The 72089-nt window shown below is 34.8% G+C and overlaps 2 protein-coding genes and 1 pseudogene across 3 annotated transcripts; 2 read left to right on the forward strand and 1 right to left on the reverse strand.

The window, feature by feature from the left end:
• The first annotated feature begins 15985 nt into the window (after positions 1–15985).
• LOC113311615 lies at positions 15986–17743 on the forward strand (annotated as a pseudogene).
• A 13212-nt stretch (positions 17744–30955) lies between these two features.
• LOC113310667 (1-aminocyclopropane-1-carboxylate oxidase homolog 1-like) lies at positions 30956–32776 on the forward strand. The gene is made up of 3 exons (XM_026559407.1): positions 30956–31653; positions 31769–32090; positions 32336–32776. The coding sequence occupies exons 1-3, from the start codon at positions 31085–31087 to the stop codon at positions 32591–32593; spliced, it is 1149 nt and encodes a 382-aa protein (XP_026415192.1). The 5' UTR covers positions 30956–31084; the 3' UTR covers positions 32594–32776.
• LOC113310668 lies at positions 32339–35108 on the reverse strand. 2 transcript variants are annotated; one of them, XM_026559409.1, is made up of 6 exons: positions 34642–35108; positions 34444–34555; positions 34264–34356; positions 33939–34136; positions 33417–33653; positions 32339–32744 (listed from the first exon to the last, which is right to left on the reverse strand). In XM_026559409.1, exons 1-5 carry the CDS (start codon positions 34971–34973, stop codon positions 33435–33437), a joined length of 954 nt encoding a protein of 317 aa, XP_026415194.1. In that variant the 5' UTR covers positions 34974–35108; the 3' UTR covers positions 32339–32744; positions 33417–33434. The 2 variants fall into 2 exon arrangements, with proteins under 2 accessions (XP_026415194.1, XP_026415193.1); XM_026559408.1 differs by lacking the exon at positions 32339–32744 and having other exon boundaries at positions 33159–33653; positions 34642–35107.
• Positions 35109–72089: the final 36981 nt, after the last annotated feature.

The following is a 72089-nucleotide window of genomic DNA, read 5'->3' on the forward strand; positions in this document are numbered from 1 at the left end:
ACATTAGTCAGGCCTTTGTGAATAGTTTTACCAAGAATTCAAACAAGTCATGAGCAGTTATACTAAATCACACATATTGGTTGTTCACAAGATATGCAATGAATAACAATACCAATAACGCTTGGAGATTTCCTTTTCGATTCATAAAAAAGTTTATGAACTTACTTCCTTAAAACACATCTAAAACGTTGTGTCCTATGATGAAATCCTCACCTCATACCCATACATAATCACAATAGCATATAAACGATTATGTCTTATCTACAAAGTTTAATTGTTAAGCAATAAACCTCGTATTATTGTGTTCCTTAATACTATGTCTATCTAGAGTGTTCATGCTTCGCAGTTTTGTTTTCAACATGCACGACTTGAAAGATACGTTAGGGTATGAAACAGTTCAAGTCAAATATCACTAACCTCAAGTGGAAGGATGATGTTGTCGTTGTAGCTTCTTACTTATTCACTTCTTCAAGTCTTCGCAAAACTTGTAATGTCTCATGTTCTAATACTTTCAAGCTAACCTATACGAAGTTGACTCTAGTACATAATCAAGCGAATCTTAAAATGAGTTTTGATTCACTAAAATATGACAACCAAACTTGACATACCACCGCTTGGTGGGTTCAACCGAGCTATGCTCTAACAATCTCCCCCTTTGTCAATTTTAGTGACAAAACTCTTACAATCATATGGATAAACAAATTACAAGAATTCATTACACAAATACTTGATTCCCGAATTCAACAACACAATAACCTGTATACATTCAATCCTTAAATGCCGCTGTTGACATTATAATAACAAAGCTAATACTCCCCCTAAAGGTGAGATTGGTGGGTTTAACCGAGCTGTTCTCTAACAATCTACCCCTTTGTCAATTTTAGTGACAAAAATCTTACAATCATATGGATAAACAAATTACAAGAATTCATTACACATACACTTGATTCCCGAATTCAACAACACAATAACCTATATACATTCAATCCTTAAATGTCGCTGCTGACATTATAATAACAAAGCTAATACTCCCCCTAAAGGTGAGATAGGTATATTTTATCAGTCCGCACGTCTTTGTTATACCAATTAATATGATATGTTACTCCCCCTTAGTCTATGCTTTCACTCTTTCGTTAGATAAACGTTTAAGGACAATTGTCCTTTTCCTTAGTGATACCAATCAATATAAAATCAATGCTAGTATCACTTTTTTAATCCATATATTTCTCCCCCCTTTTGTCACAAAATGACAAAGAAACGAAAAAATAAAGGACAAACCGAAAAGAATCTTACAAATCTCAAAATAGACTTGCAAACCTATAAAGTTAAGCACGAGGGTTCCACACACCATTTTTGATAACCAATATCAAAACCGAAACAATAAAGTAATTTTTTTTGATATGTTATCAAGGAAATAATTGCCCGAAGCAATTTTCCCAATTTAGTTTAGCAAACCAAAAATCAACTAAGCACCTTAGTCCCTTTGCTAAACCGATTGTACAAATACAATCGCTTCATTCGATAAGACCAAAATAAAGATAACTCTATTTTTCTCATCAGATTCTAATTATCCATATAACTTAGACCTTTTAATTTTAAACAAGACAAGTACTAGGTTAGTTAACTAGCATTTCTTGTTAAGGCATTCGATTAGGCTTGAATAACCGAAACCTCCACTTTGATAAGTCTAACTAAGATAAACTTAGCTTCTCTTATCCGGAATTGATTTGGACTAAACAATCCATCCCGTAGACTTTTTATTTCGTTAAGCCATAAATAATTCATACAAACCAAAATAAATCAACTTGCATAATTATTCACCTCAACCGGAAGCAATTGAAACAACATAGATATTATAGCACCAATTGCACCGAAATTTTGTAAGCCTAAACGATTGGTACCACACAATAAAACAAGATAACAATAGTTTTTCTTAACCAGAACCAATTGAATCACACACACATCCATACACACATAATGGAATAAAACATCAATTGTACCGAAATTTTGTTAAGCAAAAACAAAATATATATGAAATAAAATCAGGCTTTTTTTAAACAGGAAAACAATTAACTAACAAAATTATTACCTCAAATTTCGCATCCGCTTCTCCAATATGTTTGAATCTTCTTCCAGGGAGAATTCCTTAAAGAGCACAAGAATATGAAGATCGTATAATATTATCTTGAATATCTAAAGTATTTTTCAACATATTGTGACTTTTCACATATGGTTTCTACCAGAATCCCTCATGATCCTTTGATAAAGCCTACCAACATGGGATAGAACTTAATCCTGCTAAATCAAAAAGTCACCCAAACCATAAGGGTTCACAACATTATGAGATCGAATATCAAGGTAATAAAACCGAAATCAAACATCCCATAAACATCCATAACAATAATAAAGCATTCAAACACAGGCTATGTAAATCAAAAACCATCACAAGAAAAATTATAAATCAAATAATTTTATTCATAATAAGATAGTTTTATTCAGAATATACTTAATACAGTCATTGAAAGAAATCAAAAATTGAAGTCTATTTTCTTAGATTAAGTATTACAACAAATAACTTAATCTCTAGTGGTGCTTCCATTATTTACCGACGATTCCTCGGTGTTTTGATTCTTGAGTCTTATTTTCTCTTTCAGATGATTGAGTCTTTATTTCAGAAGATTCAATTCCACAATCGACTTCAAGAGGTTTGACTCGAGCAGTTTTTCAATCACCACTGCAGTTTCCAAAAGATCACGAGCGACTTCAAAATCTCCCATTAACATAAGCATAAGCTCAAAAGAAATATGATTCTTTTTATGTTCGTTTGAGAAGTAGCATTTGAACTCAACTGAAAAGGTTTCAAGTTTTCGAAGTTGAGATTCAATGTCAATAGTATTTTCACCCATCTTTTACCGTGGACAGAAGAATGATCGGTCCTATAGGTGGTTTATATAATAACCCAAAATTGGTTACCAAGATTGAAATACCTAATCACGGTATTTTTATTTGTGAAAATATAAACTTTCGGAAACATCATAGAGTTTTTCCGAACCAGTATAACCTGGGAGTTCTGAAAATATTTTTCCCAACATTTCTCATGGACTTTCCAAAGATCGAAAGTATTTTTCCAAAAATAGAAAAGATATTCCAAGTATATAAAAATACTTTAGATACTCAAGATAATATTATACGATCTTCATATTCTTGTGGTCTTTAAGGAATTTCCCTTTTTATTTGAATTGAGCACATCAAGGGAAATTCCAAAGACCAACATCAATTGTTGGAGTGAGCCAGTGATAGCTCAGAATTTATGGAAAATGATCCATCATGATATTTTTGAATATCTATCCTTTTGGGATTCTTCTAAGAGTAAACTTATTTCATTGTGTCACAGCAGGAGTGATTTGATTTAACAGAATGATCAGATCGATGATCAAAATCATAAGCGTGACTTGAAGTTTTTTGAGTTGCGAAATAATCAGAACTCTTATATCGACCCAAGAATTCCTTGGAATATGACATCATCATTTGATGAGATTGTTTCCTGGATTCTATTTTAGACACTTGATCAACAACAAAGCATCATGATCTGAAATCATTTGTTTTTGTATTCATAAGTTGATCTTTTTCTCTGTTTAAGAGATAATCATCATTGGATGATGTTGACCGGATACTAGTCAAAGGATTATCCCTTAAGACACATCTATCTTTATTCTTATAGGCGGTTGGACTATTAGAATCACAATGTAGTATATTAGCTAAGAGATTCTGGAGATTAGAATCACATATCCTCGTTTTAACTAACATACTCATTTTGGCTTGAACAACATCAAGTCCTTTGGATTCAACATCTTCATGAATCAATGATTCTCTGGCGAGCTTCTCGGCAGATGGATAATATACATTATCCTTTAGATTATATTTTTCAGCAAGCTTTATGGTTAGATTATATAATCTCATTATTGTCTTCTGAATCTGAGTTGTTTGTCACAAGTATTTGTTTTCGTATTAACTCATCATGGTTAATATTTCCTGAGATGTGTTCCACCAGAGAACTAACAATGCTGAGCTGTTTATCAGGTTTTGAAAACAAACATCCTTTTTGAAGTATATCTTCTTCTTGCTCTATGTTAACTAAATCATACATAGATTCAATTTCTTATAGGTTGGATCGCACTAAAGACAGATTTTTAGATCTTTTCGTGTTTGCCTGCTCTGATACCAATTGAAAAGGCGAGGGTACCCAAATATACCTCAAGCTAAAACTTTTCCCACCTATAAGTCCTTTCTCCGAAAGTTATTGTCTATGGACTGAGTCGAAACAATGCAACTAATCGGTTCACACTTCGTGTGATCGTCTATGGATACGAGATCGATACAATACAACAATGAAGTATGTTTACTTGATAAAAAGGTTCGGACTTAACCAAACACAATAGGATTGCTTATCAAGTAAATAGGAATTAACGTTTGTGTAATTTTTACTTTAATTATAATAAAACAATTATAATGCGGAAATATAAAGTAAATGACACAACAAGATTTTGTTAACGAGGAAACCGCAAATGCAGAAAAACCCCGGGACATTGTCCAAAATTGAATACTCTCAGGATTAAGCCGCTACACAAAATTACACCAACTTCGTATAGTTGAGACCAAGCAACTAAACCTATAGTTCACCCAGTTCCGTTTGTATTCCCACGCCTCCGACCTATGAATAAGTCACGTACTTGGAACAATTCCTTTGGTTCGTATTCCAAACAGTAAAGGAGTAACAAATATGTTTGGTATCAACTCTCTTCAACCAAGTGATGTGAGTTCGACAAAGGCTGTTCTGTTTATCTCAAATAAACTCCTTCATAAAGTTCTTAGATTTATCTTATTCTTAACTACCAAAGTAATTGTTAAGATTTTGCAATCTATACTTTTAATCACAAAGAATTGTATTGATGTCGATCTACACAACTAATCAATCCAATCTACCACAAGGATAAACCAACTATAGTTGGATCCTCTTATACCGAAATAAGTATTGTGCACACCAAAGATTATGAACCCCAAATCAGAAATCTTCAATTTCTTCTTTGTCTTCAAATCTTCTTAGATCTTCAATAAACACATGCACACAACAAATTGAATCTCTTATGATCAATCACGCACATAACGGAGTCTGTTAACAATGGATTATCAAAAGATCGTCCTTATCACTAAAAACAGTCTAAAGATCCCTGTTGAAACTTCGATCTAGTTTGAGTGAATCTTATATCAGAAGAGAAGATTCTCAAGCATAAACAAACTAGGTGCAATCAAAGTTCAACCACCGTTAGTCAATCAAATCAATCAAAAACACAAGATAAACCGCAATTATCTAGTTTCCCACCAGCGGTACTAATAGAGATTCTCAATCCCAAAGAAGACTTTAAACTGAGCGGCCATAAGAGATTTCGCCTAATTAGGTTACTCTCCTCTCCGAATAGGCGACTTCACCAGTAACAACACAACCGAGGAGGTTTGCTGTCACGAAGGATTAGTTTGCTAGAAATGCAAACTTCAAGTATTTATATACAATGAAGTTTGGACACCAAGGAATTTCCAAAACCGAAAATATTCTCAAGATATTCATTAAAGCACAAATCCGGTTTCCATAATTCCTGGAAATGCTCTGTCTAAAATAATGACTGAAAATCTCTTTGGAAAATCTTTAACTAGTAAATGCACATTACTAATTCTTATTTTCCTAAAATAAAATTAAGACCTTAATTAAAAAATTCTTAACTTATTTATGTTTCGATCCTGGGATTTTCTTCCGTTTGCTATTAAGGAATAACTTTGAACAATTAAAGATAAACATTACTGCATGTGTTCAAAGTGTGTCGACATCCTTACTTTGTAAGTCGTCTTTCATACTTACAACCTTGAAACCGATTTGCCACACTTCCAAACAGGTTTAGAATCGGTTCATCTGACTTTCAAGAACTATGTGATTGATCAAGAACACTCAATCACAAATCATGGGTTTAACGGTTCTACCAAAACAAGTTTCGGTTCTACCTCCATGTGAGTACTGTGCATAATCACACTAGCTTTCCAAAATTCGGTTGACTAGGTACTAGGATCAGTTCCCCACATATATATAGTATCTAACTTATATGTGTTGCACATGTCCATAGGATCAGTTCCCCTTTGCCTAAAAACGTGTTGCACATGTCCATAGGATCGGTTCCCCTTTCTGCTACAAACTTGCTGCACCTCATACAAGGATCGATTCCCCTTTGTGATGTGTTGCACCTCTTACTAGGATCAGTTCCCCTTTACCCAGATTCGGTCATACACAAATCACAAAATCGATCATACCATCTCAGGTGATTACTTAAGATCAGTTTCACTAATAAAAGTCATACAAATACATAAGTCAGGCCTTTGTGAATAGTTTTACCAAGAACACAAACAAGTCATGAGCGGTTATACTAAATTACACATATTGGTTGTTCACAAGATATGCAATGAATAACAATACCAATAACTCCTGGCGACTTCCTGTCCGATTCATAAACAAGTTTATGAACTTACTTCCTTAAAACACATGTAAAACGTTGTTTCCTAGGATGAAATCCTCACCTCATACCCATACATAATCACAAGAGCATTTAAACGATTATGTCGATGTCTTATCTACAAAGTTTAATGGTTAAGCAATAAACCTCGTATTGTATTCCTTAATACTATGTCTATCTAGAGTGTTCATGCTTCGCAGTTTTGATTTTAATATGCACAACTTGAAAGATACGTTAGGGAATGAAACAGTTCAAGTCAAATATTACTAACCTCAAGTGGAAGGATGATGTTATCGTTGTAGCTTCTTACTTCTTCACTTCTTCAAGTCTTCGCAATATTTGTAATGTCTCATATCCTAATACTTTCAAGCTAACCTATACGAAGTTGACTCTAGTACATAATCAAGCGACTCTTAAAATGAGTTTTGATTCACTAAAATATGACAACCAAACTTGACATACCAATGCTTGGTGGGTTCAACCGAGCTATGCTCTAACACAAACTAATCTTCTTTTTTGGAAGAAAAATATTTTTGGTCTTCCCTCTAAACAAATAGAAAATAACTTACGCCAAATAGATATCTTAAATAAGTCTAGTCATGTTTACAAAAAAGAAGATAAGATCAGGGAGAAAATGTACCATTTAGATAAACTCTATGATGTCCAAGAAGCAATAGCAAAACAACAATCTAGGGATAATTTAGTGCATTTAGGTGAAAATAATACTAAATTTTTTCATACTAAAATTTTAAAAAAAAGGAAATGGAATAATATAGAATGTCTAAGGAAGAGTAATAATGAATTAACATTCAAAAGACATGAAATTCAGAAAACTCTTTCAGATTATTTTCTGAATCTTTTCTCTGCTCCTTCTCCTCCCCCCTCTCTTGATCCCCTTTTATTCCAAAATATCTCTCCCTGTCTCTCTTTAGAAGAGAATATGGTTCTTAGTTATATCCCTTCTGCTGAGGAAATTTGGTTAGTTGTCAAAAAACTAAAACCAAATAAATCTCCGGGACCGGATGGTTTCCCAGCTAGTTTTTTCAAACTCAACTGGAAAACAGTAGGAGAACAAGTAACCTCTACCATCCAATATTTCTTTGAATCAGGAGAGCTTAATCCTGACCTCAATAAGACTTTCTTTTTCCTTATCCCTAAGAGTCGACATCCTAAAGACCCTAGTGGATTTAGACCCATAGGCCTTTGCAATACCATCTATAAAATAATAGCTAAAATCCTAGCTAAACAGGATGAAACCTCTTCTAAACACCTTAATATCCCTTTTTCAAGCAGCCTTTCTTTCTAAAAGGCAAATCTCTGACAATATTATTATTGCTCAAGAGATAATTCATTCCTTTAAGAAGAAAAAGGTGAAACATGCTGGAATGGGAATCAAAATTGATATGTCTAAGGCCTTTGACAGAGTAGATTTGGATTTTCTGACAACTGCAATGAAGGCATTTGGTTTTGACAACAAATTTTGTAACCTTATCCTTCAATGCATATTTACTTCATCCATTGCAGTCTTACTCAATGGATGCCCTGGTAGCTATTTCAAACCTTCTAGGGGTCTTAGGCAAGGGGACACACTTTCCCCTTACCTATTCATAATATGCATGGAAGTCTTCTCCAGATTACTTCTTTCTGGTGAAACAAAGAAGTTAATCAATGGAATTAAAATAACTCCCAAGAATAGCCTTATATCCCATCTTTTCTTTGTTGATGACTGTCTAATCTTTATTAGAGATGATCTTAAAGAATGTCATAATATTCTTGCTTTGATTGACTCTTTTAGTAAATCCTCAGGACAGTTAATAAATTTTGATAAATCAGGTGTTTTCTTCAGCAAAAAAGTTCAACCCAAACATCAAAGAATGATTAGTAAGTTGTTGAAAATAAAGAAAATAGATCTTAAAGATTCTTACTTAGGAACTCATCTTTTTATTAACAAAGTAAAGATAAAACTTTTTGAAGGAATTAGAGATAAAATGGAACAAAAGGTTCAAGGCTGGATAGGTAAATTACTAGCTTAGGCTAGAAAAATGGTTCTTAACAAAGCAATTCTGGCTAGTATGGCTAGCTATCAAATGAGCTGCTTCATTTTACTTAAGAAAATAAAAAACAAAAAAAAATAGTTGCCCTGCAAAGAGAGTTCTGGTGGGGTAAGGAAACTAACCATAAAGGTTATTACCCAAAATCTTATTCTTGTCTTTGTAAGCCTATAAGTAAGGGAGGTTTAGGATTTAGAAATGCTCATAAGTTCAATTTAGCAATGATCACAAAACTAGCTTGGAGACTTCTAACTGAACCAGAAGCCCTTTGGGTGACACAACTTAATCCTAGATATTTCAGGAAATCTTCAGTCTTCAAAGATAAAACTCCATCTACTAGCTTTTGGATTTGGAAGTGCATCAGTAAAGGTATACAACTAGTTGAGCAAAACAGTATTTGGGAAATAGGAAATGGCAACAATACCAATATATGGGAAGATAGATGGATTCCCAATTTAGAAGATAACCTTGGTAACTTTAGAAATGATAATAATTCTCACTTAACACTTGTGAAGGATCTTATGGATCCAATCATCACTAAGAAGTGGAACTCTATCCTGATCTGTGAATTGTTCCCTGAACAGATTGCTAGAAAAATCAATAACATTAGATTAGCTATAAACAAACCAGATAAACTTAGATGGCTTCTCACTAACTCAGGTAATTTTACTGTCGATTCAATGTATAACAAGATCAATGAAAGAACAGTGAATCATTACAATTTAGGCCAACCTGACTCTTTTTGGAAAAATTAGGGTCTTAATGTGTCACAAAGAATTAAAAAATTTGCTTGGAAGTGTTTACAAAATGTTATCTCTACAAACATGAAATTGTCTAAATTCATGGAGGATATTCATCCTAATTGTCATTTGGTTGTCAAGAGCATGAATCAATAGAACGCCTGATGCTTACTTGCAATTTTGCCAAAGCTGTTTGGGCTGCTGAGCCATACTCAGTTGAACTAAATTTTGACAACAATACAACCTTCTTAGATATTTGTAGGGAATGGCTAGGAAAAAAAGACCCAATTATACCCATAGATATCATATTGACTAAAGCTTGGTTCATTTGGAAGGAAAGATGCAATAGAGCATTTGAAACAAAACAACAAACTAGTTCCCAATTATCCCTAGAAATACAAAGATTTCTAGACTTCTGGAATAAGGATAACCCTTCTTTTAGGAAGCTTTCATTAGATAAAATTGTAATTCCAAAATGGTTGCGTCCTAAGAGAACACAAAAGAAACTTAATATTGATGTTGCTTGGATTTCTAAAGATATGCCTGAAGGTTTCTCATTAATACTAAAGAATCATGCAAGCAAATTTGAACAAGGCAGAGCAGGTCCAATCACAACTTCTTCCCCAAAAGAAGCGTAATCTATAGGTCTGCTGCAGGGAGCTAAATGGGTGATGGAAAGAAGGCTAACAAACTTCAGTGTTGAAGGAGATTGTAAAAATATGTTTGATTATTTGAATGGGTTACTTTCTCAAATATCCTGGCAGAATCAAGCTATAATGGATGAAATTTTTATTGTTGTCAAAACTTTTTCGGTTTTTTCTATATTCCTAGAACTGCTAACAATGTGGCAGATACTCTTGCCAAAGAGGCCAAAACATTCTCTCACTCTGTCGATTGGATCAGTGATCCACCTTTTTGTATTTTGCAAAGTTTAGAAATAGATACGTCTAATGCAAGGGATAGATGTCCTAATCCGACATTAGAAAACTCTACTATTGATGATGTAAGGGTTACTAACTCCCTAAATTAGTCTTTTAATTGCATTTGAACTTACAAAAAAATATCAAGGAACTGTGTTTCGCATGTGTAGTTTTCATGTTTGTGCAGATTTAGAATGACCAAAACAAATTGGGCCATCAAAATACAAGCCCATAATAGCTTAGAAAAATATCCATCTTGTGCAAGAGCACAGGTTGACGGGCTTCAGAGCCGGGCCTGACCAGAATACCACTAAAGAGAGGGAACATTCCAAAGTTGAGCTGAGAAACTGACTGGAGTAAAATGCCCGTAAAATACGTCATAGCATGAATGCTCCGCCAGCACCATCAGCTAAACCGAGTGCAAGTCCCCCATGGCGACATGACCTAATAAAGTCTTTCATATAAGTCCTCTCAAATTTTTATTTTTTGATATCACTCTCTACATTCCCCACACAGTGGGTATTTCTTTCCTAGCTAAATTGGGGCCTATGCCACTTAATTGGAGTTTATAACTACATGACAAAATAGGGTCATTAAGAAGTAATTCATAGAAACCCCTTAACCAACTATTTTCTTAATGACTAATTTATTCCTGATTAATTAGTGTTAATTCGGGTGATTAGTAGTAAAATATAGTGTTAGATGTGAAATTAATTTGTGTTAATTAATCATCTGAACTTGAATAAATTTGAAAATTTGAATTTTTTTGAAGAACACCAACTCAGAATCGGTATATGTTGTCAAAAACATATACCGATTGTAACCTCAAAAACATACATAGATTTTTTGAAACTAGCTTCTACCCAGAATTGGTTTATATGAACATGAAATTGTGGGTAAATTTTCTCTTTTTTATCTGTGAATTATATGTTAAACATCAAATAAAATTAAAATTCATTCTATACCCGTAATGAAATGAAATCGAGTATGATTTCATACTCATTTTATGATCGAGTATTAACTGAAAAAAATGGGTTAACCAGAATCGGTTTACACGATACATATGTAAAAACCAATTCCTGACATTGCACAATAGGAATCGGTTTATAAGAATGCTCATGTAATCCGATTCTAACAAAAAAAAGATACAGAAAAATTGAGAACAACAATCGGTTTACTCGACACACATATAAAATCCGATCTAACATTATACATCAACAATCGGTTTTTATAAGTGCTAATGTAATCCGATTCTGGTTCAAATTTCTCGAACCAGAAAACATATCAAGGACAATTGGTCTTTGTGGACATGAACATGAACCGTTTCTATTTGCAATCGGATCACATATACATTAACGTTAACCGATTCTGATAAACCAGGAAAAATTCGATTTCAAAATTTTCAATTTTTGAGCAATTTTATGTTACTAAAGCCTAGTTTATAGGATTGGGTTGAGAAGAAAAGAAGAAGAATCAGTTGAAGTGGAGATGGAAATGAATTTGATTTTAGTTTTTAATTTTATTATTTTGATTTTGATTTTGGTTTTAGTTTTTAAATTTTATGACTTTAGTTTTATGATTTTGGTTTTAGTTTTTAATTTTATGATTAGGATTTGATGGGGACAAATTAGTAGTATTAATATTTGATAGAGGGTAAAATGGTAGTTTCATCAAACTTAGATACCCCTTATCATTTTTTATGGGGTGGATGAAAAAATTCATAGGCCCCAATTAAGTGGCATAGGCCCCAATTTAACCCGAATTTCTTTTGTGCCATTTTTACCTGGAATCATAGAATCGTAGCTCCATATTGATTCCAGAGGGGGAAATCCCTCGGAGAGACACTTCTGCCACATAGCTGTATTCTATAAAGCTAAGTTATTGGTAAACAACATTAACAAGTTGATTAGAGAGCGAGTAGCATGATACACGAAAGTCGAAAAAAAGCAAACTGATCGTAAACATAGTTAATTAATTAACAACTCTCAACTCTGGTAATAGTTAAATTCATACAGTAAGATAAAACTAAAAGGAAGATCATGCTCGATTAATGTAAGCGGATTAGTAGAAGCAATACTAGCAACACTGACATTAATCAACATACACATCACACTAACTTTGGGTGCACGCGCAGTGGAGGACCATGAAATGCCATAAGTCTTTTCTTGGCACTAGTATATTGTAAATGATGAGAACTTGAAGTTCTTTCAATATTATCATCATCACCAGCAACAGAATTTGAACAATGAACTATTGCAAATGCAAATACCATAACTCCCAAACAAAAAACTCCATACATTTGTCTACTCAACTTCCCTATAAACCCTTGCAATATCTCCATATCACTCTACTAATCTAAAATCACTAGTTCTAGTTTTGATTTAAAGATCAATGGTGATCACACTACTACCAAAAATGTTGGTTTAAATAGAGCTTAGAATACCATGGTCGACTATGGAACCAAAGAAATGAAAGGATATGGTTTTCTAATACCTGGGGATTTTGAATCTGCGGATTCTTTTTTGGTAGTCGCAATTTTTTGTTTCTTTCATTTAAAAAACGTTCTTTTAAGTTTTAAAAAGAAAAGTCAATAAAACGGTTTTGCCATCTGTTTATTTAGAGTGTCTTCCTCCATGTGGTCTTCAAATTCCTACACCTGTCTGTAAATTTTCGACTTGTATGCTGCTCTTCTTACAGCGTGTTTGTTTCAAGGAATTGCATTCCCTTGAATCTAATTCCGAGGAAATGCGTCCAATTTCTTGAACCGAACGGTGCAAATGAACTCTATATAATTGGAAATCTTAATTTCTAAGAATCCAATTTTCTCCAAAACGATAGTTTTTCATTGCGTTGGTCCAATGATGTAATGGAATTGGATTCCGGGCTAAAAACAAAGGTAATTGAATTATCTTAACCGAATATGAAATTTTTGGATTGGAATCAAATTCCAGGAATTAGATTACCCCACAATTTAATTTCTAACATTCTAATTCTCCCAACCGAACGAGTTGTTAGTGCAAAACAGCAGTGTGAAGTCATTCTGAAACTCGTGTCACCATCCATAAAGAATGAATGGGGGGAATAGTGACGTGATTAATTATTAATAAAAGGGTTAAGGTAGTTGATCATGCATTAAGGACTTGGAGCAAAAAAATTGGATCACTTCCAGCCCGATCGAACTATATATCTGTTACGTAGTACGTATTCGTATTCATCCATCAAACTTATAATTAAGACTGGAAATTTATTAACAAGTGAAGAGATGATGGAGAAGAAGAACACCATGAATTTGTTACTTGTGTTGTTTATGATGTTTTCGGTATTTCTAGCTTCTGTTAGTGCATGCCGTCGTGCAGGTGAAGTTTGTGGAGTATTCACCCAACACTGTTGTGACAATTTATTGTGCAATGGGTATCCAAAGGGGCATTGTTATTGGCGTTACTAATTTGTGTTTGTGTATATTTATATTGGTTTGTAGTATCATAGAATAAGATCATGGTCATTGGTCAAGTGAAATTAGTCCATATAAGTACTTGATCATTGATTTGATTTTTATGTAATTTGTAATAAGATCATGGACAGCAATAAGTATTGTCCTAGATGTACATAGAAGAACTATAAAAATGACGCAATTACTCGAATCACTTAACTCAGAAATGGATTTTGAGTAACAATTTATTTATGGTGACCAACAAGTTGGGATTGGCCGGTAGGAGTATGTTCATTAACTAGAGTTATACATGAGAGTTAAAACAAAGCAAACTGATCATAAACATAGTTAATTAATTAACAACTCTCAACTCTGGTAATAGTTAAACTCACACAGTAAGATAAAACTAAAAGGAAGCTCATGCTTGACTAATGTAAGCGGATTAGTAGAAGCAATCCCAGCAACATTAATCAACATACATCACACTAACTTTGGATGCGCGCGCAGAGGAGGACCATGTAAAGCCATAAGTCTTTTCCTGGCGGTAGTGTAATGTAAATGATGAGAGTTACAATGACTTGTAATTTTCTCAACATCATCATCATCACCAGCAACAGAACTTGAACAATGAAGTATTGCAAATGCAAAAACCATGACTCCCAAACAAAAAACTCCATACATTTGTCCACTCAACTTCCCTATTAACCCTTGCAATATCTCCATTTCACTCTACTAAAATCACTGGTTTTAGTTTTGATTCAATGGTGAGAGTGAGCCTACTAAAAATATGGGTTTTAAATAGATCTTAGAATACCATGGTCGACTATGAAACCAAAGAAATGAAAGGAAATGGTTTCTTAATACCTGGGAACTTTGAATCTGCGGATTCTTTTGGAATTTTCAATATTTTTGTTTTGTTTCATTTTGAAAACGTTTTATTCAGTTTTAAAATGAAAAGTCAATAAAACGGTTTTGCCATCTGTTTTTATCATTCTGACAGCATTAAGAGTATCTTTTGCCACTTGGTCTTCAAAATTTTACACCGTCGGTAAGTTTTCGCCATATATGCGACTCTTGTTGGTATAAAACAGCTAGGTGATGTCGTTCTGAAGCTTTTAAGCTGAATCATCACCATCCATAATGAATGAATGGTGCTATTAGTGACGTGATTAGTGTTTGTAAGATGATTTAATTAACAACTTAATAAAGCGGTTAAGGTAGTTGATCATGCATTTAGGACTTGGATAGCAAAAAAATGAATCACTTCCTGCCCGAGCGAAGTATTTATATGTTACGTACTCATATTTCATATTCATCCATCAAACTTATAATTAAGACAAGAAATTTATTAACAAGCGATAATGGAGAGGAAGAACGCCATGAATTTGCTACTTGTGTTGTTTATGATATTTTCGGTGTTTCTAGCTTCTGTCAGTGCATGCCGCCGTTCAGGTGAAGTTTGTGGATTATTCACCAAACACTGTTGCGACGATTTATTGTGCGATGGACTTTTTAAGGGGCACTGTCATTGGGGTTACTAATTTGTATTTATGTATGTCTTGTGTATTTTATACTGGTTTGTAGTATCATAGAATAAGATCATTGTGGTCAAGTGAAATTAGTCGCTTAAGTACTTGCGATCATTAATTTATTCAATTCCTATGTATTTTGCGTTGTAATAAGATCACAGTCAGCAATAAGTACTGTTCTAGATGTAAATGAAAAAACTATTTAAAATGATGCATATTACTCGAATTTTAAAAAAAGTATATTTGAGTTAAAAAATTATTTCTCTTGCAAGATTAAGATGTTAAGGTCTGATTGCATAGGTGAGTTTGTCAACAATAGACTTGGTTCTTTTCTTCTGCGGCATGGCGGTTGGCGGACAGTTCACAGTACTTATGAGAGTGAGATGGAAATGGAGTTCAAATCTACCGTTACATTTAATTTTCTCTTAGTTATTTTAAATGCACAATTATTAGAGCTATGACGTCTATATATACAGCTAATCAAGACGCCAGACAAATTTTTAAGATTATAAAATGGAGAAGAAACCATTTAAACAGCTAATGCTCTAGTAATTCATCGATCAAGTTAAAATCATGAGGAAACCGCGGGCTTACCTACTCAATAATTATATCCGCATGTTAAAAAAATATAATCAAGAAGACTTTGATGGAGGTATACTATATTCATCATTAGAACTCGGCCAAGAAGTAAAGGTTATTATAAATCATACTAAAGGTACGGCAATGTCAAATCGTAAGAGTAGCTCAGGATCTAACCAAAAATGGCAGTTGCAAAAGCAGGTGTACTGAATAAGCATAAAGAGTTGGCATTTTGGGAAAGAAAATGGCTCTTCAGGGACAAAATGAGTTTAGCCTTGAAGGTGGTAGAACACGTAGGGGAGTTATTTGCCCCTTTTTACTTCACTTGGGATGCATTTTGGGTTGCGGTCGTGTTATATTGGATGACTTTCCATCTTGGCCTTAGTCTTGGTTACCATAGATACCTTAGCCATAAGAGTTTTAAGGTCCCTCTATTTCTCGAGTACTTTCTTGCATATTGTGGGGTTCAAGGTGCACAGGTACGCTATCACCTAATGCAGTAAAACTAAGAAGATGTTCGGAAATGAAAATCATGCTCTCTTGGTTCCACAATTTTTTATTTTTTTTTCTTTCTATCGATAAAGATTTTGCGGCTTATGAGTTTTGTACTAAGATCATTGGTGCCACCTGTTTAAGTTGATATATATAGATTTATTATGCTTTTTAATCGGTTATCGTCTTTAATTTGATTGTTTTGTTTTTTAATAGGGAGATCCGATATTTTGGGCTAGCGTCCATAGACATCATCACCAATTCACTGATAATCATCGAGATCCACATAGCCCGATTGAAGGTTTTTGGTTCAGCCACATAAGTTGGACACTTGACCATACATATGTCAAGGAAAAGGTCCTTTAAATGCCTCTTTATTTCTCTTATTTTTGACAATTTTACATGATGTTTGGATATATATCTTCTGAAATATATTTTTTCTTGACAATTTAATATGATGTTTGGATATATACCTTTGAAATATTTTTTTTGTTATTTATGTAAGTCGAAAAGCCAGAAACTAATTGGAGATACAATTTGTGATGTTTTTTTTTATTTTATTAGTAAAGATTTCGGTGTTAACAGTATCAAATTGTGGTCACTGGTATCATCACCTAATGACGTTATCACTATGCTATAGCCACATCAGCCTTTCAGATTATTTGTAGAAGAAAAGAAGAAAAAGAATTGTGAAGCAATTTTTTTGTACTTTTAATTTTTAAAATGGACTTCTATTTCCGATATTCAAACATGCTATTAGCAGATAACATATCGTGAACTAACTGCCAGTCTAACAGTATGAATGAAATCTATGCGCAGTGGGGAGAGCCTAACAACGTAATGGATTTACAAAAACATGCCTTTCATAGGTTCATTCAAAGAACATACTTCTATCATTTAATTGGACTAGGGTTGTTTTTATACATGGTTGGGGGGACTTCCTTACATTCTGTGGGGCATGGTATGTTCTGCTTTCTTCCCTTTTTAAGCTCAATCGTATGTGCAAATATTCTAAATTATTTGACAGTATAATTGAGGTAAGAAATTGCTTTTCTCGGGGTATATAGTGTACGAGAATGGCTTGGGGACATCACAGTACATTCATAGTAAATTCAGTATGTCATAAATGGGGAACAAAGACGTGGAACACCAAAGACGACTCTCGGAACAATTTCGTTATTGGAATGTTGGTCGGAGAAGGGTGGCACAATAATCACCATGCCTTCGAATTTTCGGCTCGTGTTGGGTTGGAGTGGTGGCAGTTTGATCCGCAATGGTATGTTGTAAAGTTGCTTGAATATATTGGATTAGCAACAGATGTTAAAGAACCCACAGAGATTCAGAAGCTCAAAATGTCTTTCAAATATAACAAGGATGGATCCGAATCATCTGATCAAGTTGCTAATGAAACTAGTTGTGAAACTTTCGATCACATCAAAAAGGAGTAGTTAATAGTTATTAGATTGGGAGTGTTTAAGTGCTTTTTTCTTGCTCTTTTCTTTCTCTTGTACTTCTTGTGCGCTGTAAATTCTTTTCAAATTTGGAGTCTATGTTTGAGTTATCCTTTCAATGGTGATAAGTATTACTCTCTCATTTTAGCCAATTTTCACAAAGTGATAATAACACTTTTGCATAATATTTTATCGTATTACTATTATTTTTGTTTTTTAATCAAGGGCCTTAAGAAAGGCTGTCGGTATGCCTCAACAATAGGCAGAAGCCAAAGGTCTAAGCCAGAAGCCCAGCTCATGGATGTATATTTTACCTTAGCTCATTAAGCCAAGATATGAGTAACATGATTACAAGTTCTTTTTTTTTTTTTTTTTTTTGTGCTGAGAAATACCAATGCATTAACTTAAAAGAAAGTTGCAAACTTCAGCCAAAGGCTCTTTCCTCAACAAACTATCCAAAAAAGGAGGAAAAGAAACCCAAATATCTTTCAAACTGAACTTTCTAGCCCGACGTTCAAGCCGGTCTTCTAGTTTGTTCTTAAGACGCTTAATATATACAATTTTGAAACTATTACATCTAGAAAGGGAAAACCGACACTCCTTTAAAAGATCATTGCAACGCCAATCTACTGCTCCTTTGTCTTCATTAACAAAATCCACCAATTTAAGGCAATCCACTTACAAACATGACTTTTGAAAGATTCATCTCCAATGCCCAGGAGATAGCCAAAATTAGGGCAGTTGTCTCAGCACCAACAACACCTAGAATCCAACCAAAGTCCGCTCTAAACTGTTTTACTCTTCCTGCAGTATCACATAGAATAATACCAACACCCATATTAAAATTCTTGAAAGAACCATCAAAAACATAATATGATCAACAGCCTGAATTGAAGTTTTAACATCCAATCTAATAGATTTTTTAGTCAAAGGAGGAACAACATAAGTATTTATGAGTCTTCTAGCATGCATAATAACTCTGTCAAGATTTATCGAAACATTTCTAAACACTATGTCACATCTTATTTCCCATACACACCACATTACTATAGCACCAATGCTTGGCTAGTTAACAACATAAGGAGAGATACCCAAGATTTTATCAAACCACCTCAGAAAAATATCTTCAATAAAATCGCAATTAGTAACAACTAAATGTTGCAGAGATAGAGCAAACCAAATATGAGAAGCTATAGGACACAGGAAAAACAAATGCATCACAGATTCAACATCATTCCTACATAATGTGCAGCAGTCATCAATAGCAGGATTATAAAGCATAAGGGTAGAATTAACTGGTAACATCTGAGCAAAAACTTTTCACATGAAGAATTTGATCTTTGGAAGACAGTCCAAAGACCAAACTTTTTTTACAAAAAGATGCTTCCTCTACTGAACTAGAATCATTTGTATAAACCTTGTAAGTTGTCTTAACAATGAAATCACCATTTTTTGTATGATCTCACATAATACTATCTTTTTCATTAATATTTAATCTTAGAGACCTTATCTTTATAACATCATCAGGAGAAAACAAAGAATTTAGAAGACCAATATTCCAGTTGTTATTCTGAACATCTATAAGTTCACTAACAAAAGTGTAATCATTAAAATTAGGACTAATCGAAACCGGAGGAGAATTACTACAAGGTAACCAAATTGAAGACCAGATTTTTGTAGAAGATCCATCATTAATCTTACTCACAATATTATCTTTTAAGAAAACCAAACCTTTTACTATACCTTTCCAGATCCAAGAATAATTATCAGCTGATTTATCTATTTCCAACAAGTTTTGATTACGAAAATACTTATCTTTTAGAAATCTAGAAACTTATTGGTATGGGTTTCTACATATTCTCCAACCCAACTTTGGAATAAACACCCTGTTAGTAGAATGAGAGTTTCTAATACCTAGACCACCACATAGTTTTGATCTACCAATATCATTCCAAGAGCGAAAATAAGCAGCTCGTCTTGGGTTTTTCTTCGACCACCAAAAGACTCTCTGGATCGAATCAATTTTAGAAATAATTTTTTTAGGGAAAGGAAAACATGTCATATGATAAACAGCTAAGCTAGAGAGAACATGTTTAGTAACAACTGTTCTACCAGCACCATTTAGATTTGTTCTCTTACAACTACTCAATCTAGCGTAGAATTTATCAATAAGGAACTGAAAAGACTTTGATTTATCCCTTTTAACAAATAAAAGAGTGCCAAGGTACTTTTCGGAACTACTCAGAAATTTTATACCCAGAGTTTTTGAAAGTAACTAATTAACATGTTTATGATGCATTTTACTGATAATAAAAAAACCAGATTTCTCAAAGTTGATGGCTTGACCCGAAGCCTGCGCAAAAGTGTTAATAATATTCATAAGATTTCTTGCATAAGATAAAGAAACTTTTGAAAAAAGCATGCCGTCATCTGCGAAAAATAGGTGAGAAATCAGAGGACTATTTTTCCTCAGTTTGAAACCCTGAATGACTTTGTCATTTTCACCTTTCAACAAGAGTTGAGATAAAGTTTCCATACAAATGATAAAGATATAAGGAGACAGGCGATCTCCCTGCCTAATACCCATAGTAGGATAAAAGACCTCACCAGGCGAACCATTAACTAATACTGAATACGAAACTGTACTTATACATTGAAATATCATTTGGCACCATGCATCCGAAAAACCAATTTTTTTAAAAAACAGAAAGTATGAATGACCATTCTAGTCTATCGAAAGCTTTCGAAAGATCTAACTTGATGGACATAAAACCATATTTATTATTTTTCCTCTTCCTAGTTTTAAAAGAATGCAATATTTCATGACTAATTATGATATTATCCTGAATCTGCCTATTTGCAATGAATGCAGATTGAAAGGGAGAAATCAGGGAGTCAAGAAGAGGTTTTAATATATTTGTTAAAAATTTTGAAATAATTTTATAAACGGTATTAGTTAAACTAATATGTCTAAAATCATTAGGAGAGGAAGGATTGTTCGCCTTAGGAATAAGAGCGATGAAAGAATGGTTTAACTGCTTTAGAAGAAACTTATTGCAAAAGAAAGATTGAACATGATTTATAACCTCAACATAAGTATTTATGAGTCTTCTAGCATGCATAATAACTCTGTCAAGATTTATCAAAACATTTCTAAACACTATGTCACATCTTATTTCCCATATACACCACATTACTATAACACCAATGCTTGGCCAGTTAACAACACAAGGAGAGATACCCAAGATTTTATCAAACCACCTCAGAAAAATATCTTCAATAAAATCGCAATTAGTAACAACTAAATGTTGCAGAGATAGAGCAAACCAAATATGAGAAGCTATAGGGCACAGGAAAAAAAATGCATCACAGATTCAACATCATTCCTACATAATGGGCAGCAGTCATCAATGGCAGGATTATAAAGCATAAGGGTAGAGTTAACTGGTAACATCTGAGCAAATACTTTTCACATGAAGAATTTGATCTTTAGAAGACAGTCCAAAGACCAAACTTTTTTTAAAAAAAGATGCTTCCTCTACTGAACTAGAATCATTTGTATAAACCTTGTAAGTTGTCTTAACAGTGAAATCACCATTTTTTGTATGAGCCCACATAATACTATCTTTTTCATTAATATTTAATCTTAGAGACCTTATCTTTATAACATCATCAGGAGCAAACAAAGAATTTAGAAGACCAATATTCCAGTTGTTATTCTGAACATCTATAAGTTCACTAACAAAAGTGTTATCATTAAAATTAGGACTAATCGAAACCGAAGGAGAATTACTACAAGGTAACCAAATTGAAGACCAGATTTTTGTAGAAGATCCATCATTAATCTTACTCACAATATTATCTTTTAAGAAAACCAAACCTTTTACTATACCTTTCCAGATCCAAGAAGAATTATCAGCTGATTTATCTATTTCCAACAAGTTTTGATTACGAAAATACTTATCTTTTAGAAATCTAGAAACTTATTGGTATGGGTTTCTACAGATTCTACAACCCAACTTTGCAATAAACACCCTGTTAGTAGAATGAGAGTTTCTAATACCTAGACCACCACATAGTTTTGATCTACCAATATCATTCCAAGAGCGAAAATAAGCAGCTCGTCTTGGGTTTTTCTTCGACCACCAAAAGACTCTCTGGATCGAATCAATTTTAGAAATAATTTTTTTAGGGAAAGGAAAACATGTCATATGAGAAACAGCTAAGCTAGAGAGAACATGTTTAGTAATAATTGTTCTACCAGCACCATTTAGATTTGTTCTCTACAATTACTCAATCTAGCGTAGAATTTATCAATAAGGAACTGAAAAGACTTTGATTTATCCCTTTTAACAAAAAAAGGACTGCCAAGGTACTTTTCGGAACTACTCAGAAATTTTATACCCAGAGTTTTTGAAAGTAACTAATTAACATGTTTATGATGCATTTTACTGCTAGTAGAAAAACCAGATTTTCTCAAAGTTGATGGATTGACCCGAGGCCTTCGCAAAAGTGTTAATAATCTTCATAAGATTTCTTGCATAAGATAAAGAAGCTTTTGAAAAAAGCATGCCGTCATCTGCGAAAAATAGGTGAGAAATCGGAGGACTATTTTTCCTCAGTTTGAAACCCTGAATGACTTTGTCATTTTCACCTTTCAACAAGAGTTGAGATAAAGTTTCCATACAAATGATAAAGATATAAGGAGATAGGCGATCTCCCTGCCTAATACCCATAGTAGGATAAAATACCTCACCAGGCGAACCATTAACTAATACTGAATACGAAACTGTACTTATACATTGAAATATCATTTGGCACCATGCATCCGAAAAACCAATTTTTTTAAAAACATAAAGTATGAATGACCATTCTAGTCTATCGAAAGCTTTCGAAAGATCTAACTTGATGGCCATAAAACCATTTTTATTATTTTTCCTCTTCCTAGTTTTAAAAGAATGCAAGATTTCATGACTAATTATGATATTATCCTGAATCTGCCAATTTGCAATGAATGCAAATTGAAAAGGAGAAATCAGGGAGTCAAGAAGAGGTTTTAATATATTTGTTAAAAATTTTGAAATAATTTTATAAACGATATTAGTTAAACTAATATGTCTAAAATCATTAGGAGATGAAGGATTGTTCTCCTTAGGAATAAGAGCGATGAAAGAATGGTTTAACTGCTTTAGAAGAAACTTATTGCAAAAGAAAGATTGAACATGATTTATAACCTCAACATAAGTATTTATGAGTCTTCTAGCATGCATAATAACTTTGTCAAGATTTATCGAAACATTTCTAAACACTATGTCACATCTTATTTCCCATATACACCACATTACTATAGCACCAATGCTTGGCCAGTTAACAACACAAGGAGAGATACCCAAGATTTTATCAAACCACCTCAGAAAAATATCTTCAATCCAATCGCAATTAGTAACAACTAAATGTTGCAGAGATAGAGCAAACCAAATATGAGAAGCTATAGGGCACAGGAAAAAAAAAATGCATCACAGATTCAACATCATTCCTACATAATGGGCAGCGGTCATCAATAGCAGGATTATAAAGCATAAGGGTAGAATTAACTGGTAACATCTGAGCAAAAACTTTTCACATGAAGAATTTGATATTTGGAAGACAGTCCAAAGACCAAACTTTTTTTACAAAAAGATGCTTCCTCTACTGAACTAGAATCATTTGTATAAACCTTGTAAGTTGTCTTAACAGTGAAATCACCATTTTTTGTATGATCCCACATAATACTATCTTTTTCATTAATATTTAATCTTGGAGACCTTATCTTTATAACATCATCAGGAGCAAACAAAGAATTTAGAAGACCAATATTCCAGTTGTTATTCTGAACATCTATAAGTTCACTAACAAAAGTGTAATCATTAAAATTAGGACTAATCGAAACCGGAGGAGAATTACTACAAGGTAACCAAATTGAAGACCAGATTTTTGTAGAAGATCCATCATTAATCTTACTCACAATATTATCTTTTAAGAAAACCAAACCTTTTACTATACCTTTACAGATCCAAGAAGAATTATCAGCTGATTTATCTATTTCCAACAAGTTTTGTTTACGAAAATACTTATCTTTTAGAAATCTAGAAACTTATTGGTATGGGTTTCTACAGATTCTCCAACCCAACTTTGCAATAAACACCCTGTTAGTAGAATGAGAGTTTCTAATACCTAGACCACCACATAGTTTTGATCTACCAATATCATTCCAAGAGCGAAAATAAGCAGCTCATCTTGGGTTTTTCTTCGACCACCAAAAGACTCTCTGGATCGAATCAATTTTAGAAATAATTTTTTTAGGGAAAGGAAAACATGTCATATGATAAACAGCTAAGCTAGAGAGAACATGTTTAGTAACAACTGTTTTACCAGCACCATTTAGATTTGTTCTCTTACAATTACTCAATCTAGCGTAGAATTTATCAATAAGGAACTGAAAAGACTTTGATTTATCCCTTTTAAAAAATAAAGGAGTGCCAAGGTACTTTTCGGAACTACTCAGAAATTTTATACCCAGAGTTTTTGAAAGAAACTAATTAACATGTTTATGATGCATTTTACTGCTAGTAAAAAAACCAGATTTCTCAAAGTTGATGGCTTGACCCGAGGCCTTCGCAAAAGTGTTAATAATCTTCATAAGATTTCTTGCATAAGATAAACAAGCTTTTAAAAAAAGCATGTCGTCATCTGCGAAAAATAGGTGAGAAATCGGAGGACTATTTTTCCTCAGTTTGAAACCCTGAATGACTTTGTCATTTTTCACCTTTCAACAAGAGTTGAGATAAAGTTTCCATACAAATGATAAAGATATAAGGAGATAGGCGATCTCCCTGCCTAATACCCATAGTAGGATAAAAGACCTCACCAGGCGAACCATTAACTAATACTGAATACGAAACTATACTTATACATTGAAATATCATTTGGCACCATGCATCCGAAAAACCAATTTTTTTAAAAACAGAAAGTATGAATGACCATTCTAGTTTATTGGAAGCTTTCCAAAGATCTAACTTGATGGCCATAAAACCATTTTTATTATTTTTCCTCTTCCTAGTTTTAAAAGAATGCAAGATTTCATGACTAATTATGATATTATCCTGAATCTGCCTATTTGCAATGAATGCAGATTGAAAGGGAGAAATCAGGGAGTCAAGAAGAGGTTTTAATATATTTGTTAAAAATTTTGAAATAATTTATAAACGATATCAGTTAAACTAATATGTCTAAAATCATTAGGAGAGGAAGGATTGTTCTCCTTAGGAATAAGAGCGATGAAAGAATGGTTTAACTGCTTTAGAAGAAACTTATTGCAAAAGAAAGATTGAACATGATTTATAACCTCAACATAAGTATTTATGAGTCTTCTAGCATGCATAATAACTCTGTCAAGATTTATCGAAACATTTCTAAACACTATGTCACATCTTATTTCCCATATACACCACATTACTATAGCACCAATGCTTGGCCAGTTAACAACACAAGGAGAGATACCCAAGATTTTATCAAACCACCTCAGAAAAATATATTCAATCCAATCGCAATTAGTAACAACTAAATGTTGCAGAGATAGAGCAAACAAAATATGAGAAGCTATAGGGCACAGGAAAAAAAAAATGCATCACAGATTCAACATCATTCCTACATAATGGGCAGCAGTCATCAATAGCAGGATTATAAAGCATAAGGGTAGAATTAACTGGTAACATCTGAGCAAAAACTTTTCACATGAAGAATTTGATCTTTGGAAGACAGTCCAAAGACCAAACTTTTTTTACAAAAAGATGCTTCCTCTACTGAACTAGAATCATTTGTATAAACCTTGTAAGTTGTCTTAACAGTGAAATCACCATTTTTTGTATGATCCCACATAATACTATCTTTTTCATTAATATTTAATCTTGGAGACCTTATCTTTATAACATCATCAGGAGCAAACAAAGAATTTAGAAGACCAATATTCCAGTTGTTATTCTGAACATCTATAAGTTCACTAACAAAAGTTAATCATTAAAATTAGGACTAATCGAAACCGGAGGAGAATTACTACAAGGTAACCAAATTGAAGACCAGATTTTTGTAGAAGATCCATCATTAATCTTACTCACAATATTATCTTTTAAGAAAACCAAACCTTTTACTATACCTTTACAGATCCAAGAAGAATTATCAGCTGATTTATCTATTTCCAACAAGTTTTGTTTACGAAAATACTTATCTTTTAGAAATCTAGAAACTTATTGGTATGGGTTTCTACAGATTCTCCAACCCAACTTTGCAATAAACACCCTGTTAGTAGAATGAGAGTTTCTAATACCTAGACCACCACATAGTTTTGATCTACCAATATCATTCCAAGAGCGAAAATAAGCAGCTCATCTTGGGTTTTCTTCGACCACCAAAAGACTCTCTGGATCGAATCAATTTTAGAAATAATTTTTTAGGGAAAGGAAAACATGTCATATGATAAACAGCTAAGCTAGAGAGAACATGTTTAGTAACAACTGTTTTACCAGCACCATTTAGATTTGTTCTCTTACAATTACTCAATCTAGCGTAGAATTTATCAATAAGGAACTGAAAAGACTTTGATTTATCCCTTTTAAAAAAAAAGGAGTGCCAAGGTACTTTTCGGAACTACTCAGAAATTTTATACCCAGAGTTTTTGAAAGAACTAATTAACATGTTTATGATGCATTTTACTGCTAGTAAAAAACCAGATTTCTCAAAGTTGATGGCTTGACCCGAGGCCTTCGCAAAAGTGTTAATAATCTTCATAAGATTTCTTGCATAAGATAAACAAGCTTTTAAAAAAAGCATGTCGTCATCTGCGAAAATAGGTGAGAAATCGGAGGACTATTTTTCCTCAGTTTGAAACCCTGAATGACTTTGTCATTTTTCACCTTTCAACAAGAGTTGAGATAAAGTTTCCATACAAATGATAAAGATATAAGGAGATAGGCGATCTCCCTGCCTAATACCCATAGTAGGATAAAAGACCTCACCAGGCGAACCATTAACTAATACTGAATACGAAACTATACTTATACATTGAAATATCATTTGGCACCATGCATCCGAAAAAAACCAATTTTTTTAAAAACAGAAAGTCTGAATGACCATTCTAGTTTATTGGAAGCTTTCCAAAGATCAACTTGATGGCCATAAAACCATTTTTTATTTTTCCTCTTCCTAGTTTAAAAGAATGCAAGATTTCATGACTAATTATGATATATCATGAATCTCCATTTGCAATGAAGCAGATTTGAAAGGGAGAAATCAGGGAGTCAAGAAGAGGTTTTAATATATTTGTTAAAAATTTTGAAATAATTTATAAACGATATTAGTTAAACTAATATGTCTAAAATCATTAGGAGAGGAAGGATTGTTCTCCTTAGGAATAAGAGCGATGAAAGAATGGTTTAACTGCTTTAGAAGAAACTTATTGCAAAAGAAATTGAACATGATTTATAACCTCAACATAAGTATTTATGAGTCTTCTAGCATGCATAATAACTCTGTCAAGATTTATCGAAACATTTCTAAACACTATGTCACATCTTATTTTTCCCATATACACCACATTACTATAGCACCAATGCTTGGCCAGTTAACAACACAAGGAGAGATACCCAATTTTATCAAACCACCTCAGAAAAATATATTCAATCCAATCGCAATTAGTAACAACTAAGTTGCAGAGATAGAGCAAACAAAATATGAGAAGCTATAGGGCACAGGAAAAAAAAAATGCATCACAGATTCAACATCATTCCTACATAATGGGCAGCAGTCATCAATAGCAGGATTATAAAGCATAAGGGTAGAATTAACTGGTAACATCTGAGCAAAACTTTTCACATGAAGAATTTGATCTTTGGAAGACAGTCCAAAGACCAAACTTTTTTTACAAAAAGATGCTTCCTCTACTGAACTAGAATCATTTGTATAAACCTTGTAAGTTGTCTTAACAGTGAAATCACCATTTTTTGTATGATCCCCATAATACTATCTCTTTTTCATTAATATTCAATCTTGGAGACCTTATCTTTATAACATCATCAGGAGCAAACAAAGAATTAGAAGACCAATATTCCAGTTGTTATCTGAACATCTATAAGTTCACTAACAAAGTGTAATCATTAAAATTAGGACTAATCGAAACCGGAGGAGAATTACTACAAGGTAACCAAATTGAAGACCAGATTTTTGTAGAAGATCCATCATTAATCTTACTCACAATATTATCTTTTAAGAAAACCAAACCTTTTACTATACCTTTACAGATTCAAGAAGAATTATCAGTTGATTTATCTATTTCCAGCAAGTTTTGTTTACGAAAATACTTATCTTTTAGAAATCTAGAAACTTATTGGTATGGGTTTCTACAGATTCTCCAACCCAACTTTGCAATAAACACCCTGTTAGTAGAATGAGAGTTTCTAATACCTAGACCACCACATAGTTTTGATCTACCAATATCATTCCAAGAGCGAAAATAAGCAGCTCGTCTTGGGTTTTTCTTCGACCACCAAAAGACTCTCTGGATCGAATCAATTTTAGAAATAATTTTTTTAGGGAAAGGAAAACATGTCATATGATAAACAGCTAAGCTAGAGAGAACATGTTTAGTAACAACTGTTCTACCAGCACCATTTAGATTTGTTCTCTTACAATTACTCAATCTAGCGTAGAATTTATCAATAAAGAACTGAAAAGACTTTGATTTATCCCTTTTAAAAAATAAAGGAGTGCCAAGGTACTTTTCGGAACTACTCAGAAATTTTATACCCAGAGTTTTTGAAAGAAACTAATTAACATGTTTATGATGCATTTTACTGCTAGTAAAAAAACCAGATTTCTCAAAGTTGATGGCTTGACCCGAGGCCTTCGCAAAAGTGTTAATAATCTTCATAAGATTTCTTGCATAAGATAAACAAGCTTTTAAAAAAAGCATGTCGTCATCTGCGAAAAAGGTGAGAAATCGGAGGACTATTTTTCCTCAGTTTGAAACCCTGAATGACTTTGTCATTTTTCACCTTTCAACAAGAGTTGAGATAAAGTTTCCATACAAATGATAAAGATATAAGGAGATAGGCGATCTCCCTGCCTAATACCCATAGTAGGATAAAAGACCTCACCAGGCGAACCATTAACTAATACTGAATACGAAACTATACTTATACATTGAAATATCATTTGGCACCATGCATCCGAAAAACCAATTTTTTAAAAACAGAAAGTATGAATGACCATTCTAGTTTATTGGAAGCTTTCCAAAGATCTAACTTGATGGCCATAAAACCATTTTTATTTTTTCCTTTCCTCTTGTTTAAAGAATGCAAGATTTCATGACTAATTATGATATTATCCTGAATCTGCCTATTTGCAATGAATGCAGATTGAAAGGGAGAAATCAGGGAGTCAAGAAGAGGTTTTAATATATTTGTTAAAAATTTTGAAATAATTTTATAAACGGTATTAGTTAAACTAATATGTCTAAAATCATTAGGAGAGGAAGGATTGTTCGCCTTGGGAATAAGAGCGATGAAAGAATGGTTTAACTGCTTTAGAAGAAACTTATTGCAAAAGAAAGATTGAACATGATTTATAACCTCAACTGAAACTTCCTCCCAATTATCTCTGAACCCCCCCCCCCCCCCCCCCCCCCCCCCCCCCCCCCAAGGAGCCATATTGTTAACAGTAGAGAGAATTTCTTCAATAGTAGGAATTTCTACTAAATTTGCATTCATATCTTCTGTAATAATTGGCCGAACCTCTTTGAGGACTCTTTCTATATCACCGTTACTTGATTAGGAAGAAGTATAAATACATTTAAAATGAATCGTTAGAAGAGAAACAACTTGCTCTCTGCTCTCCAACCAATTACCTTGACCATCTCTTAATGTATGTATTGTATTATACATATTCCTAAGTTTATCTGAGTTATGAAAGAATGAAAGAAAATTGTATTCTTATCGTATTAAGTAAAGTAGTCAATTCTCGATTTTTGTTTATAAAAAGAGTTTTCAATCTCATACCAGTAATCCAGCTGTTTAGAGTAATTCAAAATATAAGAACCTAACCGAGAAGTATAATGCATAGACCGAAGCTTCTCAATTTCGAAATTTAACTTAGCTATATTATTTTTAATATGACCAAAAAAATTTAAGTTCCATTTGCTGAGATCATGCTTAAGATTACAAGTTCTAGGTAGAAAAGAAAAACTACACGCCATAAATTGGAATTGAAAAAACAGATATCTACAAAAAGAGCAGCCATCCATTGGTTGCCTTCGAAGAGTCCTGTCGAGAATTTGTCAACCAAATCCTTGGCATCACTTTCCATAACGACAAGAGTTAGTTGTAGACTTGTAGGTCCACTGCTTACTTTAAAACTGCCGACATTGTCGAGTCTCAGCTTCCTCAGAAAAGGATTACTTCCAATAAGGCTTCAATAAAACATACCATGTACCAATAGTCAAAGAAAAGGAGGCATCCATTTTACATTACTAAGAAAAAGTTTTATGGTGGAATCCAAGCCATTCCAAGTGTGGAAAAACCATGGAATGTCAATTCTAGTGGCTTCCAAGTTGGGGGTCTTCCACATAAAATCCAAACAGTGTTACATGATTTTGTGGGATGGTCCGTGGAATCCATGGTTGCGCTAATCAGATTAGCGTAAAACGCTATTCAGAATAGCGCACTAGAAGACGGAAAACGCCGATCAGAATAGCGCTCAATGCTAATCAGAATAACGCAAAACGCTATTCAGAATAGCGATTTTTTTTATCCGTAGATTTGAAACGGGCCATTGAAAATCTAATGGCTGAGAAAAAAAGCGTTAATCTTAATAGCGTTTTGTGCTATTCTGAATAGTGTTTTTTAGCGCTATTCTGATTAGCGCTCAACGCTATTAGATAAACGTTTTTGTTGTTCCACCACTACACTTGCGTTTCCATCTGCAATTCCAAATGCTGAGGTGGCGTGGAAGACGGAAGATGGAACACTTCCACCGTAAGACTTGCTCTAATGTCATCCATTCTTTTGATAAGTATTGTATACGTCGCATATCAAGACTTATCCAAATTATTAAATTAACTAGATTGCTTTAACGCTTTTCATATTTTTTCTCACAAGTGAGTGTGATCCACATTTTCAAAGTTTAAGGTAGTGGAGTTGGTGTACTGTGTACACTGAACTTAAACGTGCAAACGCTACCTCAATTAAAATTGCTCGCTAGGAACCCATTCTTATTCTGATCGGTATCCTTCCCAAATCCTTTTACAACATCATGGAGGAAGCTTACAATAATGTTGAAAAATCCCTCAAGGAAGATGAGTCATGTTACGATCGTTTGAAAGAATTGAAGGCCTTCGATGATACAAAAGCCGGTGTGAAAGGACTAGCTGACTCCGGACTGTTAAAACTTCCTAGAATCTTTGTTCTACCACCGGAGAAGCTCGTAGAAGAGGAGAAATTGATAGTTATTGATGACAGTACTTGTAATCCCGGTGATCACGAAACCATACCTGTGATAGATCTCAAAGGGATGGAAAATCAACGTATGCAGATTGTAGACGAAGTTCGACGTGCATCTGAGACTATGGGTTTCTTTCAACTGTTGAATCATGGTATCCCAAAAAATGTCATGGAAGAGGCTATGAAAGGTCTAGCTGGATTTCATGAGCAAGATTCAGAGTTGAAGAAAAAATTCTACACAAGAGAGCTTAGCAGAAGAGTGAAATTTTATAGCAACGTTGATTTTTATGAATCAGACTCGGCTAGATGGCAGGACACTTTGAACTGCGCCATGTTATCTCCCGACCCAATCGACCCTCGAGAATTGCCCGATGTATGCAGGTAAGAGCAAGCTCTATATAGATAACCAGGGACAAGGTTCGAAGAACGGTTTATTTTTTGAGTTTGTTTATTGTATCATTGATCCATGTTTTGGTATGAATTCTATTTATTTCAGAGATATACTAGTTGAGTTTACAGAGTATATTACGAAACTGGGAGATACTCTTGCTGAGTTACTGTCAGAGGCTCTTGGGCTGAAACGAGACCACCTCAAAGGCATGGATTGCACAAAATTCTTATCAATCCTAACTCAGTATTATCCGGCATGCCCAGAACCAAAACTAACTCTGGGTGCAAGTAAGCACACAGATCCAACTTTTTTCACTGTTCTTCTCAAGGGCCAAGTTGATAGCCTCCAGATTTTTTACAAGAATCAGTGGATTGCCGTCAAGCCTCTCCCCGGAGCTTTATTAGTTAACGTGGGTGATCTTCTGCAGGTATGTATCTTTACATATCATTTGTCATGCATAATTTAGTGCATCATGCGTAATTTAGTGCAGAGAAAGTGTTAAATTAAATGTGCATATATGAGCAGAGGTGTTAATCCCCCATGGGCGCGTGTGATATGTACTGATCACCAATTAGATATCCATTCCAGATTAAAAAATCTCTGTTTTGCTTGAAATTAGGTGCACAACATGAAAAATATCATTCTTATGCTTGTTTGCGTGTGTCTATGCAGCTTATCAGCAATGATAAATTCAAAAGTGTACCACATAGAGTAGTGTCAAGCGAGGCTGGACCTAGAATATCTGTGGCTTCATTTTTCGCAACCAGCTTTATCAAATCTACAAAGCTTTATGGTCCAATTAAGGAACTAATTTCTGATGAAAATGGAAAACTGTACAAAGATATCACACTTACGGACTATATGCAGCATTATTATGTTAATTCGCGTGATCATAAAGCTGCCCATGCTCTGGCTGCCTTCAAGATGTGATTGTCAGGGTATGCAACTTGGTGCTACACCATAGAACTATTGTAAATTTGCTTTCTGCTATTTTGTGTGCTGTATCTCGAAAAATACCTTTTCTTCTCAGTATACTGCTATCTTCTAAGGTACACAGACTTGTAAGTGTCGTTCATTGAAACTGCAAATAACATGTTTGAGCTCTTTCAATCATACATATTCGAAAATGTCTTGCTTAACTTGCCTCTGAAAGTATGTCTTGGTTAGGATCTGAAATTTTCATCAAAGTTTATCTAGTGGTGGCGGCATTGAAGGGGAACAAGAAATTAGGATATACAAGTGCTAAAATCTTATGGACTCTAAAATTTGGAGTCAAAACCCAAGCCACCCTTGCGTTTGGAGCCAATTTTAAATCCCCAGTCCAACTGTTTGGATCCTAAGCAGGCATTGACTTTACACTCCACAAAAAGCGAATTGGGCAGGTAGTGCTACCTGCTTGACCATTTAATGGCGATCAGAGTGTTAGCTGACCGCTACTTTAGTATATATGACATCTAGCTGCTCACTGTTTTGGAAAAATACTAATTAGCAGTCCTTCAGTCACTTGAAAAACTTTCATGTAAATCAAATCGGGCAGCACCACAAATTCAGACACCCTGAGACGGATCATGACTTCAGAGATGTATATGATACTGCTAGAATTACATTGCAGAAGTGTAACTTAAATGACACCAAGAGGATTTGCAACATATTGAATACGCTCACACAGACAAGCGCCTAATACTCCCAATTCTTGGGACAAGGTGCAGATTTCGTCAATGGTTATGATTTATGAGCACACAACAACACATACCTATACTGATGCAAGTAATCAAGCCCAGGGCCACTGAGCTTCTCTCCAACGTACATACCGATGTTTCTGGTCATTATTGTCAGCCGCAGTATTGGAGTAACTGGCATCATCTTCCTGTAAAAATATAGGACAACCTTGGAGTTTCTGATCCCGCATTAAAGCTTCTGCTCTGTACGTAGGATATTGATACCTGGGGTGTTGCACGAATTGAACATTTTTCCACCACAACTTGAGAGCCTACAAAAGCAATAAGAAGTGATCACAAACTTTCAGATTTTCTCTGAGGTAATATAGTCTGGAGATTCGCCACACATATGTTAAGGGTCTGAACTAGTTTCTTTTCATTAAATCTAACGGCATCCTCCATACACAAATCCAGGATATGATGATTACTTAAATCTAACAGTTAAGTGCTTTCAGGTTCGTTCCCAACAGTTGAGCTTACCAAATATGTTACACGGAAACACTGGTACATGGATGTGCTTTTCTAGCTAATACTGAGATGTAGATTCAAAAAATTACCTGCCAGTATATCCACAGTGCAACTTTGTGAGGCATCAACCAAAAGAACGATGCTGGGTCTGATGCCCCAGAAGAGACTCTTTTAGCATTCAAAGTAGCTATGAAGTAGTCTCCCAGGGTTGGGTGCTTAACAGAAATTGATATTAAAAGAGAATTGCCAGGTGCAGTTGCTTCTATGGTCCAATCCCCAAGCATATCCTGCGATTTTTCGACCAAATTGGAACAATTAACCAGTCTTGAACATATACTAAAGAATTGGTCTGAATTTTATATATCCCTTGTATGCGCCCCTTCAAAGAGAAAAAAGAGTTTGAGTTAACTATACCATAAATGGACTGACGTGCAACGGCTTTGCAATAAGATCTGAGGCAGGATTGAAAACAAATGATACTCTTTCGCCCCATGGTGTATTTGTTACCTACAAGCAGAAGAGATTCAATGTCAATGAAACAAATACACAGCCGAAAACTCGAACAAATCCAAAAGAACTGCAAATACGCCTCACCTCGGCAATACACTTTCTTAAGGAAAGAACAGAATCAACCAACTCATAGCAATAGTATACACTCAATGGGTTTTGCTCATATCCCACACTAGGAGGAATTGTCAACAAAAACCTGTCAAAAATCGCAAAATGAAATCAAAATCACCAAATTATTCAATTTCCAAAACAATTCGATCAAATTAAATGACTAATACTTACACGGGTCCAGTAGTGGAAGTAATATTGCGAGCCTCTTGAGCAGAAAAATGATTTGAAAAGAAAGAAGAAGGTAAAGATTTGGGTGCTCGATCAAGATCAAGTAGAGCATAACGAGAATTATATTTGAAAGAATTATGAACCGGACGTTTTCTTTCATGCCATACATCACCTTCATATAGAACTATTACTGGTTCATTGTTATCCTCTTCTTTTTCTTTCAATTTTGACGAAGATAATTTAGTTGAAAGGTATTGTAAAGGGAGAAGAAGTGAAAGGGTGATTGAGATTAGTGAAGTAGTGATTATTGAACATAGTAGAAACAATCCTTCCATTTTTTTTCTTTCAGTAGTATTTAGACTGTTGAACTTGTTGTTTTAAGGGTGTTGAATCTGCTGCTGCTGCTGCTGATGATGATGATGAATTGATGATGGTGATAAGATAAAAGAACATTTTATTGAAATGGACGCCATGAAGTGTGGATGTGGACCACTTAACTACCAGTGAAACTCTTCTCGTCTGTTTGGGACTTTGGGTTCCTCCTTGAGTGGGCTCTATCCACACCCGTTTCAGGAATCATTTTGAGATGACTCATTTACTCAGTTGCTCAATGAGTCAAACTGAGTTTGGTCAACTGACTGAGTTAGTAAAAAGTTAAGAGTCTGTGTTATTACGAGTGAAAGAATGGATATGCATAGGGAAATTTTTTGGCCAAATTGCAGTCAATGCATGGTCAAAGTCAAATCCTTGTTTTATTTATACATTACCTACCCTACCCTTAATAATTTTATCGTTCTCTATCCCTATTTCCCAAAGATCCTTGTTTATCGGGTACTCGTTGCGATTACTTTTTTTCTTTCTTTTTTATATGCAGAAAACAACTTTCATAACTTAAGATTGTTTACGTATCTTAAGCTGACAGGCTAACTGATCATCCCTGATTGTGTTACTAAACTTGTCTGGGATGTTACTATTACATGAGCAGCATTGTCAGCTGATCTTTTAACATGGTTCACCGTAAACAAGAAACAGAGGATAACATATGCCTTATTTCATCTACTATTCCTTGGTTCATCCACTGAACTGAAGGATTGGCATGCTTGATAGAGTTAATTACATTGAGACAGTCACTTTCTAACACCACTTTCTTTAAGCTGCAGTATCTAGCCCATAATATGGCTTCCTTCATGGCCAGAAACTCAGCTTGCTTCGAATCTATTCCTCCATCAAAGTATCTGCCTCTGATGCCCTAGCAGTGTCCTGTTGAATCACGAATTTTTAATCCAATTCCAAAAGATTTAGAATGATAATCAAAAGAAGCATCCATGTTAATCTTAAATTCATATGCTTGTGGTGGAGACCAAATTTCCTGCTTTTTTTGTTTTTTAAATTCAGTTTATAAAAGAACATTGTTTCAACATATTGTTAATCGAGTGAACCGTGAAAAGTAAGTTCTGATTTTTATTTTCAAAGACTTTTGAGCATCGGTTCTTCCTGAGGAACCAAGCAGTGATCATAAGCTTCAAAGTCCAATGAGTTCTATCTTGATGATTCAAACCAAATAGAAATCCATTCAGTCACTTCCGTTTGTTGTTGAAGAACTTCCACATTTATGTTCATTGCCAACCAAACTGATCTGGAGTGATCACATTCAATCAGTAGGTGTTGTAAGGTTTCTTCTGCTTGAAAACATCTAGGGCATGTTGTTTCTATATTAGAATTGTAACTATTGAGCTTAACTCTTAGTTGGTACGATTCTTCTGAGGCACTTCCAAATGGAGACGATTCCACAGTCGTCTCCAGTTAACAGTTGAAGTTTCCCTGTTACTTTGGTTCATGTTTGTTAAAGATTTGTATGTTGTTTTAACTGAAAATTCACCATTCCTACTTGGTTCCCATACGAGTTTATCAGTTCCCTGCATGACTAATTTCGCTATTTCTTCTGGAAAGAGCTCACAAACTAATTGTGTGTTCAATCTTCTTGGATGTTATAACATTAGATCATAAACATATACTATTCTAGCCGGTTCATGAAAAGTATCTTTAGCATTTCAGACAGTTGACTCTGAGTAGGTCTGAGATTCTCAGGTTGAGGAATGGCGAAGGAGCGATCAAGTGATAGATTTAATAGATAAGCAATCACTCCACGATTTACCTCAAAATATATTCCTCCAACCATTGTTTTGAAACAACATCTTTCTTTGTTGGTTGCATGCAAGTTAGCATAAAATTGGTCTGTGAACTGTTGTTGATGGTGGAGTTCCAAAACGATGAGTGGAACGAAAATGGTTCTTGACCCAACGTGCAAGATCTTCTTCTGATTTCAATGGTGTAAACCAAACAAAAAATGGTTAAGAAACAAGAGAAGGGTGAAGAAGAGTTTGTGAACCAGACGTTTTCTCCTTTGTTCATGAATTGTCGAGAAGAAGATGAAGGTAAAAATAATAAGAATTCTTTCTCTCTTTTTATGTGAAACCGACTGAACAGTTCTTGAACCGGCAAAAGTAATTCAGGTACTGGAATCAATTAGTTCTGGAACATAGTCCATACACGTAGTACATGAACTATACGTGTGCAGATAAAGGCATGTTTGTTTTTACATATTTTGACTGGACAATATACGGATGAGAGTTTGAAGCGAAGCTCAACAAAACTCTCATGAGCAATTCTATTAAGAACTTATAAGAACAAATAGTAAGAAAGAGTTTCTTCCCAAGAACTCTTGCATTTGACAAAGTTGAGAAGAACCCAAGAGTCTGTTTATACAAGTTTACCAAGAACTTTAAGAAAGTCCAAGTAATTTTGAGTTTCTTATTTCTAGATTTACAACTCGACAAACGCAGTTTCTGCAGATCTATTTTAGTACTGCGAAGGGAAACTCTTTTGGTAAAAAGATATGTCCTAGTTTCTTCATAACAGAAGACAATATTATTTTTTTGATAGGAATTATCAGGATTTGAGCCATGAATCGATTCACGCTTTGAGATGATATGATCAGATGACTGAGATTCAAACTCCTCTTGTAATACGTTTAGTTTGTTACAACTAATTTGATTACATGGAGGAGTGGAATTGCTCTCACTGATTAACAAATCAAGCCTCAACATAAATATTATTCATCATAACTTGATTTAGCCTGTCAAGAGATTCTTGTTCATTCTGGAGATATAAATCAACATCAGAAGCTAAACTTTCAAATTTCTTTTCAAACCCTGAAAAACTTCAAGTGATTTTAAACCTGGTGGAGGTTTAAATAGGAATTTTTCTACAGATTTTATTATATCAGTCATGGAAGAGAATTCCTTAATCCCTGGATCTGGTGGAACATTTATTGAGATAACACTTTTGTCCATATCAGATCGCTACAAACATAGACTTATAAGGTCTTTAATGTGTTTGCCTGCTCTCATACCAATTGAAAATGCGGGGGTATAACAACCACACCCAACAATTCGTTTGGAAATCTGAGAGGACTTACTCCAATATACTTTCTAGAGAATCAACTAGACAGTCAGACTTAATCTAGAGAAAAGTATATACAAGAGTTTATATCTCTAACTCTTAATTCAATCTGCAATCAGTAAATAGAAATTTGCGAGCCCGATTGAATATAAGAGAAGTAACTTGAACGGTACCAAAGACCAATGTTCAAGGAGCAATCACTTTCAATCAACAACCAAAGGTTGGATTTCCTAATTGATCGATACAATGCACAACCTGTGATATTTCAATTATATAATAAAATATAATGCGGAAAAGAAATAACACATACACCAGAATTTCGTTAACGAGGAAAACCGCAAATGCAGAAAAACCCCGGGACCTAACCCGACTTTGAACACCATATTGTATTAAGCCGCTACAGACACTAGCCTACTACCAATGAACTTTGGAATGGACTGTAGTTGAACCCTAATCAATCTCACACTGATTCAAGGTAAAGTTGCGTTCCTTACGTCTCTGATCCCAGCAGGATACTATGCACTTGACTCCTTTAGCCGATCTCACCCACAACCAAGAGTTGTTACGAATCAAAGTCGAAGACTTGATAAACAAATCTGTCTCACACAAAAAAGTCCAATAGAATAGATAAATCTGTCTTCCACAGAAATACTTATGAGTTTTTTTTCCGTCTTTTGATAAATCAAGGTGAACAGAAACCAATTGATAAACCGGTCTTATATTCCCAAAGAACAACCTAGTATTATCAATCACCTCACAATAATCTTAATCGACTAGGGAAACAAGATATTGTGGAATCACAAACGATGAGACGAAGGTGTTTGTTATTACTTTTCTATCTTTTCTATCGGAGATATAAATATCGAGCCAATTCTTTCAATTGTACTCAACACGATAGAAACAACAAGATCAGATCACGCAACTACAGAGAAAATAGTTGGGTCTGGCTTCACAATCCCAATGAAGTCTTTAAGTCGTTAACCTACGGGGTCTCGAGAGAAACCTAAGGTTAAAGGAGAATCGACTCTAGCTTATGCAACTAGTAACACACAAAAATGTGGGGATTAGGTTTCCCAGTTGATAGAGTTCTCCTTTATATAGTTTTCAAATCAGGGTTTGCAATCTAAGTTACCTTGGTAAAAAAGCATTCAATATTCACCGTTAGATGAAAAACCTGATTCAGCCAAGCCTATATCTTTCAACCGTTAGATCGAACTTAGCTTGTTACACACAAATGAAATGTACCCTCATTTAGGTTTATGTAACCGTACCTAAACATGTAGACCATGTTGGATCAATAATAGTTAACCGAGGATAGCCGTATGATCACTCTCATATCAACCTTATTCATCTTAACCATAACTAGTTCAAATGACTCAAATGAAACTAGTTAAAGAGTTGTTCAATTGCTATATTCTCATAGAATTACACAAGAACACAATTGAAGCAAAATCTGTTTGATTCACTCGAATCAATTCATGAACATTATATCCACGGTTCGCAAAGATTGAATTCCTTATTATATAAATGTTTAAGTTCATGTACACAACCGATTTTAGAACTTTAACCTTCAAGTATGCAAAAGGGTACGCATACTTGAAATGCCCGGACCAAGATTGGGTTTCGCCAGTACGCAAACGGGTACGCGTACTTCCAATCCCAACAGAAATATTCGAACATGAACCTTACGCCAGTACGCGAACGAGTACGCATACTTAGGTTCCCGGATTTCTCAAGCCAACAGGTACGCATACGGGTATGCATACTACGGTTCTCGGACGTGGATTACATATGTACAAGAGCACACAACATGTCATATCCAATAATGGTTAAGTGTTCTAAACTCTTATTTCAATTATTGAAACTTTCTTAGAGAATGGCAATAGCCGTTTACACACACTATTAGCATCAAAGCAATTTTTAAGTTATTGAAATAATCATAACGAAATATTCCAAGTCTACACCAAATGATTGCATCACACAAACCATGTATGATGTTACTCGGCAATTTTCACATGATCATCTTTTGACTTGCGTCAAGAATATAAGATGAACTTTGTCGAAGCGAAAGCTTTGCCAACACATATTTCGAGAAATATGTAAGCGAGTTAAACTCAGCTCGAAATCTCAAATGTGTATAATAGAAAACTATATCATAACACGACTTATGTCTCAATATAGGAGATAGAGTATAAGTAGACTTTCCAAATGATAGATGAGTTTCAGTTTCCACATACCTTTTGTTAAGGAAGTTCCACAAGTTCCCCTTAGTAGTTCTTTGTCTTCAAATGATGAACGCCGTGAAGATTAAGGCTCAACTACACAATCTATGTCCTAGTCCGAGACATCTATAAGTAGACTAGAAATCAAGACTTATAGTTTTGATCACTAACATTGACAAACATGCTTGAGATAGCAACGCATGCGATTTCGACCGAGCAGTGCTCTAACAAACTTAATTTCACATATTTCGTCATTCTAGATTGAAGCATTCATAAATATTTAGAATTCATGTCTTAATAATGTATCACCGATGAAAACAGATATTATCTTTTGTATAGGTGTACCGGAACCAGCCGATATGATCCCGATATAAGGTATTAAATACCTTGATATAGAGTTTAGATCACTATTGTTAGAGCACTGCCCGGTCGTACTCGCAAGGCGTTTCTATCTCAAGCTTGTTTGTCAAGTTTAGTTGCCAACACTATAAGTCTTGATTTCTAGTCTACTTATAGCTAAGTCTCGGACTAGGATAGTAAGTGTTGTAGTAATTCGATTGCGGTAAATAAGGATTCGATGCTCGGACTTGAAAAGATTTTTAAAGCAAAAATATATACAAAATTGTCACAGGATCAAGAGACACTAGGACTCAGGATTCCACCATAATCATTCATATAATTAATATATTTATTTCCAAAACAATTATATCTCACATAAAAATAGGGACTCTAATTCTTGCCAAGGTAGATTTTTAGAAGATTAACTGTAAATCGAAAGCATGGCATATCAAAAGTACTAAGACCAAGCATAAACCATCAAAAGAAATGACAATCAATTAAGAAAAAATCATAAAACATTTAATAAAAATGCAAGAAGTCATAAAAGAATTAAATATAATTTTTATATGTGTAAAATATGGCTTCCTCCATCATCCCAGTATTGGGGTTTAGCTATTCATATCAATCACACACTCAAAATATTAATTCAAAGTTCAAAGTGTGATTAAAAGAGTCAAAAGTTAAAAATAATGGTTCTGAGACTCACAAAACACGTCCAACAGAAACGATAGAGGATAACTGCAGCTAACTGCGACACTTCGCTGATGCTGTTGACGCTGCTGAAAATAAGTCTGCTCTGGAGAGTCTGTTCTTCGTGTTCTTGAAGCTTTTTAATGGCAGCAGCAGCAACAGGTGAACATTGCTGTTTTTCCTTCTTCTTCGCTCCTCCTGGCTCTGGATCGACCCCAAACTCTTCATCCCCCTTCTCTGACATAAAACCAACAATTTATAGGCTTTAAATCCCCTTGAAAATCGATCAAACCCCTTGGAAATCTCCATTATTCTTTACGGGTTGTTTGAAGAATAATCTTCTTCTTGTTGCGTTACAGGCTGTTTCTAGCTATTCTCTCGTCTCAAATATCTTCTAGGACTTTTACCCAACTGTTTTGATGTATATCCCACGCAAGATATCCCATAAATCTCTCAAACTAATCTCAAACCCTAAACAGAAACCGTGTGCACTGTCTTGACTTTGTGTGGATTTTCTGACTTATCCAGCCCAATTATATGGGTCTAATCGCTTCTAACAGGTCCCTTATGTCTTGTAGAGTCCGTGGGTACCAAATTTGCCCATTGAATCGCCTCCTAGGTCGCTCAAATCCTTGATCCAAAACTGTTGACGCTGCTGCCTTTTTTTCCGCCAAAATCCAGTTTTGAAACTTTGAAGATGACCTCCCCCTATCCAGTTCCGGTGTCCCTTTGTAATTAGGTTACCCCTTATCCAAAGTGAGAGTCCGTATAGTAATTTTCTCCCACGAGCGCAAAAACCACTTTTTAGCCAATTTCGCCGCAAAAGCTTATTTCTCCAAAAACACCTACAAAGACATAAAATAACCAAATAAGTACAAAATAGAGCGCTAACAATATAAACAATTGGGACAAATTAGACACATAAATGCGTCTATCAGTAAGTGTAGTTGAGCTCTATACTCCACGGCGTTCATCATGCAAAGACGAAGAACTACTCAAGGAACTGGTGGAACTTCATCGACAAAAAGGTATATGGAGACTTGAACTTATCTATCACCCAAAAGTCTATCTATTTTATGTCCTATCTTGAGACAAAAGTCGTATTGCTATATACACTTCGATAATACACATTTGCTATTTCGAGCCGAGTTTATCTCTCTTATCTATTTCTCGAAATATGTGTTGATAAACTTTCGCTTTGGCCAAGTTCATCTTTACTCGTGACGAAAGTCATGTTGATTATTTCAATAACTTGAAAATCGCTTTGATGAAAAATAGTTTGTGAGTAACAACTATATAACATCCTCTAAGAAAGTTTCAATGATCGAAATGAGAGTTTAGAACATGTAACCATCTTTGGATATAAACATGGTGTGTTCACATTTGTGTAAAAGTCCAAAATCGGGAACCCAAAGTATGTGTACCTGTATGCGTACTGGCGGTTGTTGGAAATCCGGGAGAGTATGCGTAACGCGCACTAGCGGAAAGTTCACGTCCGTGAATTTATGATGGAGTTTGAAAGTGAAACCAAACTCAATCCGGTTACTTAAATACGCGTACCTATTCGCATATTTAGGTAGGTTACTTTCTAAAATCGGTTTGTTCATGAACTAATACATTTATATATTAAGGAATGCAATCTTTGCAAACCGTGGCTATAATGTTCACGAATCGATTCGAGTGAATCAAAGCCGATTTTGCTTCGATTGTGTCTTGTATACTTCTATGAGATCTAAGCAATTCAACAACTCTCCAACTAGTTCATTTGAGTCATTTGAACTAGTTATGGTGAAGATGAATAAGGTTGATATGAAAGTACTCATATGGCTAACCATTGGTTAACTATTGTTGAACCAACTAAGTGTACACGTTTAGGTACGGTTACTCTGACCGGTTGTCGTATGCGTCAAAAATAATTCACTTTCTCACTCAACTAGATATAAATATAGTACGTGATAAGAAAGAGTTCGTTCCCACATAGAGGCTTTTGTTATTATAAAATTTCAGTTTTTTAGTAACCAAGGGGGGGGGGGGGATTTTTGTTTTTATCTAAGCAACAAAAGTAATTGAAAGCAAAGTAAATAATTGGAATAATCAATAAGGAGAAGATATTGGTCACGGGATAGTATCATTCACAAACATGTATTTTCATCAATGACTAGAATTGGAATTTAATCTCTCGTTTATTAAGAGTCCTAGGATACCTTGATCGCAAGAGTATCCCGTTTATTTCCCGATTTTATCACAAACAACATTAAAAGATGCTATTGTGAAATCTACCTAGAAGGCAACCTAAAGTGTAAAAGCACAATTAGGTTTAACTCCCTAAGAGCAATAAGTTCTATGAAATAAGACTAATCAATGCAAACAAACGTGTAAAAGCACTAATTCGGTTTAACAAAGGTTATGATTCATATGCAATTAAAGAGATGTATCACTACAAGTAATAATGGCACTATGCTACTTAGAATCAGGGATAAACAACTGTTTCGTATTGAAAACCCTAATCTAGCAATAGAGATGAAGACAAATCTAATTGATTCCGGACTTAACCAAACTAGCATTCAAATCATAAAACAATATCAACCATGAATCATAAACAATAAAGTTTTGAGACAAAACTAATTCATTGATTTAAATAACATGCTTGAGAAATCAACTTTTATCCCATAACCAATAATTGAGTTTAATTACTCATAATAATGGAGTTCATCATAATCATAATCATAAAATAATTGAAAAAGATGAAAAATAAAACGAAAGCAAACCCTAGTTGTAGCTATCTACAGAGCTTCAAGAATAATACGAGATTTTCAAAGTTGTAGAAAACTTTTCTTTTTTGTAGTTTTTCTCCCTTCCAAAACTAGGTCAAGTCTTCAAAAGCCCATCACCAAGAAGTCCACCAGGCCCATGTAGAAAATATGTCCAACAATTGTCGCCGGAAAGTAGTCGGCAACCGGCCGGAAATTGGCCTGAACTGTCGCCGGAAAACATCTCAAGTGACCGGAAAAGTCCGCCCGGTCACCGGTCAAACGAGTCAGTCAACATGGTCAACTGAGTTAACACGGGTCAAGCACCGAGTCAAATCGAGTCAACTGGATTAATACTGAGTCAGGTCCTGATTAGAGTCAGCTAATGACTCATTTGCCAAAGCCTAGGCCATCTTGCACAGGCCAAAGCTAATGTTGCACAATGATTGTGCATCACTGCAACTCAGCCAGCCAGAACTGCACCTTCAGTTCATATACCACCATTTGAATCGCAGCTGCAAAATCATCCAGCTCTAGCCTTCTCAGCATCACTACATCCTTGGATTTGTTCTCAACTGCACAATCTACTCCATTTGTTCACTGCAGCTTCAGCCATAGCATTGCAACCTTCTGTAGCTTATTTCCAACAGCTGCAACTAACATTTCAGCTCCATACTGCACCAGCACTTCCCATGACAATCAACAGCACCAGATTCCTATGGCCTAGCCACCATTTGCAGCATCAACACCTCAACTGCACTATTTCTGAACACCACTCAACAGCACAGCTCATTACTCCCTGCACAGTTTCCATACACACATCCTAGCATTCATCTAAATCAATTCAGGCATTCTCACAGCTCAAACCTTCAATCCATTGGCTATTTCAGCTGCAACTTCAATTATGTAGCTCCAGCTGAACTTTTGAGTTTAAACAGCTCATCCTCATTCAACTTCATAACTTTAATAACCATAAGCTACACCTTGACTGTCTCAGTTCATCTTAAGCTGCACCTGCAACATCACCAGTTGCTCAACCATTCTGCAGCTCAGTCACAGTTGCAAACATGACCACCTAAACATACATCTATGCCTTCTTTGTAATTCTAACACCAGTGCAACCTTCAAATCCACCTGCGACGACACTGCCTGCACTTCAGTTCAGCTGCAAGCCTGCAATCTCAGTCTAGTCCAAGTCCATGGCTTCACTGTAACCTCCATTCCTTGCTCTGCACACAACTCTGCATCATAAATTCTCATTGCATCACCAACTGCAATTCCGTTCTTCCTTGATACACAGCCATAAACTACAACATCTCTTCCATTGCATCATCACCTGCAGTTGCATTACCACCAGTACCTACCCCATCTGCAATCTGTACCTTTCCTAGACATGCATCTATTCAGCACTTGGGCAAGATCAATTTCACCTGACCCATGAAAATCACCCAGCTTCTACCATTCCAGTACCCACTGAGCAACAAAATCTCAACCTGAATCTTGTTCAAACTCAATTCGAACCAAAATCCATGTCAAACCCATCTTAGTTTCAACACCCAATATCATGAATCTCTCCTCCTACTCTGAATCAGTAATCCAAGAACATCTCAGATCCCCTTTTGATTTTAAACCCTAATTTCTCCTCATAGCTTCACTGGAATCAAATCCAACAGCTAACTCAGTTCTTCTTTGTTGAATCCTCCACAGCAGTACCAGATTCATCTCCTCGATCTCAAATTCAACCATCAACAGCAAGAACATACAAACCCTAAATCGACCATAACAATCGAACCCGTCTGCTTCTCTGCAACAGTTGTTCAATTTCATCTCTCTTTGTTCTCGATTTCATCATATGTTCTTCATCAGCTCATCTTCTTTCTTCGATCTGAAACAGCAACCAATCTCAAATGAAGCTCTCCACTGCGCAGCCATTTCTCTGAATGAATTTCAGATGGAATATAATGAGATTATCCACTTCACGATTTCAGGGTTGTAATGATAAAAATCATTCAAGACACTCAGTGATTTGATATGAGCCACCAATTGACCATTTAGCCTGTCAATCCCACAGCACTGACTGCCTGTTTTCTTTCTTGCTCAACTGCCAGTTGTGCGGAACTGACAATTCATTCTTCCCCTTCTTCACCACATAACCTTAGCTATCTCCAGCTATCCTCGCATGTGAAATGACGATTTTGCCCTTTATGCTCCAAAAGAGTGCTTTTTTCCTTCTTTTGCTCCAAATGACTCCATTGCACCTAATAACTCAAAACTAAACATAAGAGATGCAATTCACAGGGATAATAGCAAATAAATCATAAATACTAGATATGAAAATAGGTGTTTTACAACACCTATCATACTCAAACCTAAATGAAGTTACATTTCATTTGTGTATAACAAGCTAAGTTCGATCTAACGGTTGAAAGATATTAGCTTGAATCTAATAAGGTTTTCATCTAACGGTGAATATTGAATGCTTTATTACCAAGGTAACTTAGATTGCAAACCTTGATTTGGAGACTATATAAAGGAGAACTCTAGCAACTGGGAAACCTAATCCCCACACATCCTGTGTGATACTAGTTGTATAAGTTAGAGTCGATTCTCCTTTAACCTTAGGTTTCTCTCGAGATCCTGTAGGTTAACGACTTAAAGACTTCATTGGGATTGTGAAGCCAGACCCAACTATTTTCTCCGTAGTTGCGTGATTTGGCCTTGTTGTTTCTATCGTGATTGAGTACAATTGTAATATTGGCTTGAGATTTATATCTCCGATAGGAAAGATAGAAAAATAGTCACAAACACCTTCGTCTCATCGTTTGTGATTCCACAATATCTTGTTTCGCTAGTCGATTAAGATTATTTTGAGGTGATTGATATTTCTAGGATGTTTTTCGGGAATATAAGTTTGGTATATCAATTGGTTCATGTTCACCTTGATTTATTAAAATACGGAACAAAACCCGTAGGTATTTCTGTGGGAGACAGATTTATCTATTCCTGTAGATTTTTCTGTGTGAGACAGGTTTGTTTATTAAAGTCTTCGACTTTGGGTCGTAGCAACTCTTAGTTGTGGGTGAGATCAGCTAAGGGAATCAAGTGTGTAGTATCCTATTGGGATCAGAGACGTAAGGAGCGCAATTGTACCTTGAATCAGTGTGAGATTGATTGGGGTTCAATGACAGTCCAAACCGAAGTTAGTTTGTAGTAGGCTAGTGTCTGTAGCGTCTTAATACAATGTGGTGTTCAATCTGAACTAGGTCCCGGGGGTTTTATGCATTTTCGGTTTCCTCGTTCACAAAACTTCTGATGTCTGTGTTATTTCTTTTCCGCATTATATTTTGTTATATGATTGAAATATCACAGGTTGTGAGTTGAATCGATCAATTGGAAATCCAACCCTTGGTTGTTGATTGAAATTGATTGATGCTTGAACATTGGCCTTTAGTACCGTTCAAGTTATCTCTTATGTTCAATCGGGTTCGCAAATTATTATTTGTTTGATTGCGGATTGAATTGAGAGATTGAAATATAACTCTTTGATATACTTATTATTAAGATTGAGTCTGAGTACTGTCTAGTTGATTCTCTTAAAATTATATTGGAGTTAGTCCATACATATTGCTAAGAGAAATATTGGGTGAGGTTGTTAGACCCCGCTTTTTCAATTGGTATCAGAACAGGAAAACACGTTTAAAGAACTCATAAGTCTGTGTTTGTAGCAATATGACTCTATGGACATAAATTATATCTCCATAAATGTACCACCAGTCTTCGATGGCTCAAACTACTTGTGGTGGAAAATCGCTATGCGTGCTTTTCTTTAAGCTCGTGATTTTCAAGCATGGGTACGTGTTGTTAATGGCTATGGTCCTTCGGTTAATACAGAAGGTGATGTATCTATACCTAAGGATATTGGTAGATATAGTCCAGAAGAAATCCTTGATGCGAAGCAAAATTCCGACGGCTTAAATTCTATCATGCATGCCATTACCCCAGATCTTCAACATCATGTGACTATGTGCAGAAAGTCTAAAGAAGCCTGAGATATCTTAGAAACCGTATTTGAAGGGAATACATGTGAAAAAGAAGCTAGGATTCAAAACTTAAATTCTGATTGGGAAAAACTTCGTATGGCAGATGTAGATTCATTTGATGAGTTTAATCACAAAGCGTCTAAAATTGTTAATGCATCTTTTGCATTAGGTAAGACTATTCCTGAAAAGGACATTGTGATGAAGATTCTCAGATCTCTGCCATACAGATACGATTCTAAGAAGCATGTCATCGTTGAGGGAAATAACCTTAATACACTTTCCAGAAATACTCTTGTTGGAAAGCTTAAAATTTTTGATCTTGAACTTCGTCATACAGAAAAACATCACTTGTTAAGAAACCATGTTGCTACATCTGATAAAAACTCTCGACGTCCTAAATTGATTGATACAAGGGATGATAATTCCTTTAATTCAACTTTGTCACTGTCTATACAACAGCTTAAGAAAACTCTTAGACAGAATAAATGAAAGTCTTAAAAGAATGCTCGGTCAGTCAGAAAAAGGGATAAAAGAGTTCAGAGAAATTATGATAATGAAACTTGTTCCAAGTGCTATTGAAGTATCCATGATACTTCCAAATGTTCTGATGAGGAGTTAAATTAGTTAAATAAAGCATGGATGGCTACTCTTGACTACTGTCCCGAGGATGATATCTATGAAAGTTCTCTTAACCTCTTTGCTGATAATCACACTTATCCTCCTAACAGTCCTGATTATTCCACGATGCACAGTCTTACTTCTCCGGAAATGTTTCAACTAAGATTGAAGATCTAGAATGTCAACTGCTTAATTTAAGATAGGAGGTTGCTATCACTCGTAATTGTGATACTAATAAGAAACATCGAACTTCTTCGATTAATTCTTTTAAGCATTATCAGCAAATTACTCCCGACTCTATGTCAATCTTAAATCACTCTGAAAAGTATGATATGGAGAGCTACAAGAATTACCAAATAGTTTGGTATCCTTGTGTGAAGATCAGGACCATCTTGAAATTTCATGCACTAAAGATCAAGAATATGTCTCCTCTGTTAAACCTTGTTTTCAGAAGTTGAAAAGGAAATCTCCTATGAAATCTTCACTCTTTTCAAAAGAGATTTCCAAAGCTATTCATAGTTTGCGAAAATCAACAAACAAGGTATTCGATACTGTGCTAAAAATGGAAAAGAATGATGTGTGTAACTCTTCTTTCTTGAAAGCAAAAGAGAAACAAGGAATAACAAATATGTCATTCCCTCGTAAGAAGTCACCCAGTCCCGTATTGGATTGGGAAAATTACAATCTGTAATTTGTTTAAGATGATTCTTGTCCTTCTCTCTTGGGAAAGAATCATAATCTTCAAGAGGGTTGTGATGAAATATTTCTGTTTTTTTCCCTAATATGGTTTTGTTTCTTTTTGTTTAGTCAAGAGCCGTTTGTATACATGAACAGTTTTTTTTTCCTGTAAGACCTTTTCTTGGAATAACCAAATTCTGTTAGGGTTTTGGTCAAAGGTCCTTTTGGAAATTTATCCCCTATCTTCATTCCTTTTTAATATGAAGATTTTCCCTTGTTGTGAACGTTCCATTATTCTCTTCTATCATGTCCTCATCAAGTCTTTCAATCAAGGAAAGTGATGTGTGGACTGTTCTATTTCCCTCTAAGAAGGTTCCCTTTGATTGAGATGTGCTATGACAAGCGTGATTCCTCCCCTGATGGGAGTCCCTCTGTCTCTCATTTTGATAAGCTCTCTTTAACCATGAATCTCGTCTTGGAACAAGTGCATGCCCTGAAGAGTGAACTTGAATCTTCTTCCAAGAGACTTGAAGAAAAGATGGATAATCTTGAATCCAGGATTGATCTGATCGAAGATGAGCTTGATGAATATAGGGAATATGAGAAGAGTATTCAAAGTAAGTGAAATGCTTCATAGGAGTTGTTTTTCATATATTTAGGAAACTTATTATGAGAATTTATTCTTGTGTTTTTAAGAAGGATAACTAGGGTTTGGAATAGCCATTATTGCGAGTACACATAGCTATTTCCACGATTTTCATCTTGCAATGTTTTTAGATTTATTTATTTAAATTCTAAAGTTTATTTGGAAGATGATTTTGCGGTATTAATCCTTATGGTTTTATATATTTCAACTTGTTATAGGATATGTGTGTTTGCGCCCGTGAACTATGATTGTCCCATGCATGATCAAAAGTTAAGTCTTTCATATGTCGATATGCAAGTATTGATAAAAGATTGAATGCCTATTATGTCATTATGAAAATATTGATGGAAGATAGGATGAGCTTTTATTTACAAACTAGTATCTAACCCGTACTACGCACCGGGGCCGGTGGGATCAGCTAATTTAGTGTGGCGGGGCTTCGCCCCGCTCCCGTGGTCAAACGCATTAGATCTTTTTTGAACAGTCTTTCATTGGTATGGTTTTTATAAGGGATAGTGGAACTCTAATGTCCATTAGGTATCTAATGAGTTTATGATTGAGATATGGTATGGTAAATCTAAATTCATGTAGTATTATTTTATCGACACGTGTTACAATAATTAAAGAAAGATTGACTCCATAAATTTTTGGATTTAGAATAATTTGGATTTAATTAAACAATTAAACACAACTGTCTTGTCGGCATTTATTAAACAATATATATATAGATTTGACTATTCGTTGACCATATTTCTTAAACCACATATACGTTTTATGTCTTAAATTCCATGCGTGGTTAGCCTCACCCATCCACGCCAACTGTATTTCAAAATAATTAAGGTGGGAGATCGATGTATCAAAGTGGAAAAACTAACAAACAAACATGCACGATACAAAACATCCATATTACATGCCTAATTTTAAAGATAACAACATCACCATTTTTAAAATCGCATAATAATCTTGTAATTTAAGATTTATACCAATAACATTTAAATAACACCTTCCAAAACTATAAATAACAACATGCTCCAAGAGACTAATAAAAAAAATTATTCCACAAAAAAGTAAATTTAAAACACATGAATCAAAACAAAAGAAAAAAACAAAGAAAAATAAAACAAAAACCTAAGCATAAAAATTAAGTTATAAGATCTCGTACGAATGGGCCACTTGGTTCTTTAAAAGATATGAATAAAAAAATATGACAATCATATCCGAGGTGAATATCATAAGCAACCACCCCAAATTGAGCATTCTTCCTATCGAAGCTAAGATTAATAAATGTTCCTGCTAGTGTCGGTCCAAGCAAAACTTGTTGAATCAACCATAGAAATGAGGCTGATTATCAAACTACCATGCAGAATAATTATATCAAATAATTATCCAAAGATTATATTATTCTTACATCCAAAACATAATGTACAGGTCTTTGAACCATTGAGGACTTTGAAATCTTCTTTCATGCCGTTCCAATGTCTTTGCATAGATGTATCTTCCACGGAGTCTAGATGTTTTTCACGCTTATTTCATGAGTTTGTTCTAAATATTTTATGAATTCTTGTAGCATTTGTGTGTTTATCGATTCTAAATCCTTTACATGTCCATAATATGAAAAACAACAACACCTGCTCGCTCTTGATACAATCATATAACTTCCTTTTATCAGTTTTATATCTTTTTTGTTCGAATGGACTGATAATTCCATTACCTATCTGTCTCTAAAGATCATCCATCTCGAATCTCAAATCATGGGACATGCAACACTTTTTTATTCAGCTTTTAGGTGTTCATTGTTCCTCCATAATAGGGAACATAGCCCTATATATACCATATAATCAGCAAAAAGGTAAAAATTGTAGAGGAGGTAGCCTATTAGAGAACATGAAAAAGTAATACATAAAAAATTATATCAAACCTGTTTTTTTAAGAAAATTAAAGTCTCATTGTAATAAAGGAAATAATAATTCTATTCACCCCACCAAGTCGATCCCACCGTCAAACCCACCGTTGATGTGGCGCTGACGTGGTTGATTTTTCTGTTTCCTAAGGTTTTCTTCTGACGTCTTTTTCTTCCATTTTTGTTCGGTTTTCCTGGAAAACAAATGAATGAGGCTTTTTTCTGTTACTCTCTCTTTAGTACTAATGAAGAAGATGCGTTGCATTTCTACCATTCTATTTCAGAAAATATGCACGGGATGAGATGGTATTTTTGATCTCCTTCTCTAACTCTCACTAGCAACCCCTAAAAGAGAGAAACCCAGCAAGAGTGTAAGCTAAAAGAGCAACAGAAATGGGAAAATTAGTTCCCCTTGCTTAACCTCAAAATTTTTGTTAAAACTTCATTGATTCAGTCTAGTTAAACCTAACTTGAGATAATGGTTTAGAAGAAATTATCCATTCAGGTGCTGGAGGTCATAAAGAAATAAAAAATACGAAAACAACATTCATTATGGGCATATAATTGCTGTGAAAAATGTTAGCTAGAATTGTAAAAGAGTCAGTTATGATGAATTAAATAAGCGATTAGCATTTAGCCGAAGAGCAATAGAGATGGAAATTTGATCTTGGGTTTGTGGATTTTGTCCAAAATTTTCACATAAAATTAAATCCATTGAAGTACTATGAAATATGGGAAAATTCATTCAAAATGGTTTTGTATTCTCCTCGAATCACGCGTCAATACAAATGATTTTTGATAATCCTGCAAAGGATACACCATGAAGTTTGTCACAACGAAAATACTTAGGAGCGCCTAGAAAAGATGCATACAAGTTCTGGAACAATCAAGTACATTGGCATTAGTTAGAAAGACAAAACAGGAAGCAAAAGCAAACATAACAAAAAAGACGGTTGCATATTTCCCTACTTCACCATCTGGAGATCACGTCGATTACATGTCCCTCCATGAGATAGACACTGTATGTACCCATATTGATAAACCCCATATAAAGAGCAATTAATAGACCAAAACCAACAAAGGAAGGAAAACCCAATTAAGCTGATCACCACCTTTTAGTAGTAAGTGAAAAATAAATGTGGAGATTCTTGTTGGTACCAGAAAAAATTCTTTGCTTGTTTCGCGCTACTTCTACTTCTTCTACATATATATATATATATATATATATATATATATATATATATATATATATATATATATAGCTGGTACCAAAGAGTGAGTAACGAGAAAAAATTACCTATTTGTTTTTCCAAACAAACCAAACGAGAACGCAGAGTAAAACCAAGAGAAGAAAACCCAAGGAAATAGAAAAGTCAACCAAGTCAGCGCCACATCAGCCGTGGGTTTGACGGTGGGATTGACTTGGTGGGTTGAATAGAATTATTGTAAAGGAAATCATACGATCCAGCGTGAATTATGTACATTCCCACCAAGTATTTATTTGGTAGATATTACCTTGTGTCGTCTTATCAACAATCTTCCATTGCTTAAGGAAGATTCCAACTTGATCATAATTCCAGTTCGACTTACATCTATGTTTTGACTTCAACTTATTCATTTCCAACATAATAATCAATATATTTCACCTACCTGATGTGTCATACCATCATTTTGAATGGAGATCATTTTCCTTCTCTCTCCCCGGAAACTACACCTCCAAATGCTGGAATCACAAAAAATAAGGACTCTCTGGGTGCCGAACAGTCAGCAAAAAAACATAAAGTTGGAATCCAATTTCAGTATAAAAACCAAAAGAGAATACGTTTAAAACATTATATGAGTGTAATCACAAAAAATAGATTGTTGGTCCACTGGTATGTGGAATATTGGATATACCAAGACTTAAAAGAGAGTAATTTTAGTTAATCCTATAAGAGAGTAATTTTAGTTAATCCAATGGTCGACGAAGAAGTACATTTGAGTTTTATTTTATTCTTGCTAATTTAATTTAAGTCGCCATACCAACAGAATGTCACTATGTCTTGCATTACCTAAATTCTCTATAGAGTTGGATAATAACTCGTTAATGGATCAATTAAGGCATCCAATTCATCAGTTAAGATAAACTACTCACTGAAATAGTTCAGTCCATTATAGTTTTTGAGTAATTGAGTTATCTACCGACAAATTACACAGTTAGCACACTGCTGTTGCATTCTTTTTCTTCGAAACAAATTAAGAAAAACATAATAAAATATTAATGCAACACAAAACTCTTTCTTTGGCTTTTTGAAATCAGATCATCGGTGAATTTATCTATGTTACCGGCATGTTGTAATACACATCTATGATACCTTCAAGACCCTTCCATGCATGCCTTTTTTATTGTACTTTTCTTATAAATGGTTACCTTCTTTGCTGGAAAGTTGATATCTACCATTTTTTATTGTTCCGTTACCTCCTTTCCATTTAATGAGAAGAACTAAGACATAAAGACATTTTCTTGCCAAAAAGCCTTCAGGTTTTGAAAACAAAAAGGAGTTACCCATATAACCCGTTTTGATATGAAACTAACTAAAATAATTAATACCAGAAGCGTCTCTTGTACTTTGTCAGTAAGCAATGAAAGAGATGAAGCGGCATGCTATGCTACACTATATCTATCAATGTAAAACGAAACAATTTTTAGGTTGCATGCAGTCATATCTCTGCCCAGCTCCAAGATAAGAACACTTCAGCAGAGTTCTTCAACTTAAGTTTTTGTCCATAACTCTCACAATTATTATTGTTAGGAAAGAAACATAGATCATTGAATAGAGAATGTTGCTCCATTCTGTGACCTCAGAGTGGTTAAGGTGAATGCTTAGAGCACATACTTTTCAGAGGAAACATCAAAATTTAGAATAGCAAGACATAAATTCCATTAGCCATTATAAATAGGATTAGCAATTTTTTGAGAGTACGCGAGAGATAATACAAACCAGAATACCATGCAGACAAATATCCCATATGTTGGTTGGTAATTCAAGTGGCAATGGACCAATAAAAGTGGAAGCAAAAATCTGAACCGACCAGTTGAAAAATCAAATGCCATGACAGCTTGATGTCCCTCTTGATCACTGAAGCTTATTCCCACATAAAGCATTTGAATCATTGAAGGGAAGAAATATAGGTAGTGGAATTATAAAAACTTAAGAAAAATAATGATATCATTTCATTATCTTTTTTCTTTGTACAGAAACTTGACAATGTTTCATATAGCTGGGAGCTCATCTAATCTTCTTAATACGAAGAAGAGAAACAACACTGCGAAAAGTAACTACTGTATTTAAGCTACTAAATTAACCAAATTTAAACATGTATCATGATAAAGTGTATTCAAGTCATCCCAAAGATAACCGACCTAAAAGAGCAAATTTTCTCTTGAAGAATTCAGAAACTTGCACATACACTTCATCGATATTTTTTATTCTTCTTGTGTTTATGTGTCATCGAATGGTATTCTCCCAATTTAGAGTTCCAAGTCTCCATCCAGTACAGACTGCATAGTAGCATATCTACCGCAAAAGAAACCTCTGTAAACTTTCTCAGTTCAGGCAGCCAGCCAAAGAAGCAACCAATCTCTCTAATGCAAGTCCAGCTTGTTTCTCAATGTCGTGAGAATCTATAATAATTGATTTGCAAAATAGTCATATAACAATCTAAAAAGTGAGAGTCCCAACCAAAACAGAAAATAAGACTTCACATATCTGCAGAACACGACTAAATATATACCAGCGATTGGACCTGATGTGAGTCGAACAAAACCTTCTGACGTGAAGTCAGATGTGCTACCATTGCGCCACATATCTGTGGTTTAAAAGATTCATCGTAGCATGGGACGAAAAAAAAAATTTACCTCCGGTGCTAGTCTATTCAATGGAAACCATACTTAGACAATAGTCGTTTTCCTACAATTGTATCCTTATATTCGATTCCTAAGATTATGGCCATGGAATTTTCTTTCCATCTGCATCCAATAAATAAATTCATATAAAAATACCATAACCACAAACCAAAAGAATATATAAACCAAAAGAAATTATCTTAAAAGCTTAAACCAATTTGTTTCTTAGCCATATGTGGCAATACCAATAAAAAAAAGAATTAAAGTGGACACAATTTAAACCCACTTAAACTTACTTATAAATGGTTCCACGCCATAGAGACGATAATCAATTATCCAAATTTCAAAATATAAAACTATTAGTTGTTTATGTACTACACCTCTCGAACTGAATCAACTCCAAACCGCCGATTCCCACTCACATATTTGGGTTTCAATTGTACCTGAATTGTTAGTAAAGCATCACCAAAAAAACTGAAGGCTGTTATTGCAAGATAAATTCCCAGTAAGTTCAGTACTGAATTGTATTCCTTACTACCGTGTTTCTCCCACAATCATCAATTGTAATCCCTTTTGGATGGCTCATCCGTTCGTCTCTTGGTTTCCCATCTACATATTCCCAAATCCATCAGCTAAACCAGCTATTAACTTTATCTACTATCTGTATTTTACGCATTCATTTATTCAGAAGCAACAATGAGATGAAAATGACTAACCAATAAATACTTATGCTAAAAACTGATTAGGATCTCAAAGACGTACATACATGTATATCTTCCAGAAAATGGCACATTAAAATCTGTATGTATGACTGCAGGTGCATAACAATAGATTCTTTTGAAATCTTAGAGATTTTTCACATCTCTCCATTAACACCACTAACCTCGCTTTGGGAATGTCGGTTTATAGTATGTTAACATCTGTATTTCATGTTAGGTAATCTGTTAGAGATGTAGTATAGCGTCAAAAAAAAAAACATAGTGCTTAAATTTCTCAAGGTAGAAGAAACAAATTGGTACATCGCAATGACTCGGTTTATATTTTCCGAGATTGAACTTATCATATTAAAACAACATTTGGAAAATAGCTACAACATTCTTGAAACGCCAGTGAAAAATAAAGGCTCAACGGTGATTTTTTTTTATTCCAATGCCCAATGGGAATTGTTTGGATATATTCACCTAAAATCAGCTTTAAAAAAGTTTGAATTTCCTGGAACTGTTTTTACGGAGCTGCATCACCCAATCTGTTGTGAAAAATTTCCAGCTACAAAAACAAACAATGATATTGGAAGTATTGTTGACCTGTTGCACACACCATCAAAGTTCAAACCCTCTTTCCACAGAACCCGTGAACCTACCTATTAATTCTAATGCACTCAAACAAAAAATTAATTAGAGTTTAATCTCTCACGGAGAAGGGAGGCACTCTCGGCCTATTACAAAAAACTGTCAATGCCTATCACTCCATCCTAGTTCAGTCGGTAAAAATCAAAGGAATACAAAATCGAAAACAAAACACGATGCAAGTAGATAATTAATATCAACATCGTTAACATAAAAGATAATGAACTTTAGTAAATAACCACAAAAAGAGTCGTAGAGCAAACAACCCGAGGACAACAAACAAACCTACAAAATCAGAAAAACATTACCACGTTAGGATTATGATATTTTGAGGGAGAAGATAAAGAACAAAGAACTCGCGGACAAACGTCACTACGTTTACATATAGATCCGTAACTTGGTTGCTAAGAAATTTCTCTAATCCTTTCACTAAATGTGGCATAAAATGGCAACCAATCAACCGTTATATTTGGCGTAATAATCTTAATATAGATTTCCAGACATATATCTAAAAAAATAGATATTCAACAAACCTTGAACAATAGCACAACTTCGCAATTCCTTGGACAACGCATCTACGTGCTCTTTGCTTGGTACCTATGATCCATTAAAAATGTGCTTCGTATTTTGATCCTAATGTGCTTGTTATATCTAAGCTAGCAAAGTTTTGAGAACACAACCTTTGATCCTTATACTCCATTGTAATAATTCATATCAGAGCTATAGAACCCAAATTAGCTTGTAACACCAGTACGACTAATCTGGAGATAACTTCTCAAGCTCAATAACACAAAACAAATAAGCAACTAACTAAACCCACCCAATTGAACAATTTTGGCAGATTCTGACATTGGCTTTTGCTTATTGTCATTACAAAGAACACTTTCACAGCAAACTGTCACCTGCGTAGGAGGAATCAGAGATTTGTTCCCGATAGAGTTAACAATATCCTGGGTATCAAAACCGTTCTTCCAGTATGGTGTGGTTTTAAAAGAACCTACAACTTAGACCTGCAAGTATACATGATCAGTTGTAGTGAGTGAGGTAAGCAGGGGTTTGTCCTCAGGGACAAGGAGGGAGCTGATGTTGTTTTTCTAATATTTTCCTAATTAATTTCTAACCTACAGTGACAATGACTAAGGAATTTGGGATATGGGAGGGACTGCTAGGCTTTGAATCCACCTCTATCCCTATACTAAGCATTCAACTGAGTATGATACTCTTGTCCTTGTAACACATAAGGAAGAAGTGTCAAGTCCATCACTTACCTAAGGTGTTTCACCAATGGATAGTTCAATCGCAACTAAAGTATTAACCCGAAGCACTAATTGTCTAATCAAGCACAACTAGTCAAAGGATTAATAATAATCTATCAAACATGAGTTGCAGTTCAATCAACACAATGTTATCCTAACTACAATGGATGCTTGACATTGTGAGAGCATAGTATTGATGCACTGAGATTAAATCATCATACAACATTTTAAGCATTCAAGAATCACACAAAAAACATAAATAACATAATACAAAGCTATGGTTTCATCTCAACCTTAGCTTAGTGAACTAAAACATGATCAAATTATACTACTGGATGAAACAGATGAAATAGTAAAATTACAGAACACTAAGAGCTTGGTGCTCCGGCTAGCCCGGGCATGCCTTATACAACAACCCAAGGTATCAATTTATAGTTACACAAACTAACCCTAAAAATCCCCAATTTCAGAATTAGGGTTTCATAAAAAATAAAATTAACTCCTACCCAATCTCTTAAAATACTCAATCATCTTCACCCATGCTTCTATTGCTTCTTATCATCCAACTGCTGCTCCGATTGCGTGAAAAATTAGGGTTTCTGAGAAGAGGCGTGAAAAATTAGTGAATTAGGTTGCTGAAATGGTTGAGGAAGTAGGTAATGATGGTGGTAGTGATGGGTTATAGTGGTTGATGGATTTGATGGCTTTGGTGGTGATTGGAGAAGCGGCATGAGGAGTTGGTGGCAGAGGCGTGGGTTTCTGCAGAGAAGAGATGGGATGAAGAAGAAGAACCCGATGGGTTTTAGGGGTTGTTTGTTTTGGGTGAAATAGATTTGGGTGTTGTGGTGTTGAGCGGGATCATCAAGTTTTGATGATTGGTGAGGGGAATCCGTAGGATGAGAAGATGATGGATTGATCCAACGGCGCGATGAAAATGGGTTTTGGGCGACCGTTGGATGTGATATACATCAAAATTGACGGTCCAAGATGGAGTTAGGTACTATGATGTTAGACAGGAACTTCAAAGCTCGATGTACTCTGATGAAGCGACCGTTAGATGATGGAATGGATCCAATCTGACGGTTAAGAAGGGAAACTGGTTTGGGTTTTGAATTTAGGCTTAGGAAATGGATTTGAGTAAGGGTTTTGGGCCTTGGGTATGCCAAGACCGTATCTTCTTTAAGAACAATTCTTCCTCTTCAAGCCCACTTTTAATTGATCCGGCTCTTACAAACATCATTCTTCGCTGCCTTTCTGCGAGAGTCTTTGCCGTTTCTTTGCTCTTTTCGCTCCGTGAGTTAACCAGGCTTTATTTAGTACCTAAAAATGCAAAATTAATTGAGAAAAGTATTTATTCTTGAAAACAACGAAAACACAGAATATGGGATAAAATGGAGCGTTAGTGCACAAATGATGAGTTAAATGCCAATAAAAAGGTGCAAATATATACAATATTTGGCACTCATCAAATACCCCCAAACCTGAATTTTACTTGTCCTCAAGTAAAACAAAACTAAGGAAATCCTACCTATACCACTGTCGCTGGTCTCTCGATTGCATTTAGCGAATGCAATAAGCCTTTTGAACCACTAAGTGTTCATAGTGGACGAGTTGAAGTCTCGTGAGGGTTTGCTTAGAACATACCCACAAAGTTCTAGGCCAAAATATAAGCTCATATTCCATCAAATGTGACATGTGCAAGACAGTAGAAGCTCACAGCAAAATGGAGATGTCAATCTAGCTATCAAAGGCACAATCCTAGCACTGATAAAAAATAAAGACATGTGATAAGAGTGTAAAGTGTATCTACACATGTGTAAAGAAAGATCGGAAGTTATGATTACTAATCACCAAGAGATAGTTTTTTAGGCTAAGAACCGAGGTCGAAATCTAGCTAGCTGTCCGGCTTTACGAGAATTGTGAATGAGCTGGAGGTATTTCACAATTACTCGCGTTATACATCAATGGCATACACCCTTCCTTACTTATTACAATAAAACAATAAAAGATGACTCTTTACATGACTCTTATTTACATTGACTACTCTCTTTTATTTTTGGAACAAGAGAGAACTATTGTCTTTACATGACACATATGGAATTGATAAATACTTGATATTTTTTATTTTTTATTTTTTTTGATATTTTTCTGAATATATACATCATTTTTTTTAACATGGTAACACTTTTGATACATATACAAAAGGAAACAAAAAATTACACGACTCTTAGCAAGAGGTAGCCCTTTTTGATGCACCCAGTTAAATTCGATGGTTGTTTTTCTTAACGTAACTCCACTTTCTATCCCAACCAACCAAAGAACAAGCTAGTCAAGTTTCGTTCAGTATTCTAAAGTGATTGGAAATCGTGACTTCCGATAGAACACCTCAAGGATGAGGCTATACATGTATTGGTAGATCGTGCGCGTTCAAGTTTCTCATCACTATGTGAATTGTGCTAGAATCAGGGTGCCTAAATATCTAGACTAAGAATCCTTATGTTTACATATATGCACAAGAGTCAACATTTCAAGGTAAATGAGCTCCATTTTTATGTTTTTTTTCAATTATTTATTTATTTATTTATTATTTATTTTATTTTTTTTCAAAAAGAAAGAGTTCTGTTTTTCGATTATAGCATGTTATCAAAGTATCTACTTTTCACCCCCAAACCTAAACTAAACATTGTCCTCAATGTTTCAAAAGATAAACATGATTATAACACATACCATGAGAACGATGCTAAGTGTAGAAAAAGGAAAGAGATTACGGATATTGGCGAAAGCAAGTTTTGAACTCCATTATTCAAGGCAAAACCCAACAGTAACTCAACTGAATTCACATTGGGTTACCACAATATATACAAGAAATATATGATTCCACTAAACATTACCTACCAGATTATATACAATCAATTCATTATATATATACAGTCTAAAGAGTTGAGGATCAACCCAAAAGACAAAGTGTTGAAACATACACAGTTTCAAAACACTAAAATTAGACTGAAATGAGAGTGAGAGTGAAAAGCCAAATGAATCTCCCCTAAACCTATATTTTTCAATAGATTTATTTTTAAGCACAAAATCTAGCAATTTTGGGGGTTCAGGATTCACAAGGTCTAACTCAAAATGGACTTTTTGCGGGATGGTCAGAGAAATTAATTCCAACCGTGGCTCTTTAAAAATGTTGTATTTTGATGCAAAATAGTCCAAAAGGACTTGGGAGGCACACAGTTCCAATCCTAGGTTGGGAATTTTCAGAAAAGTTGGCTTAAAAGTTTTGTTACAAACCAAATCTAGGTTGGGTGGAATAATCTCAATATGCGATTTAGGTAAGAAAGTTGGTACTTCTAAGTTATTTTCATGGATAAGATCAATAGTACTAACACATACTTCCCCTAAATCAGAAATTGGTAAATCATGCTCACACTCATCGAACAAAACATCAAGACCTAAATCGGTATCATGATTGTCCGTAGTACTCAAATCAACATCGGAAGAAATAACATCTTGTGACTTAGGCAAGGAATCAGACACATCAAATTTGTTTTCATGCATATTAACATTAGTGTCTACAGAAGATTCAACTATTCCTATGTCATGCTCATCTTCGAAGAACAATTGTACAAGTACCATATCAATATCAAAATCATATGATTTGCTATGAGTATTAGAAGAAACAACATTCATGAAGGTCGAGGGCGAGAAGCCATATGTTATTGAACCAAAAGGTTCCACAATATTTTCATGTTCTTCTAACATAACATCATTATCATCATAATCGTCATAATCATCATCATGGTACCATGCATATTGGTCCTCATTAACAGTGGTGGTGTCATTAGTCGATTCATGTTCCTCTAAATTAGGTTCATATTCAACATCATTTACATGAATGGGACTAGCCACTTTGTTAGGGACAACATACATTTCCTCATGAATTTCCTCCTTTTGTAGGTGAAGCAAAATCTGATCTAAATATGCCTGAATTCGTGATGTAGATCAAGCAAAGTTTTGCTCACTGAGTCTGAAAGCTTCTGTGGTGGAGTCTAAATTCATGGGAGTACAAAATTCTTCATGATCAAATTGTGGTGAATGGTACACTTGTGCATGGTCATTAGGGTTTATAAAAGATTGATCGCAACCCTCAAAGGATTGATTATGGTCCCAATGACTACCAGCCTCACAATTTGTGGGCATTTCATAATTTGGATTTTCATGGGATTCTCTAAATTGCCTATAATCATGCAAAATATAGCAATATTTATCAGGGTGGTCTAAACCACCACATAAGGTACATGCATAGATTTCAGGTCGTCTATGTGAACTAGATGCTACAGATTTCTCATGTGTTTGCATTTCTAAAGCAGTGATCCCAGCCTCTAACTGATTCACAAGTGACGAATGTGTGAGTTGGATATTGTCTAGATGTTCATTTTCACTCAATGGTGGATGATACATGTGTGAATAGTCATTAGGGTTTGCATATTGAGGTTCATGACCTACAGAAGGTCCATAATAATAATCCCTATAACTATTGACATCATGGTCTGTGGGAGGCTCATAATGTGGCACATGCCCATAAGCAAGTTCTCTAAGAGTTTTGTTTCCATCCCCAGAAGCAGACCAAAATCCAGACATGTTATGTTTATCATACAATCACACAATTCAAAAAGAGAAATAAGGCCCACACTTTTTAGTTATGGGTTTCAAAATTTTGGTTTTAGACTTTAAAGGTAAAGCCTATTTGGGAATTTTTGGTTTAACTGGGTTTTAAAATTTAAATGGGAGCAAAATTTTGGTTTAAATGGAACCAATTTTTGGTTTTAAAGAGGGAGAAAAATTTTGGTGTTTGAATGGGAGAAAACTTTTGGTTTTAATTGGGAGATAAAAAGAAAAATTTGGTTTTTAATATTGGGAGAAAAACTTTGGTTTTAAAATTGGGAGCAAGCCCACATTGGTGGAGCAAGAATTTGGTTTTGAGTTGGGAGAAAAATTTGGTTTTGATGGGTTTTGAAATTTTTTGGATTTATTGGGTTTTGAAAATAAAATTTGGTTTGAATGTGGGAGAAAATTTTTGGTTATTGGGAGCAAATTTGGTTTTAAAATTGGGAGCAAGCCCACATTGGTGGGAGAATGCACAACCCACTAGGCAGTTTGAAAAACAGCCTACAGCTGTGAATTTGGATGAAGTTTGAACAGGCCCAGTTGGTATTTTAACAGGTCCCAAAGCATAGCCCAGTAGTCTTCAGGAGGCCCAACAGGTTATTTGGAAAGTGAGGAGCCCAACAGGAGTTTTTGAAATTGGAAAACTTGATAGATTTTCAAAGATTTTAAGCCCACTGTTCTCAAAGTTCCAAAGTTGCTGTTTTGAGTACAAGGCCCAGTTAATGTTCAAAGTTATAAGCCCACAGTCCAATTAAAATTACAAGCCCAAAAGTCCAAAAACACAAGCCCACTGTTAGGTTTAAAATAATATTACAAGCCCAGAAAAAAATATAAACCAAACGGACAATAAAGAAGGCCCAGTTGGGCTTTGCTAATGGGTTCAAGCTTACTTGTTTTTGGAGGGAAGCCCAGTTGGGATTTTATCCCTTTTTGTTTGTTGCAAAAGCCCAGTTGGGCTTTGGATCTTCCTAAGCTTTTGTTGAAGCCCAGTTGGGCTTGGTTCAATCTTCACTCCAACTTATGCAGCCCAGTTGGGCTTGGTAGTTCTTTTCCTTGACTTTGAGTGGCCCAGTTGGGCTCTGAATATCTTCTTCTTTAGCTTGTTTGTGTAGCCCAGTTGGGCTCACAACAATTGGGTCTGATGGTTCAAGGCAGGGTTCAGCAGGACAGGCTCAGAAGCAGCTGTAGCAAGGCAAGTCAGCTTGTTTCAGCTTTCAGCCCAGTTGGGTCCAGCAGTTTGCAAGGCCAATGCACCAGCCTAGCAACTTCAACACCAGCAAACTAGGCTCAGCAGGTTCACAGGGCCACAACAGAGAAGCAGCACCAGCAGGCAACAACACATCACCACAACCCAGCAGCAATGCACCAGGACCAGCAAGGGAGCTCAAGATTAACCACAGCAGCAAAGCTGCAAGTACACAACACAAGAAGCAAATTCAAGCAAGGGAAAACAACAAATTCAAGCAGGGAATTTTTTTCTGTAGCCAGCTCCTAATGCTAAATGCAACAAAAATGCAAGTATGCAGATGGTGAAGATGCAACTAAGAATATGCAGCAGGAATATGATATGCAAGATGAAAGACGAAGATGCAAGACATCAATGCTATATACAAGATGCTAATGAGAATACAAGATGAAACAGCAAAGACCATGTAAACAATGAGCAAGCAATGAAGCAAGGTTATCAGAGAAACAAAAGAAACAATAACAACGCCGCTCCCGAGTCCCCGGCAGCGGCGCCAGAAACTTGGTGTGGTTTTAAAAGAACCTACAACTTATACCTACAAGTATACAGGATCAGTTGTAGTGAGTGAGGTAAGCAGGGGTTTGTCCTCAGGGACAAGGAGGGAACTGATGTTGTTTTTCTAATATTTTCCTAACTAATTTCTAACCTACAGTGACAATGACTAAGGAATTTGGGATATGGGAGGGACTGCTAGGCTTTGAATCCACCTCTAGCCCTATACTAAGCATTCAACTGAGTATGATACTCTTGTCCTTGTAAAAGATAAGGAAGAAGTGTCAAGTCCATCACTTACCTAAGGTGTTTCACCAATGGATAGTTCAATCGCAACTAAAGTATTAACCCGGAGCACTAATTGTCTAATCAAGCACAACTAGTCAAAGGATTAACAATAATCTATCAAACATGAGTTGCAGTTCAATCAACACAATGTTATCCTAACTAAAATGGATGCTTGACATACATTGTGAGAGCAGAGTACTGATGCACTGAGATTAAATCTATCATACAACATTTTAAGCATTCAAGAATCACACAAACAACATAAATAACATAGTACAAAGCTATAGTTTCATCTCAACCTTAGATTAGTGAACTAAAACATGATCAAATTATACTACTGGATGAAACAGATGAAATAGTAAAGTTACAGAACACTAAGAGCTTGGTGCTCCGGCTAGCCCGGGCATGCCTTATACAACAACCCAAGGTATCAATTTATAATTACACAAACTAACCCTAGAAATCCCCAATTTCAGAATTAGGGTTTCATAAAAAATAAAATTAACTCTTACCCAATCTCTGAAAAAACTCAATCATCTTCACACATGCTTATATTGCTTCTTGTCGTCCAACTGCTGCTCCAATTACGTGCTGTTTCTCAACCTAATTTACTAATCTCACACGCCTAGGGTTTCTGAGAAGAGGCGTGAAAAATTAGTGAATTAGGTTGCTGAAATGGTTGAGGAAGTAGGTAATGATGGTGGTAGTGATGGGTTATAGTGGTTGATGGATTTGATGGCTTTGGTGGTGGTTGGAGAAGCGGCAGGAGGAGTTGGTGGCAGAGGCGTGGGTTTCTGCAGAGAAGAGATGGGATGAAGAAGAAGAACCCGATGGGTTTTAGGGGTTGTTTGTTTTGGGTGAAATAGATTTGGGTGTTGTGGTGTTGAGCGGGATCATCAAGTTTTGATGATTGGTGAGGGGAATCCGTAGGATGAGAAGATGATGGATTGATCCAACGGCGCGATGGAAATGGGTTTGGGGCGAGCGTTGGATGTGATATACATCAAAATTGACGGTCCAAGATGGAGTTAGGTACTATGATGTTAGACAGGAACTTCAAAGCTCGATGTACTCTGATGAAGCGACCGTTAGATGATGGAATGGATCCAATCTGACGGTTAAGAAGGGAAACGGGTTTGGGTTTTGAATTTAGGCTTAGGAAATGGATTTGAGTAAGGGTTTTGGGCCTTGGGTATGCCAAGACCATATCTTCTTTAAGAACAATTCTTCCTCTTCAAGCCCACTTTTAATTGATCCGGCTCTTGCAAACATCATTCTTCGCTGCCTTTCTGCGGGAGTCTTTGCCGTTTCTTTGCTCTTTTCGCTCCTAACCAGGCTTTATTTAGTACCTAAAAATGCAAAATTAATTGAGAAAAGTATTTATTCTTGAAAACAACGAAAATACAGAATATGGGATAAAATGGAGCGTTAGTGCACAAATGATGAGTTAAATGCCAATAAAAAGGTGCAAATATATACAATATTTGGCACTCATCACAGTGGCCTTTCAGTTATCAAATGCCTGAATTCCATTCTTTCCCACCTCCTTAACGACTAATCTAGTGCCATTACACGGAGCTTCAGCTTGGTCAATATTTCTGAGAAGCATTGTATCAAAATATTTTTTTAATACTGGAATTTTACTTTAGAGCCAAGCGATGGCATCTTTATAATGTGATTCAAATTCTCAAATATCGATTCTCAATCAACAGAACACATGACATCACAAAATTAAGAACACCAAAAAAAGGTAGGTTTTAGAAGATAACCCCGCCTTAATATTTAAATAAAAATAAAATAAAAAATCTCGCGCTCGCTGCTAAGAATAAGAATAACCTAGAAATCCCGAATCCTGCAACAAAATAATATGAATACGCGATATATTTATTACCTTCCGTACGAATATATGCCTCTGAGTTTTTTTAACCTAGTTAATTTGGAATCTAAGATCAAAAATTTCCCTTAATTTTTTTTTTTTACATTCGAAATCCTATAATCAACAATTAAGCAGGCACGGGCCTAGCAATGGGCTAATCTAGGCCCGTCCTTAATTCTAGCACATCATTATTTTTTTCATTTCCTTTTTAATTTAGCCCATTAGTTTTAAGTGTCCCAACCTACTTGATGTAATTTTAGCTCTTGTAGATTTTAACTTAGAAACAAAATAAATATTTTTTTAACATAATTATAGTAGAAATTTGATTAATTAATACTCGATTCTTTAATAAATTCTCTTAAATAATATTTTAGCCAATCCTGAATCGAAGACAACGTGCCAAATTAATAATTTGTTAAAATTATAAATTAATTTTTAACTACCTATATAGATCCCATATAAAATATTAATTAATAATTTACTGTATACATATTCAATACTCCAATGTTTTATCAAGATTTCTTGGAAAATGAATTGGTTGTCTTCTGTTTTTTGTTAAAATCAATACCACATCAAAATGAATTAATGTTGTTTCTCATTAGCCCAGCGAAAAAATATTTAATATGATTGCCGCTTTAACAACCTCGTTTCGTGAAGGGGATATTTTGTAGAACTTTCATCCAATTCTTTGCCATCTTTATCAGTTCCCATAACGTTCTCAATTAAATTCTTCATCAGTCAACAATTACGTAACTTCACATTCTTCCGGAAATTCAGGATATCTTGCCATTCACTAAATTGTGATAACCCAATTTTTCAATCAAATTTTACAAGTCTTGAGTGATATGACCGTCTAACTGCTCATCTAAACTGTCAAAACATATGTTATGTGTTGATCGAAGTTAAGATATTAATTAATATATAAATTAGTAACTATTAATTTATCGATTAATTAATATCTCGCTTAATTAATAAATTCAGGTGGTCCCAACAACATTAGCTTATAGTTTCTACTGTTTATCCAAAAAAAAAATCCGTAAATTAAAAATTGTTTCCATGGTCACTTTTGTTCATTTTAACTACGTTATACGTTGTAAAAAAATTTGTCGCGGCCTAGTTATTCATGGTTCCGTCCCTATAATTATATATATATTCATCACATTAAAATGTTAGTGCTAATTCCTAAATGTGATGCGAGGCAATGCATTCACTAGTATCAATAATCCCAAAATAAATATTGTACTAAAAAGAGTCTTACCCAGTATTTGGCAAATATGCTTCAAAAAATAAAAAAGTATTTGGCAAAGAAAAGAGTGCATCAATAGAGGACTCATATTTAGCATTGGAAGAAATGTTTAGGTTCTCTCCTCAACATCCTTGTACTGTACAACATGATTTAAGAAACACTTATGTCTCTTCTCGTCTTTTTCGGCCTTCCTCAATTCCACATTTGCCATGTCATATATACATATCTATTTCAAATCAACATCCCTACAACATCACAATCCAACACACCACGACGCATAACATACCATAATAATTGTACAATTCAAATCTCTTAAGATGTGTATCCCATACAAATGACAAAATGCAACTATCCAAGAAATTATAAAAGTTAACCACCCTGCTGGGTTTAAATTGTGCCTTCGAAGATACAGGTCTAATTTCATAGAAACACATGGTTCTCAAGGCTTTGGGTTAACACACACCTATTTTAGTCGAGCAACTTTTCTTCTACATTCCATTTTCTTCTATAATTTTAAAATTTTGAATGTAATAATAGGTAATATCAACAAATTAGCAATAGCATTAACATGTCACCAATGTTTTTTTTTTCTTTTTTTTTTGAAGGAAACAAATTTCGTTGCTATTAATTCTCATTCAAGATGAGATGTTGCATAATACAATTGGGTGGTTCATCAAAGTTAAATAATGCGCAATATAATTTACGTCTCTAGAAACTGATGTGAAACTAACTTCACCAATGTTCTACTCATTTGAACATACATCTATGTCATATGACAGCTAACTTATAAAATTACTAAAATTATGCACCCTATAACCATGACTACTAAACTGATAGGCAGGGTTCCGTAAAATGTGTCACTATAAATACGTAAAGCTTCAATTTCTGCACGATACGATGGGAAGCATCAATCTGTTTTCACTGATTACACCTGAAAAAACACAAAGCATGACCAAAACAATCAGAACAATTTTAACCAACAATGTGGATCAACCCACTCCACGTCTTCATACTCAAACAAACGTGAATTTCAACTGGTTCACCCTTTTTTGTATTCGAGAACTACACTCCATGCTTGTAATTATGATGCATTTTCCCATACTACGTCTGACATTAGTACATTACATCTCAAATTATAAAAAATGATCTAATGTTCTCAACTTCTACATATCAATGAAGTCTAGATCTTTGTAGGCAGAAAATTTTTGCTAAAGGGATCAAAGTAATTAAATTAAGATTTTTCTATCCATTAAACCATAATCATGAAGTTTGACCACCAGAAGACCTCTTGGCTCTAAGAAATCACGTGACCTTAATTGGTCCAAAATCTTGATGTTGACAATGGTTAGTTTCTAGACCAAAACTTTATGTACAAATCCGTATCTCCGTGCTCTATTATCATACACAACACTTCTCCTCTCCAAAATTTCTACCACTTTCCCAACTGAATTTTCCGAGTTACTACTATCAAAGATTAATTTTTAAATAACAATAAGAAGAAAACAAAACACATTAAGGAATGGGTCTTACCTTTAAGTTTCATGATGTATAGTCCGTCAAAGAGAATTCAAAGAGAAGGACCCTAAATCGACTACACATATAAAGGTCAAGCCAATCGAAATATACTAACAATTACATTGAAATAGTAAAAGGAAAAGAAAAAAAAACAAATAATTTTGTCATTAAAGTAAGAGTTACACACAAATGGATTTCATGGAATCAGAAGTTCCATGAAACCAGAACATCGAAGTGAAGATTCATAAACACCTAACTGTAGAAGGTAAAAATATAAAGAGGAAAAAGGAGCAAATCCAGAATTGTACTAACATCAAATGGTATGCAAAGCCTTAATTGCATAAGGTATCATGCCCAAAGATAGACCAGTTGTAATAAATATCCTCATACATTTTCCAATTTTATCTGTTCCACAAAACAAAACACTTTAAAGTTTCTTATTACAGCAGGATTGACCTGCATAAACATATGAATATTATGAGCCTGGAAAATAAAATCATCGTTTGGAAAGGATAAACAATTCCCCTCTATTCACCTGCAAAATAAAACGACATAAAAGTTTAACCATTAACCCCAGATCCTGAGGACTCCCAAATTCAATGTTATTGGATTTTTTCCAACAATTCAGAATTATACATATAGATAATGTAGTGAACATCTTATGACGATTTACATAATTTATCCTCTGTTAGCCTTTTTTCGTAGCATTGATCTGTTTGCACCATCAAAATAAACCTTAGTCATATACATATATCGATAAATACATATATAGAAAGACAAAAACAAATAATAGTATGCAAAAGAGATCAGGGAGAAGTCGATCAGAAGCAATACCAGGGGATGGGTCTAAAGGAAAATACCTAAAAGGTCGATCCGTTTTTGAGTACTAATCTTGCGATTCATAGTAAAACGAAGTTTACTATAATCCATTAGTGTTGACGTACCAATGGAGTATAAAGCAAAGAGATCCCTATTGCTTAGCAAAGGAACGAAATACATTGAAATAAATTGTTTCTCCTTACCATGATGCTTCAAAAGAACCAAATTTCTCCAAACCGGTACTCAGGATCCTTCACCGGTACTCAGGAAACCTTACTGCCATTATTAGTTCCAATCGATGGGTATGTACAAAATAATAACCAAAATAAATTAAAAAACAAAAATACAAAACCCAGCATTGCAAGAAATAAAAAAGAGTATCAAAGAAATCAACTAAAGCCTCGAAGGAAAATGCAACATCAAAATCAAAAATTTCTAATGCTTTATATATAGTCGACCCATACCCACAAAATTCCACGAAAAAAAGCCTTTGTGAATTTATCAAATTATGTGTAAGTTAATTCGGGAATCTAGTATTTCTATTTACGACATGGTGTGAGAGATGTGATTGGGTGTTTAGGTTGTTGATATTATGTCTATTATACGTCATTGTGCAAATAGTGATGAAGAATAGAATGAATCTTTGTTTTTTCCGCAGTATTGATCTTCCCTGATCCATATTTTTTATGTATATACTGTGCGTCTCCGTAAGTTCTCTTATTTGAGCATTTCCGATTAAATTAATCATAGGTTCTCTTGTGGTTAATTTAATTGAGATTTTTGGATACAAATTCATGTTTCATGTGATTTGTTAATGTCCAAAGAAATCCTTCTTTTCTTGTGAAAGTAAGATCGCTCTTGTTGTTCTCTCGGGAATGACATTTTATGGGGGAGAGTTCTTAGTTGAACTTGTGCTTAATTTCCAAATATTTGTGAGGAATGCGGGTGTGGAATATTTTAGGGGTTATCTTGTATCTTTATAAACTCCTTGATGAATGCATTTAGTTTCGGCTATATGATTGCATCTAAAAAGTTGATATGTGCTTTCTTTTGGTCATGAAGTGTGTCTATGGAAATTTCATTAGGATCCTACTAGTTTTCGTTACTTTGCCAATTTTATTGACAAAAAGGGGGAGAATTTATGTGTGGTTCACACTAAAAATACATATGGTTTTCGGATCCTTATGTAAGGGGGAGTGGTTTTCATGTGACATGGAGTATTGACTAAGGGGGAGTGATACATATCACCATAGTATTGTTGTCAAAGTTGTGAAACAATTGAACTTTGATGCCGTGTAATAATACTACGACACTGTATAACAATGACTGAGAGCTATTTTTTCTCATTGTTATGGCTACGGATCTTCAACAACGATGATGCTGAATTGAATACCTTTGGAATCATTGGAGTACTTGGAAGTGACGAAGATTTCGAGTAATGTTGAAGAACCAAGGAGATCAAGCATTT

The sequence above is a fragment of the Papaver somniferum genome, chromosome 9, assembly GCF_003573695.1.
Source record: "Papaver somniferum cultivar HN1 chromosome 9, ASM357369v1, whole genome shotgun sequence".
Taxonomy (NCBI): domain Eukaryota; kingdom Viridiplantae; phylum Streptophyta; class Magnoliopsida; order Ranunculales; family Papaveraceae; genus Papaver; species Papaver somniferum.

What these genes read in the sequence shown, in the direction of transcription:
- LOC113310667 (XM_026559407.1), top strand. Translation starts at nt 31,085, where the DNA reads ATGGAGGAAGCTTACAATAATGTTGAAAAATCCCTCAAGGAAGATGAG. An exon ending in GAATTGCCCGATGTATGCAG is followed by an intron (nt 31,654 to 31,768) that starts GTAAGAGCAAGC and finishes TATTTATTTCAG; the next exon opens with AGATATACTAGTTGAGTTTA. An exon ending in ACGTGGGTGATCTTCTGCAG is followed by an intron (nt 32,091 to 32,335) that starts GTATGTATCTTT and finishes GTGTCTATGCAG; the next exon opens with CTTATCAGCAATGATAAATT.
- LOC113310668 (XM_026559409.1), bottom strand. Translation starts at nt 34,973, where the DNA reads ATGGAAGGATTGTTTCTACTATGTTCAATAATCACTACTTCACTAATC. An exon ending in ACTTCCACTACTGGACCCGT is followed by an intron (nt 34,556 to 34,641) that starts GTAAGTATTAGT and finishes GATTTTTGACAG; the next exon opens with GTTTTTGTTGACAATTCCTC. An exon ending in TAAGAAAGTGTATTGCCGAG is followed by an intron (nt 34,357 to 34,443) that starts GTGAGGCGTATT and finishes TTCTGCTTGTAG; the next exon opens with GTAACAAATACACCATGGGG.